General features: G+C 35.0%; 4 protein-coding genes across 7 annotated transcripts in view; 2 read left to right on the top strand and 2 right to left on the bottom strand.

Moving 5' to 3' along the window:
- Nucleotides 1–28,507: 28,507 nt before the first annotated feature.
- LOC105060276 (uncharacterized) lies at nucleotides 28,508–34,364 on the top strand. Of its 2 annotated transcripts, XM_010943923.4 has the most exons (8): nucleotides 28,510–28,978; nucleotides 29,660–29,740; nucleotides 29,845–29,904; nucleotides 33,376–33,419; nucleotides 33,589–33,631; nucleotides 33,733–33,804; nucleotides 33,872–33,973; nucleotides 34,090–34,364. In XM_010943923.4, exons 1-8 carry the CDS (start codon nucleotides 28,598–28,600, stop codon nucleotides 34,207–34,209), a joined length of 903 nt encoding a protein of 300 aa, XP_010942225.1. In that variant the 5' UTR covers nucleotides 28,510–28,597; the 3' UTR covers nucleotides 34,210–34,364. The 2 variants fall into 2 exon arrangements, with proteins under 2 accessions (XP_010942226.1, XP_010942225.1); XM_010943924.4 differs by lacking the exons at nucleotides 33,376–33,419; nucleotides 33,589–33,631 and having other exon boundaries at nucleotides 28,508–28,978.
- A 4,674-nt stretch (nucleotides 34,365–39,038) lies between these two features.
- On the top strand, nucleotides 39,039–55,838 carry LOC105060278 (uncharacterized protein At1g32220, chloroplastic). Of its 2 annotated transcripts, XM_010943926.4 has the most exons (10): nucleotides 39,046–39,321; nucleotides 39,880–40,000; nucleotides 40,073–40,161; nucleotides 41,685–41,740; nucleotides 41,821–41,876; nucleotides 43,474–43,567; nucleotides 46,160–46,239; nucleotides 55,021–55,063; nucleotides 55,286–55,377; nucleotides 55,464–55,838. In XM_010943926.4, the coding sequence occupies exons 1-10, from the start codon at nucleotides 39,266–39,268 to the stop codon at nucleotides 55,635–55,637; spliced, it is 861 nt and encodes a 286-aa protein (XP_010942228.1). In that variant the 5' UTR covers nucleotides 39,046–39,265; the 3' UTR covers nucleotides 55,638–55,838. The 2 variants fall into 2 exon arrangements, with proteins under 2 accessions (XP_073103504.1, XP_010942228.1); XM_073247403.1 differs by lacking the exons at nucleotides 55,286–55,377; nucleotides 55,464–55,838 and adding an exon at nucleotides 55,187–55,263 and having other exon boundaries at nucleotides 39,039–39,321.
- A 919-nt stretch (nucleotides 55,839–56,757) lies between these two features.
- Nucleotides 56,758–59,432, bottom strand: LOC105060279 (putative B3 domain-containing protein Os06g0632500). 2 transcript variants are annotated; one of them, XM_010943927.4, is made up of 4 exons: nucleotides 59,242–59,432; nucleotides 57,561–57,888; nucleotides 57,282–57,466; nucleotides 56,758–57,159 (listed from the first exon to the last, which is right to left on the bottom strand). In XM_010943927.4, exons 1-4 carry the CDS (start codon nucleotides 59,317–59,319, stop codon nucleotides 56,902–56,904), a joined length of 849 nt encoding a protein of 282 aa, XP_010942229.1. In that variant the 5' UTR covers nucleotides 59,320–59,432; the 3' UTR covers nucleotides 56,758–56,901. The 2 variants fall into 2 exon arrangements, with proteins under 2 accessions (XP_010942229.1, XP_073106983.1); XM_073250882.1 differs by lacking the exon at nucleotides 59,242–59,432 and adding an exon at nucleotides 58,295–58,427.
- An 8,774-nt stretch (nucleotides 59,433–68,206) lies between these two features.
- Nucleotides 68,207–72,089, bottom strand: part of LOC105060280 (sugar transport protein MST6-like) — a 17,144-nt gene continuing 13,261 nt past the window's right edge. Inside the window, exon 6 of the mRNA XM_010943928.2 lies at nucleotides 68,207–68,293. Coding sequence (XP_010942230.2) covers nucleotides 68,207–68,293 — 87 coding nt within the window. The remainder of the gene's footprint in view (nucleotides 68,294–72,089) is intronic.

Genomic DNA, 72,089 nt, shown 5'->3' with positions numbered 1-72,089 from the left:
ACCCAACAAGATACTTACCTTAGTACATACTAACGTGTGTAAGCCATTCAATGTGCAAGCCAGAAGTGGTTATCAATACTTCATAACCTTTACCGAAAACTTCTCACGATGTGGGTACATGTTTCTTATGAGACACAAGTTTGAGGCTTTTGAGAAATTCAAAGAATTCAAAAGTGGAGTAAAAAAGCAGACAGAAAAATCTCTTAAAACTCTTCGATCAAATCGAGAAGAAAAATTTTTTAATGGAGAATTTCTGAGTTATCTTAGAGAAAATAACATAGTCTCACTCAACTCCATAGGGTATCTGAAAGGAGAAATAGGATCCTATTAGATGTGGTCCAATCCATAATGAGCTTCACCGACTTATCCTTATATCTTTAGGGATATGTCTTATTAACCTTGATCTATTTATTAAATAAGATTTTCTCTAAATTTGTTCCTATCATACCATATGAGATATGGTATGGTAAGAAATCAAATCTAGGTCATCTTAAGATTTGAAAATGTCTAGCCTATGTCTAAAGATAAATGGTAGATAAGTTAAAGGCTCGATCAGCAAAAGCTCGCTTTATAGGATATCCTAAAGAGTCATTAGGATATACTTCTATTTTTCAGACGATCATAATGTGATTGTGAGTCAGCACGCTATATTTTTTAAAAAATAATTTATTCAGGATGGTGGCAATGGGAGGTTGATTGAGCTCGAAGAGAAAGTTTTTGAAGAATAATAAGTTGACGATTATGTTGAACCCACTAATAATGAGCCAGTAGAAGTTGTGCCTCCTCACCTTGTAAGTCTAGTATGATCTCCCATCCTTTTGAAAAGTACTTCAGTATACTTACAGAGGACATAGAAGAAATATTCCTCCTAAGAGATAAAGGTCATAGTGGTGATCTTAAAATCTATGATGAGATGATGTCTGACATCGACTCTGATAAATGGTTGAGTGCTATAAAGTCAGAGATTGACTCGATGCACTCAAATCAAATATGGACCTTAGTGGATCCATCAGAGGGTATAGTATCCATCGAATGTAAATGCATCCACAAAAAAATTGGTGCAAATGGTAAGGTTGAGACTTATAAAGCTAGGCTCATGGCAAAAGATTATAGTCAACGTAAAGATATTCTATCAGGATACCTTTTCGTCTGTAGCCATACTTAAATCCATCCGTATATTGCTTGCCATTGCAGCTTTTTATGATTATGAGATATGACAGATGGATGTAAAAGTGACTTTCCTAAATGGATATCTTGAGAAAATATCTATATGAAGCAGCCCTTGGGTTTCACTTCTAGTGATGAAGATCACAAAGTCTGTAAACTGCAAAGATCCATACATGGATTAAAGCAAGCTTCTCGGAGTTGGAATACTCATTTCAACGATGCAATCAAATTGTTTGATTTTATTAAGAATGATGAGAAATCTTATGTCTACAAGAAGATCAGTAGGAGCACTGTCACATTCTTCATACTGTACGTGGATAACATCCTCCTTAAGAGAATGATATTCCAAAGCTGACCTCGATCAAAAGATGGTTATCCAAAAATTTTTTTATGAAAGATCTAGAGGAAGCATCATACATTCTAGGAATAAAGATCTAAAGATACTAAAAGAAAAGAATATTTTTGCGATGAAATTATTTGCAATGCAAATATTTTCGTCATCACTAATTATATTTATGATGAAAAAATTGATTGTAAATAATAAAATATTTATAACAAAAATAATTTTTCATCACAAATAGTTATCCATCAGCAATGAAAAAATTATTCCATCCTAAATATATATTATTTACGATGAATATTTTCATCATAAATAATACATCATTTATTTTAATTTTAAATTTTTAAATATTCATGATGAAAATATTTTCATCATAAATAATTAAAATATTTATGATGAAAATATTTTTTCATCAGAAATAAGATTATTTCCAACGTAAATATTATCGTCATCAATATTTAAAAAAAATAAAAAAATTAAAAAAAATTTAAAATTATAGATTATTTATGATAAAAATATTCCATCATAAATAATTAAGTATTTGAGATAAAAAATTTTCATCATGAATACTTTATTACTTATGATAAAAATATTTTTATCGTAAATAGTTAAAAAAATCAAAAATTTAAAAAAAATCAAAAATTATTGATTATTTATGATAAAATTTTTTTTATCATAAATAAAAACTTTTTACGATAAAAATAAAATTCATCATAAATACTTGATTATTTACGATGAAAATATTTTCATCATCAATAGTTAAAGAATTAATAATTTAAAAAAAAATCAAAAATTACTCATTATTTATGATAAAATTTTTTATCATAAATAAAGAGTTTTTATGATTAAAAAAATATTTATTGTAAATACTCAATTTTTTATGATGAAAATATTTTCATCATCAATATTTAAAAAAATTAATAATTTAAAAAAAATAAAAGTTACTTATTATTTATGATGAAAATTTTTTATCATAAATAATCGAGTATTTATGATGAATATTTTTTTCATCGTAAATATTTTTATTTATGATAAAAATATTTTTATTATCAATATATAAAAATTAAAAATTTAAAAAAATTATAAAATTTAAATTTTTGATTTTATGTAAGGCAAATGCATCTATTTTTTATAGCAGCCGTGTACATCTTTTATCCTTTTACATAGTAAAGAAGCAAATATGAGTTATGATCCAGATCAAATATTTTGTATAAAAAAATTATATGAAAGTGGATGATATTCGTGGATTAGAATAAATAGATCTTTTTGAATGAAATGAGCTATATGTTTATTTACGATGTAAAATTTATCTGTTCATCGCTATCACTATTACCAGTGATATCAATGAAGCTTTTTGATAGAGTGTCTGTCTTAAGCTACATAAAAAAAGCCTCCTTTTATACAGAAATCATATAGTTAAGTAATATATTCTAGTATGACTTTCATGATCTCAAAAAATACAGCACATTCTAGCATTCTGCAGGAGTTTTAATCATGAGAAGATAAATAATACGAGCACTCATCTTTCTAATAATGCAAAGTATAAATATGAGCTTGTGTTTTATAACACAACTTGCACTATCCACAGATCTGCTTTGATTCTGATTAATTGCTAGATTTTTGATACTCACATAATTTCTCTTAAATTTTTCAAGCTCGATTCTCATATGCATACAATATACGAGCTTCTGGATCTCTAATTCTCTATCCCTACCCTATCCTCTAAATCTCAATCTTAATGAATTTCTTTCGCAATCTCAGAATCATCGCGATATTCTCGTACTCCGACTTCTGGAATGACGACTCCAAGAAGAAGACGAGCTCCTTGGATATGGAAGACCTCAAAGCTATTAATCTCCCATAGTACTCATTCTATTACGGAAGTCGAAGAGTAGTTCTTATAACAATTATTAGCAACAAAAATTAAATTTTTTATCATAATTATATTTTTTATGTACGTAATTTTTTTTGAAGAAAAAAATTTTTTTTGAAGAAAAAATCATAAATTAACTATTTATATAAAATTTTATGATTAATAAAAAATTAATTTTTTTGATGAAATTATTTTAAAAAAAAATTTAGACCAAAAATTTTTTAGATTAAATAAAATTAATTTTATTTTTTTCTATGAATATTTTTTTAATATCTTTTTTTGTTAAATTTTTTGGATGAAAAATTTTTTTGATGAAAAAAATTTAAAATTAATTTTTTATGAAATTATTATTGAAAAGATATTTAATTATTAGCAATGTAAAATAAATTTTTATCGTAAATAGTCTTTAAATTTTTTTATGAATTTTTTTATGAAAATATATTTAAGATGTAAATTTATTTTTCATCGACAACCATATTTTAAAAGTATTATTTTAATCAATTTTTATGAATGAAAAATTTATTAATGGAAAAAAAATTTATTAGCAATAAAAATATGTTTTCATCAAAAAAACTATTTTAAAAATAATTTTTTTAAAGAAAAAATTATTAGAGGGAAAAAAAAAATTTTGGATGGTATTTATTAGCAACGGAAGCTCGATTTCCATTGCTAATAGACTTATTAATGATAAATTTTTTTTTCCATCGTCAATAATTAATTTTGAGCAAAATTTTTTAGAAATTTTTTTTTTGTGAAAAATTTTTTTGGTGAGAATTATTGACGATGAAAATAATTTTCTATCACTAATAATGATATTAATGATAAAAAATTTTATTGCTAATAGTTCTACATTAATTATACGTTAACTCGACGTCCCTTCGCATGAAACCTTCTTCCTCTCCCCTCTCTCCTCTCTGACCAAGCTTTCCCTCTCCCCTCTTCCTCTCCGAGCTCTCCCCCCTCTCTTCCCACCAACGAGTGCATCTCCACCGTCGCTGCTGTTGTTGCCGTTCGTACTGTTGCTGTGGGCTTCTCTGATGCCGCCGTTGCCGTCTGCTAGAGGTAAGGGTTCTCCCCCCCCTCGCCCCATTTTTTTTGATTGATCGGACCACTAGAGGCAGAGGGGGTTGTGGGGGTGGGCAGCCGGGGGTGACACGGAGGCCGGGGGTTCGGGGGGTAGAGGAGGTTGCTAGGGTGGGGGTGGGTGGTCGGGGGCGACAAAGGGGTAGGGAGGGGTCGGGGGGTGGTCGGGGCCGACACTGGGGAGGGCAGGGGGCCGTTGGCAGTCGGGGGCGACACGAAGGTGGGGATGGGGTCGGGGGGCGGCCGAGGGCGACACGGGGGCGGGGAGAGGGCCGTGGGCGGTCGGAGGCGACACGGGATTAGGGAGGGGATCGACCAGTGGAGGGGGTTGCAGGGATGGGGGTGGGCAGTCGGGGGCGACATGGAGGCGGAGATGGGGTCAGGGGGCAGCCGGGGGTGACACGAGGGTGTGGAGGGGGCTATGGGTGGCTGGGGGTGACACAGGGTCGGGGAGGGGGTCAGTCGGAGAGGGAGGAAGGTCGGTCGAGGAGGGAGGGAGGGAAGAGAGAAACGAAGAAAAAAAAATAAAATAATAAAAATAAATAAAATAATAAAAATAAAATTTAGATCACGATCCGAATTAGATCGAGGTCAGAATTCGGATCGAGATCCTAATTTGGGTTGAGATACAGATCGGGATCTGATCAGGATCCGAGTTAGGATTTGGATCGCGGGGGGTTGGAGAGGGCAGCAGCACTGCAGGGGGTGGGTCACGAGGGGTGGGTGATGGCGGTGGTGCCGTGGGAGCAGGGATTGCGTGGGCTGAGTTCGGGTGGCGCGGGGTGGGCGACGGTGCTGGCACCACGGGAGTGGGGGCTGTGGGCGGTCGAGTCCAGAGCTTGTTTAGGAGAAAAAATATTTTTTTAAAAAAATTTAGATAAAAAATATTTTAAAAAAATAAAAAATTATTTATTATTTTTAAAAAAAAATATTTTAAAAAAAATAAAAAATCATCGGCCCTTGGGATTAGGTTTCATATTATTATTTTACTTTAATATTATTTTACATGCTCAACTACTTATAGTTTATTTTATATTCATTGCATAAATTTTTTAGTGTTAGTGCTGAAATTTATAAATTTTTTATTGTTTCACTAGCACAATGCATATTGCTTTTCCTTATTACAATTCAATTATTTTGTATGATGTTTTGTATACTTTTTTTATTATAATTAAATATAAAAGTATTCTTATTTTAGAGAAAACTCTACTGAAATTTTTGATGAAAAAATTTCAATATAGAGTTTTTTTTTGATAAATTAGAAATTCATCTTTGAATGTATGTTCAAAAATGGTCGTTAAATTGCATTGAGCCATAGATTTTCATTTAAGAGTCGATCTTGATCGAGATCAACTCTTAAATATCCCATATTCGAATTTTTTGAAAAAATAATAATTTTATTGTTGCTAATAGTTGATATTTTATTTCATTATGTAGTACTCAACAGTTATCTGTCCACTATTCTCTGAGTATATGGTGGATAGGGTGTGTAGGCACATATTCATGCCATATACTTGGAGAACCATGGGTAGATACTGCTGAAATTTTCACAATAATAAAATAAAATATCGACTAATAATAATAATAAGATTATTATTTTTTTGAAAGGGATAGGACCATACCTGTTAGTAATGATTTAACATGGATAGGATCATATATTTTTGCTTCATTAAATTGGTGGAAGAAGATTTTTTGTGTTACTATTCAGTATGTATTCTTTAATGCATGTTGTTTTGTATAAAATAATCTGTATTTGGATCCAGATCGAGATTTGGTCCAAAATCTAGGTCGGGATTCGATCCAAAATTTAAGTTGGGATCCGATTCGGATGAATACCTTTAAAATTTTTTTTATTGTTAATAGTTTTGTGTTTGTTGTTAGATGGATATCAACAAAAGTTTGATGAATGCTAGAGATATTTTTTGCCTGAATATCGAAAAGGTGTTCAAGATTTTATGGAGTTGGCACGGCATAAGGCTGACAGTGCAATTTGAATAAAGTGTCCATGCAAAAAATGTGTCAATATGGTATATCATCACATAACATTTGTTGAGGAGCATCTGTTATGTTATAGTATGGATAAAAAGTATACTTACTGGATATGAAATGGAGAGGATGATCCGAATGAAGTTGTGTGCGACGATGATGATACTGAAGATGATAGTAATGCTGCTGAACCTGTCGAACATGGTGGTATAAGAGAACTATTGGATGATTTATATCAGAGTATTTGTTCAAATGTACGCATGAGTACTAATACATCGGAAGATAATTCTGATCATGAACACAATATCCGACTTGAGGTAGAAGAGACTTCTGAACAGTTTGAAAAGCTTATAAGGGATGCACGAGAGCCACTCTATCCAAATTGTGCAAAATTCTTCAAGTTAAAATTTTTGATAAAATTGTTTCATATTAAAATCATGAACCGATAGAGTCAGAAGATATTTGACCAAAATTTGACTTTGATTAAAGCGGCTCTTTTCGATGGAAAGAAGCTTCCGAAATCATATTCTGAAGTAAAAATATATATACGAGAATTGGGACTTGACTATATTCCTATATATACCTGCAAAAATAATTGTATATTATTTTATAAAGATAACAAACAGGCAACTGAATGTCCAAAATGCAATGAGTCTAGGTACAAAATTGATAACATGAAAAAAAAAAGATACCTCAAAAGATTTTGAGATATTTTTCATTGATTTCAAGACTTCAAAAGTTGTATATATCCACAAAGATAGCTGAAGAAATGAGATGATATCATGAGCAGTGAATTTCGAAGGAGAACATATTTAGCCATCCAATCGATTCCGTAGTGTGAAAAGACTTCGATGCAAAGCATCCACACTTTGCGAGTGACCCACGCAATATCCGACTTAGTTTAGTGACAAATGGATTTAATCTCTTTGGTAATTTGAGTACTTCCTACAGCATGTGGCCTGTGATACTAGTTGTATATAATGTGTCACTTTGAAAGTACATGAAAGAACCATTTATTTTTATATCACTGTTGATTCTGGATTCGAAAGCACCAGATAATAAAATTGATGCATATCTACGATTGTTAATCGATGATCTGAAGGAGCTATAGAAAAATGGAGTATAGACATATGATTTTGTGAGTCGAAAGAATTTTAAGTTTCATGCTTCGATTTTATGGATCAAAAATGATTTTTCTGCATATGAAAACTTATCTGGGTGGAGCACCAAAGGATGTCTGGCAAGTCCAATATGCAACAGGGATGCATCCTCCTTACATTTAAAATTTGGATAGAAAATATGCTTTATGGGTCATCGACGGTTTCTACCTGATAATCATTTTTAGAGGATCTGTTACAATCAATACTTTGATGGTAAGTCCGATCGACATCCGCCACCTAAGGAGTTAAGTGGAGCAGAAGTTTTAGAACAACTTGAAGTCATTGAAAACGTCCAATTTGAGAAAACATCGGGTACTCGCAAGCAGAAACGTACTGAAGTTGAGCTGAATTGGATGAAGTGAAATATTTTTTTCGAACTACCATATTGGAAGCAGCTACTACTTCATCATAATCTAGATGTAATACACATTGAAAAGAATATTTGTGATAATATCATCGGTACAGTATTGAATATCTCTGAAAAAATAAAAGATAGTACAAAAGCTCGTCTTGATTTGTAAAATAAGAATTCGATCGAAGTTGCATTTAGTTTGTCAAGGTAATAGATTTTTTATGCCACCTGCAAGTTATTCGCTGTTTGGTGAGAAAAAGAAGAGTTTCTATGGATGGTTCAAAATCGTAAAATTTTCTGACGTATACACTTCAAATATATTACGGTATATTGGCAACAACGACGGCAATATCTCTGACATGAAAAGTTGTGACTCCTATATAATGATGCAATGCTTGCTTCCTGTGGTTATGCATGACTATTTGGGTGGTAATGTTCAAATTGCATTGATTGAGTTGGGAGTGTTCTTCCGAGAACTGTGTTATCAAAAATTGAAGATGAACTTACTTGAAAAATTTGAAAAAGATATCGTGCTCATTTTTTGTAAGTTAAAAAAATTTTTTCACCATCATTTTTTGATATTATGGTGCACTTAACTATTCATCTTTCAAAGAAAGCTCTTTTGATCGGACTGGTACATTATCAAAGAATGTATCCTATTGAAAAGTAAAAAAATTATACGCACTTTATTATATCAGTTATAAGATGTAATATATTTTTAAAATTTAAATTTATTTTTATTTACAGATTCTTGTGTATCTTAAAAAAGTATGTGCGCAATAAAACACGGTCTGAAGGATCTATAGCGGAAGCATATGTAGCTACAGAGTGTGTCACGTTCTGCTAGATGTATCTTAACGATATCAAAATAAAATTCAATCGTACAGATCATAACATAGACTGTGAATGGGGTGACAATAAACTGATACTATTTTTATTTAAATAAATAGTTCGACCCATCGATGGAAGGAGATGAATTTATAGATGTGAATGAGCTATCCAAGATACACTTCTATATTCTAAATAATTATGAAGAAATTAAAGATTTCATTGAGTAAGTACTATCTTAGCATACTATTTAATGTTCTAAGTAATTTTTTCATATCGATGTAAAATTAAAAATCATGACTTGTTGCAGTGAGCATAAGAGTATACTATGCAGAGAGAATAATACGAATGCTGATAATCGATATAGGAGAAAATTTATAAAATAATTTGGTGACCTTGTAAGTTATAATAGTAATACATTATTTTTAATAATTATAAAAATAATTATTTGAACCAACATAATTTTTTTTGTTATGATGTAGATGAAATATAAGTATTTCAATAAAGAAAATGATGTGATCGATGAGTTGTACGATTTAGTATGTAGTCTCGATCGAAGGATTAACCACTACGTATCTTGTATCATTGGAGGAATGAGATTTCACATAAGAGATCTTGAGATGTAACGATGGATCCAGAATAGTGAGATTGCTGTGATAGAATATGAAGGAAAAGAAGAGATTGAATATTATGGTGTACTGATAGATATCATAGAACTGAAGTATGGGTCCAGTAATTCTATATTCTTGTTTCAGTGTAAAAATCAGTATTCATATCGATCCACACTTTATCAGTGTAAACTTTGCACGAACATGATACCAGAATGAGCCATATATATTAGCAAATCAAATGAAATAAGTAATATATTTGAAAGATCTAAAGTATCGAAGTAATTGGCATGTCGTACAAAAAATAATACCTAGAGGTGTATATGACATACCAACCCAACTAGAAATGGATGAAAATTTGGATTTACACGAAGAGGAAGCTTTTCAAGAGAAAAAACAAACATTAACCGAGCTTCTTGTTGATGAAAAACTTGTAACAACTCTTTTGAATAGGGTTGATCTACCATCCAACAAAGTTGAAGCTGATTTTATATTTAATCTTGATCAGTCAGAGGGCGACGATCAGTTCATAAATGATGATGAGATAGAAGAGATACATTAGTTTATTATTGTGATTCAGGGAGGACCTACACATCGAGAAAGATACGAATATTGATGAGTAGATCTATATTCTTTTTCAATCTTCTCTTGCAATAATGGTATGTGATATAATTCTATTTATTAGAATGTAATTTATTTTTTACTATTATTGTTCAATATTATATTCATTTATATGTCAAAAATTACAGGTATGATACTAGGAGACAGATGACGATGTTTGCATTCACAGTCTACCTCTGAGACTGAGGCGCCTTCACTTATTTTTACTGCCGCACCAGCTCCATCACCAGAGGATTCTGTACTGGCAGGTCCCAGTGAGGTAGGTCCGAGTGAGGCAGATCTGAGTGAGGCAGATTCGAGTGGTATTATTATACCTTTTTGTATAATAAAATTTAATTTTTTTTATTTAGATAGCTATCATACTAATAATTTATTTATTATTTTTTCAAACCAGTCTCCACCTGTAATGAGGCAAGGATGAGATCCATCGAAGAACCTCGCTCTAGAGCATTAGAGATGCGAGCACCTGGGATAGCATTTCCGTACTGAGATACCATCCGACTACACCAGACCCATTAGGGGATGGTGCGAGCCATGACAGACCATGTTGGGCATCATATGCCACAGCTATGCCCCTGTGATGCTTTTCGATTGGCATCATATTGTACGGGCTCAGAGAGAAGTTTTTTACATCCAGTTACAAGTAAAATAAATTATACTGTGAATATTTAATTAGCATGATATTCTTCTAATATTTGTTATTGACAGGATGTATTTGATATTATTGATTTTGAGGAGGATCATGTGTGATGAGTTATGGACGCTCATTTATGTTTGTGTTTCAAGGAGTATCGCCACCGCATCCATCAGCATTGGTACCATATGATGCAGGATCATGGGGTGGAGGCAGCATGACAACAGTCTTATGACAACATCACTATAGATAATTGGGCTCTCATATGCCAGCATTACAAGGATCCAGCATATCAGGTTATACATCTAAACTTCTTTTTTTAGAGTTTAATGATTGAATCATTTATTCTTAAATTTAGTTTGTTATGTACTAATTTAACTACTAACTGTACAGAGATGATATGCCCAAAACATCATAAATCGGACGAGACAAACCGTATCGCATTGTGGGGGTTCGAGATCGTTCGCTCGTCATATAGAGCAGATGGTAAGTAATTTTTAATTAGTATATTTTAACTCTCTAATTATTTAAAAAATTTTAATTAATTATTCTTAAATTACAGAGAGATGCAAAGAGTGGCAAGCTTCTTGGTATGATCGATATCTACCAGCGGACCCACCAATGACAGTCAGGGGAGTGGACGACGGGGAGCCAGAAGCTTTTTGTAAGTTTTTTTAATTATTTTTTCATTCACAGTTTGATTTTTAGTATGAAATTAAAATAGCTATAATTTTAATTTTTAGGACTGTATGATAGGCATCAGATCCCAACCTATCTCTGAGGGCTCGATTGCACCCACAGATGATGAGATATGTATACGAGACTTTGTTATGTTAGGGGTTTAAGGCATGAGATCAGTACTCCCTCATCCTCATACTCGTCTAAGGCTAACATCCATGCTGCCTGTGATGCTCGATTGATGGAGGTACAGAGATAGACTATTGAGGATCGATAGCAGATTGAGCAGTGAGCTGATGAGTTGGCTGCATACGTCGACGAGTATCAGCTGCTCCAGATCTAGATGATGGAGCAGATGATGCAGCTGATGAGGTAGCAGTAAACTGGTCTGAGCTCTTTCGAGCACTCTCCTTCCCCAGTTTGTTCTCCTTTTGTAGATGCCGACATTTGATGGCCTATTTATGTAACTTTTTATTTTTATTTCAAACTTCTTATAATTTTAATTAAATATAATAAAATGATAAAATTTATTTATAAATTTATTATATAAATTTTTTATTTTAATTTTTTATATTTAATTTATAAAAATAATATAAATATAAATTAAAAATATATATTTATAAATTATTTTTAAAAAAATATGTATAAATTTTTAGTGATAAAATTATTTTTGATGAAATATTGATCATCAAAAAAATATTAACGATGAAAAAATTGGTCCTAAATAAATTTTTTAATAAATTTAAAAATATTAAAATTTTATATTAAATTAATAGTGATAAAAATATTTTTATCATAAATAATTGATAATTTATTAGTGATAAAATTTTTTATCAAAAATTATTATATTTATAATGAAATATTTACATCATTAATATTTTTTTTAAATCTAAATTTTATAAAAAATTTTAATTAAATTAATAGCGATAAAAATTATTCATTACAAATAATTATTCTCTTATTAGCGATGTATTATTTTATCATAAATTACTTTTTTATGATTAAATTCATCATAAATAGTTTTTGAAAAAAAGATATTTTTAATGATAAAATTTTTTTATCAGTAATATCGATTATTGGCGATGAAATTTTTTTCTATCATAAAAAATTATCAATGATATCATTATTTATGACTAAATATTAACGATAATAATTTTGTCGCTAATAACTATTAGCGACAAAAATGGATTATTAGCAATAAATTTTTTCGTCACTAATACTCTGTTCTGTTGTAGTGAGAGACAGACCCAAAAGAATGCTTGACCTTTTATAGAAAATATACATAGAGAAAGTGCTGAAGAGGTTCATATGAAAAACTCTAAAAGGAAACTTCTGCCCCTCAGACATAGCATTCATCTCTCCAAGAAGATGTGCCCTAACACATCTGCGGAGATTGAACACATGAGTCGGATCCCTTATGCTTCGATCATAGGGAGCCTCATGGATGTCATGCTATATACTCGACCTGATATTACTCTTGCTGTGAGCGTCACCAGTAGGTATCAGTCAAATCTAAGTGAAGAGCACTGGATAGCTGTGAAGAATATCCTTAAGTACTTAAGAAGAACTAAAGATTTATTTTTGATTTTTAGAAGAGGATCTGATCTTCGAGTTGAAGGATACACTAACTCAGACTTCATGTCTGATCCTGATGATAGAAGGTCTACATCAGGCTATGTGTTCTATGCAATAGTGGTGCCACAAGCTAGAAGAGTTCTAAGCAATCCATCGTTACAGATTCGATGATGGAAACTGAGTACATGGCTGCTTCGAATACTGCAAAGGAAGCCTTCTGGTATAAGAAATTCATCACAAAATTTGGAGTGATGACATCAGATGCCATCCCCTTGTACTGCGACAACAACAGCTTCATAATACTTGCTAAAGAGCTCAGATCTCATCAAAAATTTAAATAAATTGAGCAATGGTTTCACATCATATATGACTATCTCGAGAAGAAGTATGTCGTGATGCGAAAAGTAGACTCCACGGATAACACTGCAGACTCATTGATGAAGCAATTGAGCCAGCAGAAAATTGAAATCCGTCTTGAGAAGATGGAACTTAGGTTAGTGGTCAATTAGCTTTAAGATAAATGGGAGATTTTTAAATGTATATCCTAAAAGGCCAATATGGCTGACACATTATAATAGTTCTAAGATATATTTTTATATTTAAATATTTTTTATTATCAATAAAAGATATTTTTTTATCCATTCGTGTGTTATGTACCCAAGAATTGTCTAAGAAATTAATAACTTAAAGATATATATTCTAAAGAGTTTAGACTTTGAGATATGTATAATTAATTCTTAAACTATTTTTGATCAATGAATCATCATGGAGATGGTGATTGATTCAGTTAAATCGATGCACGAATTTCTTTCTTCAAGATAGACAAATCTCAAATCTGCGGTATAGAGACACTAAGCGAGAGTACAGATGGTTGTTAGAGAATATCGATACTGAGCGTGACCAAATGAGAGATCACATAGATATCTACTCACTCATCAGTGATCATCTCGATGCTGTAGTGGTGTGAGCGATTTCTTGATCTGTAGTATCTTGATTGCTCACAGTAGGATTGCTATAGTTTGACTACACATAAACATGATCCCTAACCATATGGATCCTTATAGTGGATGTTGGCTACAGTAGGTTCACTGTAGGAGTGGAGTGTGCACTCATATAGAATCTGTCGACCTTAGTAGATAAGGAGTAGTCCTATAAAATTTAAGAAGCTAAGTCCTTAAGTCTGTGGCTACAGCAAAGTGATTGATGGAAAAGAGTTTCCATGAGTTTCACAATCAGACTCGAGCTGATTAAATCTTCTATATAATAGATATTGGGGTTTGATGAGTTTCTATAACCTTCATCTTGATCGAGACCATGATAGAGGAATTGAATCATATAGTAACTACACTTAGCAGTATATAGTGGCAACCCAATAAAATTGAATAATTAGAACCCCTAAGTGTTACTGGTGGATTGTGAAAACTCACTCGGATCATTCTAAATCGATGATCTTTGATGAGTGTGAGTTAGAATTGTTCTAACCTATCGAAAGATATTTTGATGATACTATGATGGAGATCATGATATGTCTTATTATCAGATAGAATTGAACCTATGGGATCACACAACAAAGAGATTAGATGTTGAATTGATCAATTAGGGCTTATGAAATCTCAATTAGGTTAGGATTTGAGAAATTTGATTAGAATTTGGTGTATCATGCCAGCACATGGTTAAACCCAATCCTCCTTGACTTGATCAATCTATTAGATAAGATTTAAACCAAGTCAAAGCAAGAATCGCATCTGATTTTCTTATCTCAGACCGGATATGGATGAGAAGGATGGGGCACTGAGGAGTTGGCATCCCTTCTCTGCATTTGTGCATGGAAAAGAGGGACGCGCACCATTTGGATGAGATCCAAAAGGGGCACACGCCCTCTTCTCTTTTGGATAAGAACCAGGGGCGCACGCCCCCTGATGTTTGGATAAGAAGGGGAACTCCAGAGGGGGTGCATGCCCCATCTGATAAGGCTCATAGGGTGCTAACTAGCGCCCCTTTATCCTCCGGAGTTTCGTGTGAGGTTTCGAGAAAAATGATTTGAGTGTGGCACCAAAAAATTAAGGAGTCCTTCTGCTTTAAGGTGCGGAACAGTCAATGACTTGAAGCAGAAGGACTCTAGGTTTATTTATACCTTTGAGATTTGATCTTAAAAGGAAGTTAATGAATAAAATCATAATGAAATATTTCTTGCACCAAAAACCCTATGCCCTCTCTTCTCTCGCGCCACCCCTCTTCCATGCCCTCTCCTTCTCTTCTCATCCTCTCACACACCCAAGTGTTGGGGTGTTTTCTTGATCTACACGCCTAAGGAGTCAGGCATCTTGAAGATCCAATAGATCTGATCAGATCCGAATTCGATCCACATCTGAAAAGAAGAACAGAAGGAAGATCAGTTGATCCAGATCATATTTGAAGGCTGATCATGTGCTTTTGAAAGATTCAATTTGGAGGAGGATCTGAAGGAGGAGCATTCGAGATTGAGCCTTGAGTAGATATCCATAGATGTCGGACACATATGCGCTTTAACAGAACTAGAGGCATTCTTAAATCCAGATCTGAAGAAAGAAAAAAGTGACTCAGGTAGATGATCTGATCATCGATTTATTTTTATTTCTAAAATCTGATGTATGCATGCTTTTTTAATCATATGAACTAGATTTATAGGTGTATGCATGCGTAGTTTAATTGTTAATCTAGTCTTCTGCGATTTTAATTTTGAAAAAAAATTAAAATCTGCATACTTAAAATATATTTAATCCAACATCAAGAATCCACAGACTTGGTTTCGTTGTATCTCCATACGAGGATTTGTCGAACTACCCTGCATGAAGGGGGCATTTATAGTATTGGGATAGCGACTATGCACCTCGAATCCAGGCTAGCCATTCTTATTTTAATTCAGGTTGTATTGTCGCATCATGTTTATAAATCTGCATCATAACTTGTTGATTGGTTGATTGCAATCTTTAATCCTTATTAATTTTGGATTTTGTCAGTGCAGAGTTTTGTTTTAGATTTCAGTCTTTTGTAGAACCTAAAATTGGTTTACAGATTTGAAGCTATAGTATATATGTGTCTATATATATTGTCCAGAAGATAGCAATCCAAGAGGAGGGGTGAATTGGATTCTTTTAAAATTTTAACCAAATTAAGCTCTAAGATAATTATATGCTTATAGTTAAACTAATTTAAGTAGATGTGATGTATATGATTGAAGTAGTAGTGGATTCAAGATATATGTATGATACTTTGCAAGGATTTAAAGCTAAGCTAAATAAGTAATAAAATAAGTAAAGCAAAAAGCAAAGCCATAATACAAACACATAAAGGTTTATAGTGGTTCGGTGCAACCTGTACCTACATTCACTCCCTAAGTTCTCCTTGAAAATTTTACTATAATTTCTCTGATTACAGTGTGTTTATTTTTCTGGACTCATAAACAAATCTAATTGATTTTTCGAGATCACCAACCAAAATCTTATACCGATTATTTTTCGAGTTCACATCAATCCAGTTAGTTTTACGGGCTCACCAATCAAATCCTAACAAGTCCAATTTCGGGCTTGGACAGGCCTAATCCCTAAGTTTCTTTTTTCCAAAAAAATTTATAAAGAAAACAAAATATAAGATATGAATTTCAACTTAAAGTAAAACATAAAAATAAAACTCTTTTGGGTGCGAAGAAAAGGCTGAATGATTTGCTCTTTTGAAGCTTGGACACTCTTCTTTGAAGCTTGAGAGATTACTAGAAATGATGGTGAAAATTACCCTTGAAAGCCCCTTGAAATCAGTGCTTAATCCCTTTCTTTTTTCTTTCTTTTGGATATTCAATGGACCTCACTCTAACCTAAAAATTTCTCACTTTTAATCTTTTTCTCTTAGCTCTCCCTTGAGTTTAGAAGCCTTTAAATCTTGTAAAAGAGCTAAACTAGCAATTTCTAGCTGCTAGGGACTAAAAAGTAGTCATTGGAGGGCTTTTGTGCAAATCTGCAGCTTCAAAAAATTAGTCGTTGGAGTTGGAGTCGACTCTAAATGATCTTAAGTCGACTCAATTTCTACAGGAGTCAGCTCGATTTCTGTAGAAGTCAGCTCTATTTTTGCACTAAAAAATTTTGCTCTCTATTTTTTCTGAGAGAGTCGACTCGAGCTTTTCAAAAATTGACTCGAGCCCTATGCCACTTTATACGAACATGCCGAAGTCGACTCAAAACATCTCGGAGTCGACTCAAAATCTTTCAACTTTATTTTTTTCATATTTTGCCATCTAAAACTTAAATTTCTTGATCCTAATGCTTTCAAATTGTTGGATGTATGCTCTAAAAGTCAATCTTGACTGACACATTTCATATCTCTAGGACATAATTTTGTACTTATTGGATAATTATATTATCATTCATATTCATGTGTCCATGAATCATTCAAAGGATTAACAAGATGATAACACATATTCTCAAAGTGTTGAAAATTTGAGACACGTGTCATTAATGGTTGATTCTTAAATTACTCCTGGTCATAAGATCATCATAGGAATGGTGATTGATCCGGATAGACCAGTGCATGGATCGCTTCCTTCGAACAGATGAGTCTTGAGTCTGCAGTGTAGAGACACTGGTGCAAGAGTGCAGGTGGTTGTTAAAGAACAACTAGCACTGAGCATGATCAACACGAGAAGTCACATGGATGTCTGCTCACTCATTAATGACTTTCTCGATATTGCAGTTATATAGCTGGTCCTTTGACCTGAGATGACATTACTGCTTGCAATGAGACTGCTGGAGTTTGACTGACACATCAACATGGGTCTCAATAAGTTCTTATAGTAGATGTTGGCGACAGTTGGTCCACTATAGAAGTGGGATGTACATCAAGATGGGATCTATCGACTCTAGCAGAAAGGAATAGTCTTATGAGATTTAAAAGGCTGAGTCCTTGAGTCTATGACCATAGCAGTGTGATTGATGAAAAAGAGTTTTCATAGAATCACATATGGACTCGAGTTGATTGAATCTATCATATGACTGATGTTGAGGTTTAACGATTCATCCACGACCTGTCATCTGGTTGAGACTCATAATAAAGAAACTTTATCATACGTTAACTGCACCTAGAAGTTCATCTTTTATTCTGTTGGATTATCACTACATACTGCTAAGTGTCACTAGTGGATTGTGAGACTCACAAGTATCATCTTGATGATCGATGATCTTTGATGGGCAGAGTTGGAATTGTTCCAACCCATTAAAAAGTATTTCAATGATATTGTGATAGAGATCATAATATATCTCACTATCAAATAAAATAGAATCTATGGGATCACACACAAAAGAAACTTTTGACTGATCAAATAGTTGAATTATGATTATGAATCATAATAGAATTTGATTATCAATTTGATTGATAATTGATCTAATGCTAATATTGTATTATATAACTTACTAAAGAGTTAGTGAGTTATAGGAGGATTAATTAGTAATAGAATTGCTAATTGACTTAATTTGATTGAGCAATAGGATTTGTATCAAGTTCAATTTGATTGGATTTAATTTGACTCATTAGGGGTTTGATTTGATCAAATCCAATTAGATTATATGATAATCCCAAAAAGATCAGATAATTAGTCCCAATTAAATTAGAATTTGGATTTGTCTCAATTTTTAATTAGACTAGGATGTATGCATTCCTAATTGGACTAGAAATCTTTATTTTCATAGGTACACTAAATCTTAATTGGATTAGGATTAAAAATTGAGTTTGACTCAAACACCAAGAAAGAGTCCAATTGGATTAGGACTCTCTTCCAATTAGGAGACGTCTAATCTAAATAAATTGAGCTACAAATCAGATTTGGATTCTCATCTATTTGTGTCTAATCTGGTTCTAATTTGATTAGGATTCATTGGTGTTTTATTTGATTTAAAATAGCCATCTAATGATAGAGTCCCATGAATCTTAAACTCTTCCTTTTCATGCGCCAACAAGGATTCCATGCCATCTTCATTATGTGTGCCCAAAAGTCCCACGCCCACTAGGTTTCCACGCCACCTTTGCTCCTCTTTTTACTGTGTAAGAAAGAAGGGATTTCCCCCTTAATCATTGTGAAAAAAATCTGGGCGAATATGAGTTTGGTTGGGTGACACACAAGTTGCTAGAGACCTAGATAGTTTGGACCCTATTTCCTCCCCAAATTAGGACTCTCTTTTGACCAATAAATACCTAGCAATATGGGATGGTTAATGGGTGGATTTAGATCAGGTTGGGACGTCCAAAAGGGGAGGACATGCGTGGAGAAAAATTCAAGAGAGAAGGGGCAGCATGCATGGTCCAAAGCGTGCATGGTCCAAAGCATGAGGTATGTTGCTTGATCTCTTCTTTCTTGCAACAACTAAGAGTTGGTTGTTAGGACATCATCTTCTCGTCTTTTTGTCCACATTTAGACATGGATGTCTCCTCTCTTCATTGTCCAAAAGTTGAATAAAATTCTTACATCTCTATTATAGAGATTTGATGCATAAATTTTAGGAAAAAAAGAGAAGAAAAGATTCTTCTTATGATCTCTAGTATAGAGATCAAGATCTTCCTATATCTTCTTGTTCTTTAAGAGTATCTTGAGAAAAAAAAAGATTTTCAACTATCAAGATACGATCTCTATAAGAGAGTTAGCACTCTGGTAAAATCAAAAGGTTTCTGATCAGATTAGAGTCTCATATGGATATCCGTAGAGGTCGGATGTTTGTGCGGCTAAAAGGAATCTTCGAAAGACATCCATGATCATCAGTTCACATTAAAGATTGATCCATATCTAGATATATTTTATGTTTATTTTTTTTATTTAATTTCTGTATCTGAATTTTATCTCACATATGATGATCCTGTTATGGTTTGAAAATTTGATCTTATGCATGCTTAGATTAAATTAGATTTAATCTGAAAAATTTTTAAATTCTACTGCATACTAGTTTTAAAAAAATCATGCGTGCATGAAACCATAAAACTCCAATACAAATGATATTTATTTCTTTCAACTTTATTTTCTTCGTAACAAGCCATCTAAATTTATGAAAATTTGTTCCTTGAAGTACTTTGGTTTAGCATGTTGTGAGGATTTCTTTCATGGATAATTTCTTCAATGTGAATACCTAAAAAATCCTACATCCAATCTCGAAAATATGATTAGTAATATTTTTATTCAATATTTTGTGATCATCAAAATCAATCATAAGGTCAACAATCTTTCCTTTTTTGATGATGATAAAACTTTGAGTATATACATAATAAAAAATAAATAATATATTTCAACACATTTTGCTAATATATATCATAAAGTAATGAGATGAAATATATGAATGCCTACTTCATAAATGTTCTCAATTAGTCTTTAGTTTATTGCATATATCTCATATACTCATTTTAAAAGAATGTCTCAATTCAAATCAATGAGTATTAAGGTTTCAAGTATCAAATCAATGAGCATCTTAAGTATTAATTCATTGAGTTTCTTAAGCATTAATCTTGTAAGCATATACTCAACATTTCTCTCATTTTTTTTGATAGTATCAAAAAGTTTAAGAGAAAGATCAAGAAATATTATCAAAATCAATAAGATGTAAGAATTGTATCTATTGAGAGATGTATCAATTTCAGAAAGTCAAGTCAAATGAATCATCTCTCGTTTGAAAACTTATCTTTTGATTTAAAATATGCTTAAATATTTTTTTTTACTTTCAAAATTAGCTTGAATTCAAATATCAAAGACTCTTCCTCTTTTTGAGCGAATATGATTTTTTTTTAATCAAATTTTCAAATATACACTTTTAAGCTTTAAGAGGAATAAAGCTTTACAAAAATTTGAATAAAAAATCAAACATAACATTTAATTCAATATTTATTATTTTTTTTTATTAATAAATTTCAGTCAATTAAGTTTGAAAAAGATATGTATTGAAAATATATCGAGCACATCAATAGTTCTAACATATAGTATTGGAGCAATTAAGAATTAAGTTTCTAAATTTATTTCTTAAGCAAAAATTATCTTGATAAAAATAATTTTATAAAAATTTCTCAAGGCACATCAAAAATTCTGTATTATATTCAAATTTTTAAATATATTTCTAAATTTGAAGTATGTATCAAAATTAATTTGTTTGGAATGAGAAAATATTTTAAATTTATTTTAACTCCAATTAGTTATCAAAAATGATTTGATAATCAAATCAAGTAAATCAAATGGAATAAGCACATGAAATCTCAAATTGAAAAAATTAAAAAACATTTGATTGAGAGTTTAAGATCAAAGTTAATTTTTTTAACTCAAATTAATTAGTATTTTCAATCAAATTAAAGGCATATGAAGGCTTAAATCAAGATCATTTAAGATCAAATTCAATTTGCTCAACACAAATTAATTTAAATTTTTAACCAAGTCAAGATAATAAGCAACAAACAAGCATCTCTCTCTTGTTTTTAAGAGTAAATGATAGAAAATTTATTTTTTTTACTATTTTAGCAATATTTTCTTCTCTTATTTTTCATAATTAATGATAAATAATTTAATTATATACCTTTTTTTCCTCTTGTTTTTTCAAATTAAGCATATTTAATATGAACTTAACTAATATCAAATTTAGCCTTTAAAATTAGATTATTTAACTTTCAAATTCAAATTTTCTAATTTTTTTTAATATTTTCTCCCTCTTAATTTTGCAAACAAAGCCATTTTCAAAAAAATATAATTTCAATAATACATTTAGGGAATAGTCATAAAACTTTTCAATTTTAAGAATTTTTAATATTAAAATAAAATTTAAGCAAGAAAATTACTTTAAGCTTTAAAGATTTAATGGAGATGACTTTTTTTTTTGAATAATATGGCTTTAAAAATATTTCTCTCTCTTTTGATACTAAAATAGATCATTTAAAAATTATCACAAGAATTTGTCTCAAATAATATAATAGTAAGAATATAGCCATGAAAATTCAAATTTGAGATAAAGATATTTTTTTTCTTTTTACCAAAAGATAAATCAATCAAATATAGGGCAAATAGTAAGTTGTTTGATATCAATTGATTAAAACTGAAGTCCTCTTTAAAAGTTTAGCTTTGAAGGCAAATAACAGTTTTCTTGAAATATTTTGCTTGATATCAACTTCAAAAGATTCAAGAAGAGTATTTTTCAAATTCAATCTTCAAAATCAATCAATCGAAATAAAGTATCAATGTTCATCAATAAATTCTCTTTTAAGATCAAATTGATGATCAAGAAAGATATTCAAGTCAATTTGGAGGATTAAAAATTAATTAATTAGAGGTTTGATAATCAATCAAATCAAGGATATTCAAATAAATGAGAATCAAGATAGAGTCTCTATGAGTTTAGTTTAATTAGAAAATTTCAAATCCTTAAGGCTAAAACTATGATGCAATGTAAATCAATACATTATGTACTTGATTTTTTATGATTGGAGTGTCTTATCTTCAAGTGCTTAAATCATGTAAATTTTAGGAGAATTTCAAAAAATTATGCATTTTATGAGGGAATGTCAAACATTAGTTCAATTTGCAGGTTTTTAATCAAAAAGGTCCTTATACAATCATGCTTGTCTTATTTTGAGTTTTTTCATAGTGACATAGGGAAGCTAAATGATCATGCTAAATTTTAAAAGAACTTTAACTCATATCAATTAAACAAGATGCATAGAAGAGGGTAAGTTAATTTTTGAATTTTATATAAGATCTATATGTTTAACATTCAGATCAAGAAACATACTCATTGTAAGCATTAATAAATCATCAAAATCAACTAATTAATTAAAATATATTTAGCATATAATGATGGTATAATATGAGAAAAGTTTAGTTTTTACCAAACAACATCACCCATCCTTTTAAATCCTAAGCATTCATTTTCAAGAATTTACTCCTTTCATATCCTTGGATGCTTAGCATACTTGCAAAATTAATTTTTAATTTTTGGTACCCAAATCATCTTAGATCCATTGGAGTTAGTGCACATAGTTCTTTTTCGAATCTAAATTTATTTAATTAAAGTATGGCCAATTCTTTTATTATTATATTCTAAAATTTTATGGTCAACTTTGTTGCATTTGAAACATGTGATAGAATATTTTTCAAATGAGGCTTTAGTAAATATATTCTTAATAAATTTTTATTTTCTTGATGAATTGTAACTAATTTTGACTTTATTAAAAATAGCTTTTTGATTATTAAAATAGATTGAAGCTTTTGAGAGCCATTGTAAACTTATTAAGTATAAGCTTCAATGTTTCAATCTATTTTCTTAATTTTATATTTTCTTCCAAAAGAGATTTTTTTTCTTTCAATAATTTTTTAATAGAAAATTTAGATTTTTCAGATTCTTCCTTCAACTTATTATTTTCTTCAACTAAAGATTTTTCAGATTTAAGAAGTATTTCTTTATCTTCAGTCAAAGAATTCTTTTCTCTTAACAGATCTTCTTTTTCTAACAAAATTCTATTCTTCTCTTCAGTTAAAAATAGAGTAGACTTTTTAAGTTTTTTTATTTTTTAATCTTAACTTTTTAAATTTATCCATCAAATCATTATAGACTTCAAATAATTCATCAAAAGTAAAATCAAAAGAATTTTCAAGATTTACTTCATCATCATTGGCCAATAAGGTAAGGATTTGTAATTCTTTCTTCCTCTTTCTTATTTTTCTTTATTTTGTATTGCTCCCTCTTAATCAATTCTTTCTTTTTCTTTTGTTTCTTCTTTTTCTTCTTCTTCTTTTCATCCTCATGAGCCATAAGGCATTGGTTAGAGCGAGCTTTCTTATCTTTTTGAGAGCTTGATATTTCTCTTTGATTTGCTTCCTTAAAAATAGTTTTCAATTTCTTCCATATTTATTTATTGAAGTATATAAAAAAATTATATTAAATTCATTAATATCTAAAGAATAATAAAGTATATTCATGATCTTAGCATTTAGTTGGGCCATTTCTTTATCATGCTCAATCAATGCATCGTGGGTGTGTGAGCCATCAATTATAATCTTTCATAACTTATAATCGTGTGCTTGTATGAAGATACGCATGCGTGCTTTTCAATAAGTATAATTTAATTTATTAAATAATGGAGGTCGATCAATAGAATGGCTTTCATTGAAAAAAGATTCCATTTAGGTTGCTATAATCTTTCACTCTATATACGAGATCAACAATCAAATACTAGAGTACCTATTCTGATACCAATTATTGTCCAGAAGGTAGCAACCCAAGAGGAGGATGAATTAGGTTCTTTTAAAATTGTAACCAAATTAAGCTCTAAGGCAAGTATGTGCTTCTAGTTAAACCAATTTAAGTAGATATGATGTGTATGATTCAAGTAGAAGTAGATTTAAGATATATGTATGATGCTTTGTAAGAATTTAAAGCTAAGCTATATAAGTAATAAAATAAGTAAAGCAAAAAGTAAAGCCATAACACCAACACACAAAGGTTTATAGTGATTCGATGCAATTGACACCTACGTCTACTCTCCAAGCTTCCCTTGAGAGTTTCACTATAATCCCTCTAATTATAGCATATTTATTTTCTCAGATTCACAAACAAATTCAATTGATTTTTCAAGATCATCAATCAAAATCTTACATCAATTATTTTTTAAATTTGGAATCAATCCAGTTAGTTTTATGGGCTCACCAACCAAAACCTAACAAATCTAATTTCAGACTTAGACAGACCTAATCTCCAAGTTTCTTTCCTCCAAAAAAATTTATAAAAAAAATAAAATACAAGATATAAATTTTAGCTTAAAGTAAAATAGAAAAATAAAACTCTTTTGGATACGAAGAAGAGGCTGAATGATTTACTCTTTTTAAGCTTGGATACTCTTCTTTGAAACTTGAGAGGTTGCTGGAAATGATGGTGAAGATTGCCTTTGAAAGCCCCTTAAAATCAATGCTTAATCCCTCTCTTTTTTTTTTCTTTTGGATATTCAATGGACCTCACTCTAATCTACAAGTTTCTCACTTTTAATCCTTTTCTCTTAGCTCTTCCTTGAGTTTAGAAGCCTTTAAATCTTTTAAAAAAGCCAAACTAGCCATTTCTAGCAGTTAGAGACTGAAAACTAGTCGTTGGAGGATTTTTGTGCAAATCTACAACTTTAAAAAAACTAGCCGTTGGAGTTTGAGTCGATTCCAATAAATGACCTCGAGTCGACTCGATTTCTACAGGAGTTAGCTCGATTTCTATAGGAGTTAGCTTTATTTCTACACTCAAAAATTTTATTTTCTATTTTTTCTGAGACAGTCGACTCGAGCCCTATGCCACTTGATACGAACGTATCAGAATCGACTCAAAATATCTCGGAGTCGACTCAAGACCTTTCAACTTCATTTTTTTCATATTTTGTCCTCTAAAATTTTCTGGCTCTAATACTTTCAAATGATATTTGTTTATTTTAATTTTATTTTCTTCATAATGAGCCATCCAAACTTATGAAAACTTATTACTTGAAGTACTTTGGCTTAGCATGTTGAAAGGATTTCTTCCATGGATAATTTCTTCAATGTGAACACCTAGAAAACCTACATCCAATCTTGAAAATATGATTAGCAATATTTTTACTCAACGTTTTATGATCATCAAAATTAATCATAGGGTCAACAATATATTCTTTGATCAAATCTTATTTTCATCAAGTTTTATCTATAAAATCTCGAAACCCTTTCTCTATTTGCAAATTGCAATAATTGATTTCTACTGACAAAAGAATCTGAATTATGTTTAAGACTGTTCACATTTTTGAACTCTACAATCTTTAGAACAGAACTTTTCATCTTTGTTTGAGATATCTATTCCCAGCAAGTTTTTTTTTTCCTAACAATTAATTCAACTGCAAGCAACTCGAATTTAGGAACATCATGTCATGCAAAAATATTTACCTATCCGAGACATATTAGTATAAGCAATAAAGATTAAGCAAGCAAAATAATGCTTCAATAGGAAGAAGAATTCCAAGAGCAGAATCTCAATCAGACAAGAATAAGAGGCACATGAATAGGAAAGACAAAAAAAAAGAACTGATTAGATACCACATGAGAAAAGTAGAAAAGTTTTGTGCATGGGGCAAGTTATATGGACAAGAGCTATCCCCATCGAATAACCTTCCTCAAATGGCAAATTAATTTTGACAAAAAAAAAATATATAGAGGATAAGATTGCAAAGTGGGGGATCCAAGAAAACTTTCGACTCAATATGGATCACTTTGGCTCCTATGAATAGAGCTAGATAGGATCCAAGAAAATGATCTACCATTTTGAGAAGTTAAGTCATAAGTCAAACTTTTGGAGGCTATGACTTGATCATATGACATTCAACTAGAATGATCTATTTTATTTTAAATGGGATAGTTTTTTGAAATCACATCATTTGGGGCATAAAATGAGTTGGTCAAACTAAAAATTTTTTTTTGGATAAAATTTTGATCAGGCATATCTTTAAATTCAAAAAGAACCATGCAAAGCACCAAAATATAAAATTTATGTAGAAGTCGAGATCTATCTTTTGAAAAATTTTATTTTTTTTCAAATTTACTTTTATTATTCATGTCTATTTTAAGTAAAAAAATCTGGAAGAGAAATCTGGCTTGAATTGTGCAAGTAGGGGTGGCAATTGGGTCAGATCAGATCGAATACAGATCAGATTAATGTAGATCGGGTCAGAAAATTATCAATTCAAATTTGATCTATTTATTAAATAGATCTAAAATTTAAATCTAAATCCAACTTATTTATTAAACAGATAATTCAATCTGATCTGTTTAATCTATTTATTAAACAGATCAAAATAGGTTAAAGAGATTAAATAGGTCGGGTTAAATGGGTCACAAACAAATTAAGCATATTTTAAACAAATTAAATAGATCTTAAATAGGTTAAATAAATTGAACAGATTGGGTTAAATGGGTTAGAAATAGATTAAATAAATTTTAAATAGATTATCTGACTCAATCTAATTTGAATATTAAACAGATTAAATGGATCAAATATCTAAAACATAAATCCGATCCAAATATTAAACAGATTAAACGGATCGATCTATTTATGCTCTAAACCTATTTAGTCTAAACTCAAATTTATTTATAATAGATCGAACATGGGTCAGATCATATTTTGCTAACTCTATGTGCAAGGACAAACCTCATCACTATAAATAAAAGCTATGTGTCTTGATTTCAGATCATTAATGAAAGAAAAGATGACTTAAGCCTACTTTCACAATTCTTTCATTTTTAATTTTCTTTTGTAAGATTCTAGTTAAACAGATTAAGAAAAATTTTTCTTCTCTCCAATCGGATCGATGGTCATCCATATCAATTTAGCTATGTGGTCATATAGGAACATGACTAAAAAAGCATATATTCAACAAAAATCTTTCAACCCAAGTAAAGAATTTGACCAAAGAGAAAACAATAAGAGCTTTATTTGAAGCTCTGATTGCACTTGGGGGGGTGCTTGGTTGGAGAGAGTAGAGGTCTGGAATCGGAATGAGAATGGGTGACTTTCATTCTAACTATTTGGTTAGGAGGAGTCTCATTCTGATTTCGATTCTGGAGTGGAATGGGAATGACCCAATCTACATAGAACTCAATCTCTATCTCCTCTATGGATTCAAATTTTCATTTCAATTTCGATTCTGATTTCGATTCCGATCACAAACCAAGCACTTCCGAATATTGATCATTCTGATTCTGATTCTAAGCCATTCTGATTGTCATTCCAATTTTGATTCCGATTTCAATTCCGATTCTGATCGCGAACCAAGCACCCCCTAGGTTTTTTCACTCTCATTGCCTTAGAATCTAAGAAAAAGGAAGAAAGGAATCACACATGAAAAGTCCCAACAATATTATAACCTATCTCGTAATCTAAAAATAGTTATAACCTCATCAACTAGAGTATCCTTAAGAATAATATATCCTTATCAATAATATAGCCTTCTTGGTCCTGGATCCACCCAACTATCATAGCAGAGTTTCTGTTAATAATAAATTAATCCACAATTCTATTATCATTCATCTTCATCATTACCACCACCATAATCGTTATGGTCACCACTTCGGCCATTGCACATCCTCTTACCATCTATATTGGTACTAATTACAATTATTGTCACAACTGTGAGATTGGTATCCCTACTACCACTATAGTTGCCACCACCTTGCTAGTATCCTCGTCACCGTCGCTATTAATATAACCATAATTTTGTTAGTTATTACCATCATCATCTCGACCATCATCATCATATTTATATTTTAAAATATTTAATACTATATAATATAATTTTAAAAAAATAAATGGTACCTCAACTTACAAGTTATGATCTTATAATTCTTTCATCAAAAAAAAAATTTTATAATTCACAAATAACTTAGAATTCAGATAGGGACTCATTATTTGTTTTTCGTCAATATATTTTATTTGAAGCTTTTCGTCTAGGGATATAATTAATTTATAATTGTAACTTGGGAATTTGCAAGTAGTTTATGTTTAAAAGATGCCTTAAAAGTTATTTTTCCTCGGCATCCTCTTATTCCTACTGCCGTCTTAATTAATAAAAGGATTAGTTAGGGCGCAGCACATAAATTTCTTGATTTCCTTTCCCAGCGTATGGAGTGAGAGAAACATCCCTCCTTTATTTCCAAGATGCCTCTTTTAAATCTTCGACTCCTCTGCCTTCCTCCCACTTCTCTGCCTCAATTCTCCCCTCGTTCTATCCCTTTCTTCCTCCCCGAATTGTCCCGTAACTCTTTGGGGCTCAATTGCTCCTCGTCGTCTTCATCCCTCTCCTTGTTCCCGATCTCTCTCTCTAAATTCCAACCTAGGGTTTCCATCAGCGGAGCCGGGAAGCATGCCTACAAAGAGGAGGAGGAAGAAGTGGGAGATGGCGGTGGGATTTTGATGGAATACGAGGATTTGGGCGTCGAGGGGGAAGTCTTCAGGAAGACGTTGAGGCTGGTGGAGTGCGCCATGCTCGCCTCCGTCTCTGGTCTCGCCTATGTCTTGAGCAACTCTCTTGCCATCGAGGTCAGCTATCTCTTTCTCCCACCCTCCTCAGTGTCTCGGCAATACTGATCGCGTTGACTCGACATTTCTTTTTTTTTTTTTAATTTTTTTATGGTTTTGGTTCAAAAGTTGCAGTTTTTGTTGATTCTGTGACTTGTAAGTAGGATGACCTTGGTTTTCTTTCTATCCTTGTTTCGTTGAAAAGGCCCCTGGCCCATTTCTTCAGCAATCTCCCGACATTTTCTGTATCTCAGCAATGTAGATTGTCTTGAACTGAGATCTATGTTCTGTCTTTTTCTTAATGTAGATTGTCTTTTTCTCAAAAGCGGGGTTAGTGGGGTTGGAGGATTTGAGAGGAACCCTATTTATTACCAAACCAGTTCATACAGTGCTTAGTTAAAAGAAAATGAAATTTCATGCTATTTTGTGATGATCTGACTACATTTTAAACTTCATCTTGCATCTCTGCTGTTACCTTTTTAAATGTTATTTGTAAGATTGATCATCCCTCTATTTTTTTCATCAAGCATCATGTTCTTGGTTTCGGTATATTTTTTTAGCTTTTATTGAATGCCTTGAACAAGTTTATCAAAGCTTATTTATCTATCTCCATAGATGGATAAAAACAAGCACATGGACGACATTTTAGTGGTTGGTTTGGCAAAATTTGTAACTTTATATGATGGATTTTCATGACTGCAGAATTACTTTGGTTGTTTCTTCTCATTGCCAATAGTGATCTCATCAATCAGATGGGGAATAGCAGCTGGGAGAAAAACCATGGTTTGTCTCTACCTAGATAACTGCTTGAATTGTGGTGCATCGTTTTGATTGTGGTAGCTATTGATGTTGTCGAACGTTTTCTTGTTATTCTGTATTTTTTCTAGTTGGCTACTGCTATGCTGTTGCTCACCTTGTCTGGTCCAGTAAAGGCATCTACATATCTGGTGACCAACTCTAAAACTTTGTACCATTGAAATCTTAGTCTTTGTCTTGGTTAATTATTTGCTTCCAACAGCTTGTTCATGTACTTTGCTATACATGAGCTTTTGTCTTGTCCTATATCCTAGGCAGTTATCAATTGAAGGTTCATACATTTTTATTTAACTTAGCATAATCATTACCATCTCTATCTGCTATATTCATTTAACAAAACTGGTGCTTTTGGTACTGATATAGTGGTAGTTTCAGGATAACCATGGAATTATTCAAGTTTTTCAAGAATCTGGTTTTAAAAGTTTCTTTTTGTTATAATCTCATTGAATCCTTGTAAGCAACTGTTGGAGCGGCATCTTTATATATGTGTTGCATGCATTAGAATTTTTTTAGTAACTTGCAATATTTAAGTTTGTATCTACCTTGACTTATTTGTCAAAGGCACTATTTGTATGCTCTCTTCTATCTTGGTTTCATTTGCTTTTGAAAGAAAATCTGCTTCTACCTTTCTGTGATTCAGGATGTCTGGGTTACTTCAGACATTATCCTATTCAGTTCACTTTATGCAAGTTTATTTTATGCTAGCAATCTAGATGAGAGTGATTAGTATATTTCCAGTATAATTTGATTTAGACTTTTTATAGAGAAACAAATTTGCAACTTCATAATGCAAAATGCTGGGTTGTTCTCTTAGGTTGTGTTTGCTACTGCTTAAAAAAAGTGCTTTTGTGGCTTTCAAATCCAAAAAGCACTTCCCACAAAAAATAAATGTTTGGTAACATCATCTTTGCTGTTATAAGAAAAAAAAGCCCGAAACGATTGTTAGGAGCAGCTAGAAAATCTAGTTTCTAGCTTCACCTTCTCTTTTAGAAGCAGAACCAATACCAAAGAGAATGAAAAGGAATTAAGAGAAATACTAGAATAACGGAGCAGGACTCTTTAGCTTTGGTACCAAATTGATGTAGGATAGAAAGAAGTTAAAACGGTTTAGGGCTAATTCTAGCACTGATCAAATTTAAGGTCCTGCAAAAAATCAATTTGCAATGCGAGCAATCCAGTGAAGACGAAGAATAGCAACAAAAATAAGAGAGAATATAAGGAAGTAGGGAAGAAATAAAATGAATTAATAAGAGAAGAAAAAGAAGAAAGACATGGAGAAGAGAATATAGACAAAAAGAGATAAAGATAATAAGGTAGCACCTGGTCTAAAGAAATTCTTTCATTCATTCAAGACAAATCACATATATTGCTTTTTCATTCAGCCGTAATAGACATTTTGTAGAATTTACATGAATTGCTTTCCAAGCAAACCAGGGCTCTTTAGGCAAGTAACTAAACCTAAAATATTCTCTCTAAATAAAGATTTGGAATAACATGCAATTATATATAGAAGGATTCCTAATATAATCTTTTTAAAAAATTCCAATGATTTCATAACTTGCCCAATTCCAACATATACCTAATATAAGACTCTTTTACACCAATTCGCCTGAATAGGACTCTAACACCAATTCTAAAAATTACCTAAATAAAAATTCTGAAAATATATAAAAAGATTGAACCACGCTTTTTTTAAAAGAAAATTCACCAACGCATACTCTTAAGCAATAATTTGAGTCAATTAAATTTCCTACAATTCATGCTATATTAATTGGCCTGCATAAACTCTAAGGACCCCCTGAAGTCTCACTTTTATTGATGCACCTGAAAGTTGAAGGGTTTGGGCTGTATCTTTCGTGCTAAAGAATGATTTGCATTCTTTCACGACGTCAACCATTGAATGCAATATCCGCTTCAAGATCTGTGCTGGTGGAGGGAGGGAAGATGTTGGGGTGCTTTGAAAGTTGTGCACCTACTTTGAGAGCTGTGCAAGGTGCAATCCAATGGTTGACATCGCGAAAGAAGATCAATTATTCTTTTGCATAAAACAACCTGAACCCGTTTAGTTGAAGCAATATGTTTATTACCATTTTATTAGCACCTCTTGGGTACACGGTTGAAATGATCCCTGCACACCAATTTTTGTATATAAAGTTGTAATAATATTGCACATGAATTAAATCTTGTTTTCCTTTTTTAAGATTGTTTGCAATATGACATGATTACTGGACGAAGCAGATCATATGCTGAAGTTCACCGGATATGTTATTTGCTAAGAGTTGTTCTATGGAATATCATTTGTTCTATGGAACACATTAAATACTAAAAGGGAGTGGAGTTGTGGCAGAAAATATTACAGGATAAAGGCTGAGGAATTAGTACAATGAAGATAGAACCTATGGAGTGCAAATGTAATGCATGAATCAAGTCTTGCTTCTTTTCTTAAGATCATCAACTATACTGACATGATTACTGGACATTGCAGATCATATGCTGAAGTTGATCTGATAATGATTTATTAAGAGTTGTTTTATGGAATACCTTAAATACTAAATTGGAATTATGGAGGAAACATTAGACAATGAGGGCTTAAAAAGTAGTATGACTAAGACAGATTATATGGAATACAAATTTAATGAAAATATAAATGAAGACATAGAATTGATGGATAAGAGATATCACTAAGTGAATGATTTCATTATTTAGATAATTATACAAAATAATGGGGGAGATAGATAGAAATGTGTAATAGAAGTGGAGCTGGTTGGATGAAGTGGAGAGGCGCATCTAGAATATTACGTGGTGTGAGAATATCTTGCAGACCTAAGGAAAAATTTTATAAAACAAGAGTAAGGCATGCAATACTATATGGCTCAAAGGGCAGAGCAATAAAGGTAGTATATGAAAACAAATTAAGTATGGCAGAAATAAGAATGTTAAGATGGATTTGTGCTAAAGCTAGGAAGGATAACTAAAAAATGGATATATTAGGGGAGCAGTAGGAGTTGCATAAATTAAGGACAAAGGAATAGAAAATCAGTTCAGATGGTATGGACATGTACAATGAAGATCTAAGGAGGCTCCTATAAGGAAAGTTAGTTTGTGTTAAAGGTTATAAAAAAGGTAGAGGATGACCTAAAGTAACATGGATAGACATTGTGAGGAAGGATATAGAGAAATTTGGAATAACATCAGAGATGGACCTAGATAGAAATAATTGGTGAATGAGGATCCATAAAACTAGCTACAAATAGTTGCAAAAAAACTAGATAATTGTGCTTGTGAGTTGTTTCATACAAGTGATGACATGCAACACAAGTACATAAGCATACATCATATAGGCATGCATTGAAGGTTGTTTTAAGTAGCATTCTAAAACATATTCCACACATGGCAAATGATACAATCTTGCTGTTTCAACTGTCACATTTGAATGTCCTAGACCTTAAAATGATGTAGTTTTATACAAGTATCATTTTTGTGCAAAAACCTGCTGTACTATATTTTACCTGACCATCAAACTAGATTTCTCTTGAAACTGCATAAAAAGCATAGGAGCAGAAGTTATCAGTGCCTTCCTTTCTCATGTCTTTTTTCTGCAGCTTATGCATGGCGTAGTTGGTCTAGCCATGGGTTCTCTATGGAGGTGCGAAATATGATGTTTATAACTCCTTGTTCTCTCTTTACTAGTTACAAGTTTATAAAATAGACTTTCCTATAAGACCATTATTTGCCACCCAGACAAGAGTTTTGAATGTGTTCAGCTATAATCTAAAAGATGACTGGAATTTGTTTCTTTGTCATTGCTTTTTCAGGCTACGGATAAATTGGGGTGTTTCAATAGTCCTATGCACAGTAGTAATGCCCATTTCTGGTTTCATTTTCTCAAATCCTTTTTGTACCTGGATTTCAGTTTGGCCTCGTAGATATGCTTTTCTGAAGAGAACCTCAATGTGCAGATTCGTGCAATGGGAGCTACTGGATATATTTTGCTATCTTCATTCTTGATGAGAGAGAATATACTTGACTTGGTACTTACTGAAACAATACAAGCCCATTGAGACATTAGACGTTCTTCTCATTATCTATCGCCTGCAGATTACAATCAACCTTCATGCATCTCTCACATATATCCTTATGGACATGGGAGTAAATACGATTCCATCGATCGATGCCATATATGCTATATTTGGAAGCCTGGTAACATTTTAAAAATATCTGTTAATCTTGTGGTTGGTATATCCTAATGACTTTTCTGGAGCTTCTCGTGTATAGAGTATTGATTCTTATGCTTGTTTTTAACCGTCCAAGAGCAGCTTCTACTCAATTGTGGATTCTTTGTATTCTTGCTGCACGTTCTATATGCAGTATTCCTTACCAAACTCGGAATGAGGGCTTCGCTGACACTTCCGCGTTGGCTTGAGAAGGCAACCTAATGCCTTGATAGGAAGCTCAAATTGCCATCTCTCAAATCTCATAATTGTGTACCATTTTGTTATAAAATTGACATTGCCATTTCACTTTTTGATGTAAATACATATTCTTTTCTGGTGAATATAAATACAAGAAAGCAGAGGAGGGTTATAGTAGATTTTACTTGAGGTTTGTATGGTCTGTAACTGTCCTTGAGCATCTTTTTCAGCATCCAAGTTCTGCCCTAACAATGCTATTGTATTGGTATTAACCTCCATAAATCCAACCAAGCAGCAGATTGAGACTTTGCACTCGCTAAGACTGTTATAATGAAAATCCAAAACCTCATTGTGTTGTACTATGTAATAAATTAAACAGCAGACTTTATGCAAACTCATATTTCAGCTACCTATTAAGTTATATAGTTATATACATGCCATAGATTATGTCACCATTTGGGCACACTTCTTATTGTGTACGAAAAATGACAAAATTCCTCATCATCTTCCCTCCATTATTTTTGGCGAACACTGAGTCAACTGAAACAGCGTTTAAAGTAGTTGGGTTTCCAAATCTGCGCATCTGTCGCGGGAAGCTCTTTACCACGTCTATCATCTCACTCCCGGGAAACCTTCCAAGGCAATCCCTTGCATTTGCAGTGTTGCTAAACTCGGAGACTGAATCACCACTAAAGTCTCTGCATCCGTCGCTTGAATTCTCAAAAAATTCTATTTCTTCCCATGAATCTTCCCCAGCCTTCACGGAAGGAAGTGTGAGCTGGAATCACATTAGCCTCCCCTAACGAAGTCTTTTGGAAAGAGGATCGCATGTTATCACTAGACATGAAATGGGGACTAAATTATTAGTGGTCCATTGATTGGTGAATCTAATCCAACTAATAATTTTTTCTGCAGTAGAGTGATCTGTAGTGACACAGAGGTGATACCGGAAGTTGCGGGTCTTTTCTGCCTTCTATGGGAAGTCTTGTCAGCCGATCAGTTCTCCTATTTATGACCTGGAAGGCTCGGACTTTTAATATACTACTTGCCTTGTCATGAAACGAATCATCTACTTTCAATATACTTGCCTTGTCATGACACGAATCATCTATTGCCTCCAAAAGCAAAATTATGTCAAAACTATATGATACCACCCAGCAAATGGCAGGTGAAGCTCAAAGCAAAGATGCAATAGAAGGTATTGCTGTTAACAAAGGGTTGAAAATTGCAAGTATTTAAAACAATCCATACTGGCCAACATGAGAAACAGGTCTTAAAATTGAAATCTTTTTGAAAGATTGAAAGAAGTACTGCAAGATAACAAAAAAAATTTAAGATTCCAGTGCAAGAAAAATTAACAAAAAAATGAGAAGAAAAAAAAAACCCTCCCATAAGAGAAAGCGGCAATTATCTCTTTGCTTGAGCCTCAAAAGATAAAAATGCACTAGATGGCTCATAAGGGGTGAAATTTAGTACATTCTTATAAATTTTTTGTGCATCGCAGATGGTGCAGAATGAGCACACCGTCGGTGATGATTGACTCATGCATGGATCAGAATATGATATATAAAAAAAAAAATTTTTTTTTTTCTAACTTCATGTGAGCCAATCATCGTGGATGGTGTGCGCAATTTTGCATCATTCATAGTGCATAAAAAATTTTTCTTATTACACCAAGCGTGCAACAAGCATTAGAGTGCAACGGATATACCACCATCTAAATAGCATCCGTTGGAAGGTGAAATTGCAACACTAAAATAATAAATATTATTATATTTTAAAAGTTTTTCTCGTGGTGTAATTGCAACACAAATTTTCTCCGATAATAGAATATAAATTTATTTGTATTATGTTTTCATATTTTTTTCTTGCGGAACGAGGGGTGTCTATGACGATTTTGCTTTGCAAATGTGCTTGTCTTTTTCTTTCCTGGTCATTGGTTCAACTTCACTGCTTTGGGTTGTGGGTCGCGGACCAGTCTCCCAATTCAGTTCCACAATCACTGACTCTGATCATGCCACAGCGTTCATCCAGATGTGTCTGATTCTGGATCATACCGTTTTGGGGTAACTGGAACTATTATTATAGGAATTTATAATGAAAAATAGATTGAATTGATATATACACGCCTGTGTGTTCTAGGATATACTTTTTCATTTTTTTTTTTTTTTAAGGATTGAGATGGGTGGCCGGGACGAGCTGTATGTATCCATGAGCAGTGCTAGATTATTTTCTTATTTATACTGAAGTAGGACTTAATTGCTTAAAGTAGGACTTAATTGCTTCTAAGACGGAGAGAAAATGTTTTTGACTGAGGATGAGATGCTGAAAAGGATGATTTCAGACATTGGAGTCGGATCTTAAAAAAAAAATTATGATCGAAAGATTTTTTTAATGGAGACTCTTAGACATCAAAATTAATTGAAAATTGAAGAACAATGAGAGAAAATAATGAAATATTTTGAGATCTTTCGAAAATATTATCTAATTTTTTTTTTATTTATAAAAATAAATAATAATTATGTATGAAGAAGAAATGATCATTTCAAAAAAATATATATGAATCGCATCCATGGAGTTTGTATTTTTGTATTTACGATGCGGAGCTGATCAATGATTATCATTTAGGATGTAATCGAATTTGATGGTTAAAATTTTTTTATCTAATATTTTTATTTTATATAAAAAATTATTCTTCAAAAATGATCATCTCGTTCGATCGTATAATCTGCCAAATCTAAGACCAAGTTCCTGCAACTCCTTCGGAACGGTTATAGCTGATCTTTACTCATCCCGATCATATCCAAAGATCTGATCGGCCGATGCTGAGGTCGAGGTCCACAGGATGACAACAATATTTATGCTACTTGAGTGCTGGGCCACGTCGTATCCGGATGGATCTACTAATTCAATATGCACAAACATCCTCCTGCTGCCCTCTCAGAACATGGTTTGAGATAACACTGTTACAAGGGTTTAAGAGGTGAGCTATCATAAATTCTAATAACGAATATTCAAATGAAAAAAGTTGGAATGTGAGTATTATTTTATTATAACGTTATGTAGGCTTAAGAGTAAAAATGAAGTTAACATCAGATCTTGGAGTTTCTAGCAAGAAAATTTTAGCTATTATTTTTATCAGCTCCTGCCAATGATGATCATGCTATAAATGCTTAAACTCATAATTTTTTATATAATAAATCCAAATTAAATCATATAAAATAAAAAAATAATTTTTATCAGATTTATTTATTTTTTCATCGATATTAAATATCTTCTTCGATTTTTTTTGAAGCCTCGAGCAGCAAAAACAAAGTAGAAGTGAATGTTTCAGCACTCTTTTCGATCAAGATAAAAAAGTAAATAAGTCTTTGGTATACAAAAAGATTATAATAATTTTTTTTAACTGTAATTACATTTTTTTGTAAAAAAATTCAATACAACAAAATTTTTTTCTTATCATCGTATTCGTACTTGTTTATTATTTAATTAAAGTCCATCGTACTGTGCAGCTTAGCTGCTAGTGTTCACATCAATCAGGAAAGAGGAGAGAGAGAGAGAGGGGAAAGGGCTAAGATCATGTCGGATTGCGCACGTAGCTACAAGAATTCATGTGGGACAAAAATATAAACTAATGTGACGCGTGATTGCACCAAGCAAAGCAGCCGTATGGGCCTGCGTTTACTTGGTCGTGAAAGACAATCGATGGCCACTTTGCACTTGATCGTGGAAGACAGTCGATGGTGAGATGGTGTGCTTTGGTTTTTTCTTTTTTTCTTTTTTTTCTTTTTTTGCCTCCAAGCTGCAGCCTCATTAACATAAATCTTAAAAAATTCTACAAAATCTTTGAAGGTACAAAAGTAAACAGTTACACACTGATCTAGACAAACCAAGTAATTACAGCAATAAAGATGGAGACCAAAACATGGTCAAAGGCCAAATAGAGAGAGAAAAGCAGCCCACAGTATGAAGCTTACATATTTAAGAATGGACACAGAAATAGAACAACCTTGAAAACTATCCATGTCCAAAGCAATTAACAAATCTTGAATACACTCATTCCCATCGGTGGGTGGAACATCTTATGCTTTGGTTTTTTAAGTATGGCCATGTTGTTAGATACGACGAGCAAAGTTTCTTACCGACGGCACAAGAATCTTGAATCTGCAAGTAACCGATTTCTATCTTCCATTTAAATTTGTGTCAGTTGGATTGTCAAAATATATGTAAATCAAAATACAAACAAAAATTAAAAAAAAAGTGTGACTAAAAATTTGGACTCCAATCTTATCTACGGATTAGAGCTTTTATTCTTTGAGGCAATGCAGCAATCGTGGTGGATTCAAAAAGATTATCAAAATTTTACGCTTCTAATTTATGATCGTAGTTAAAATTAGAATCAAAATAGATTATAATAAAAATTAAAATGATCATATCTTCTAATGTATTGAATTTATGATCAAAATTAAAATCAAAATAAATTTTATATATTAAAAAAAATATAAATTAAATTGTAAAGGATTGAAGATTTATTTTTTTGAAATTAAAGTTCTTATTTCTATTTGAGAATCCAACTCCATCTAACTAGGTATGTCCAAGTAGATTGATTTATCTCTCTAAAGCATGAGTAACGATGAAAAATTTGCTCACGATAACGACTGAAATTTTAATCAGAAGCGGTCAGGTTGAAGCCTTCGGAAGCAAATGTTAACCATTAAGGATGAGATATTGCATGTCACCCAAGCGAGAGATGAGATCTTGCACGCTGAAGTAGAATTGTTTGATTTGTTTTTATTTTTAAATACAGAAATAAACGTGGCACGTGCCACGTGTTCTTCAACTGTCCTCTCATAGCCACTGAGGCCAAGAACCCAAGCCAACCCGCCTCTTTACTAAAATCGCGATGAAGAATCTTTCGCAACTCGCCACGGGAGATTTCCCTTTTAAAAGTGATTACTTCCTTCTCAATTGATCCCATTCTTTTATTTTTGTTTCCTCCTTTCCAGAACAAGATTACAAGAGAAGGTATCCGCAATCAGTCCGTAAAAAACAAGAGAAGACGAGCGAGGGAAATTCCCAGATGAGGTCGATCGTCTCGCGTTTCATCCCCTCAAAGTCCTCCATCTCTCGATTATAGTAAGTCCACTATTCCTCTAATTTATTTTTTTCGAAACCAGTTCTTGAAATTCTGGTAGTTTGATTAATGCATTTTTTTTGTATAAGAAAAATCAGCAATACCATCAGATGATACCGAATAATTTGTGCCAGGAGGGAAAATAAAGGAAACAAAATAATGGCGAGGGAACCATTTATATTTTTTATAGGAATGATACAAGAACTTCCCATGCCCATGATTTGTACATGTAACTAATCTGCTCTCAGTGGATTCTATTCTTAATTATGCAATCCATAGTCTAGGTTCCCGCTGATTAGAGTGGGAAATTAGGGATAGATTTGCAGTAGCTTGTATATATATTTTTTTAAATTTCTCTGCTCTCTCCAGTAATTGTTGATACAGCATTATTGAGAGCAGGCAGTGAGCCTATTTAAATAATTTGGTATTCATGTTGGAAGCTAGCAGCTTTACTGTCTAATTAGTGCAGTGGGCATGTTATTTCTCTAGTCATTTCGATATTAATAATTTTGGCAATTGTTTTACTTCTCTTATTTTGATGTCTGTGTCATTAATTCTAGCACATCAGGTCTGTTAAGAAATTGGAGGTTACTGTCGACGGATTCTAATCGCGTGGATGAACCTTTTAAAGTAGAGGAAGCAGAGACAGTCAAAGTGCCACCGCCTCCATCAGATAAGAAGGTAGTCTAGTGTGTGCTGGGTTTATTCTGATAAACCCTTGTCTAATTGTTCCTTCTTGGCGTGTTGTTACAGTTGTTGGTATTGGGTGGCAACGGCTTTGTTGGTTCGCATGTTTGCAGAGAGGCTTTAGAGCGAGGCTTGTCTGTTTCTAGTCTTAGCAGGTGCTGTATTTTTGGGAAGCACATAATTCAATTTAGGGCCCTTGCATCTTAAATGCTGATTAGTTCTGCATCTATTATCTTTTTTTTTAAAAAATACTTTTTAAGGACAAGTAAAAATCATATAACATGCTCCTGTATCCATATTTCCATTGTGAGAATTCAGTTAGACACTATAGTTTATGAAGATGCTTTGCTGGTCAAATTGGTTACTATAATAAAGATGGAAAAAGGTAGCAGGGATGGTGAACTGGTAACTTATAGCTTGGAGAATAACTTACAAAACCTCATGAACTGGTGATAAAAAGGACTGGGCATAGAAAATAATGGAACCCCTATTGCTGTAAAACAACTAGATGAAATGCACCAGATAACTTTCTGGGAAATTATTATTAGCTGAAGTGGACCTATTGAATATGGCAATATTGGTGGGAACCAAGAAGAACAAGGAGGTTCCACGCATGTGTTTGATAAGCAGATTGTTGACAGTTCAAGATTCTTACATAACAAACTTTCAGGTGCTTGTGCCTTTATGAGGATTGGTGTAGTGTATGATTCTCCTTTGAACCAGAACTGCTCTGGAAGAAAATTCCATCTATAAAGAGATAATGACCCTTTTATTGGTGGATAGTGGCAAATCTAATATGATATCCTGCATTCACAAGAAGGAACATGGTTTTCAAGTTTTTTCCAGCCAAAACAATGGAGAGCTATGTGTTTTATGATCTTAGTGGAAATATACATCTTTTGTCCAATTTGAATGACAATCATATTTAAAGATGACTTACCACACTCTACATCTAGATCTTTATATATGGTAAGATACTCCAAATTCTATTGGAGTCGGTAAAGGACCTTTCCTTTCAAATTGCCCCCTGTAAGCTTGAATGGCAGAAAATAAATAAACTATTCCGACTAAAATATCACACATGGAAACATTGAAGGAATAGAAAACTAGGTTGCTGAAGCCTATTGGATTTTAATTATTTTTTCTTGTTAACCCTGGAGATAGGATATGGATTTTCTCTTAATTTGATACTCCTGACTCCTGATGGTCTCAAAATTATCATCCAATGATATGAACCCCCTATTGGTAAATTCTGAATATCTAGTGCAAGAGCGTAGCTCTGAATTTTATCTTGTGTTTGACGTAATTGCAATCAGTGGCTCTATTTTGGCTGTCCATTTTGGTTGTCCTGGAAGATGAAATGTTTATGTTCAAATTTCTCTTCAAATAGTTTATTCTGTCTTTTCCTTCTCAGGATAATTTTTACATTTATGCCATCATGTTGCTTGAGGATGCTAAATATAGTTGGTTTCTTTTGTTCGATAGTTTTTATATTTTCTTCTGTTGACTGCTACTTCACTATTTTGCTTGTTTTGTATCTAATTTTAAATGCATTCACATTTCGAACCAAAATAACGTAATTGTTTTATATCTAACATTGAATACTTCTAGCATAAGGTGTTTTAAATCTTCAAAGAAAGCTACTTTGACCATGAACATGCTTCTTTTTGTTTCTCAGATCTGGAAGGTCATCAATACGTGAATCATGGGCTGACAAAGTTGTGTGGCATCAAGGTAGAACTTGTAATATAAGCACATTGCTTTGTTCTTGGTATTACATTTGTGAAGTTTGAAAGTTGTTTCTCTTTTGGCAGGAAACCTTCTTGTACCTGATTCATTGAAGGATGTTATGAATGGTGTAACTGCTGTGGTATGCCATTGCTTGCTTAATACTTGGTTCAAGTTAGCATTAGTATTGTTACGAGTGTATTTGGACATCTGAAAATGGCTCGTTGGTAGTTGCAGTTGAACAGGAAATGTTGTTGTTGGTGGTGGTAGCCTCATTAAATTAGACACAATGTTTTCAAGCTTTTGCCTTTTTCCATACTAGTGCCTGGCCACGTGCAAGGCATGTTGGTGGAGAGAACATAAGAATAAAAATTCTGATCATGCGATTTCAAATAATTTTCAAATTCAACTGATTTATGTGATTTTACAGTCACTCCATATTCCATAGTCACTCATATTTAATTCCTGATAAATCCACTGTTCCTAAAGTCAGTCCGTATTTGATCTTGATTTTCAAAAGAATAAAAACATGTATTGACGTTTAATTTGGAACCGTTGCAAATATCAATGGTTTCTGAATTTCTTTCTATCAAATCTCTCCTAATTTTTTGGAATTTTAGAATCTGATGTTTTCTTTTTTTTTTAAAAAAAATTCTTGAATACATAAGCAATTTTTATTTAATTCCTTAAATAATTTCATAGGAATTTTTCCTAAAATCAATTTTGTAATAAGATTTCTGGATTTCCTTATATTGCTGTGCAATTTTACAATCAGTGCATATTCCATGTTCTCTCGATTTTTAATTCTTAAATAGGTTAGTGGTTCATTTTAATTCCTAAATAGATCAGCAGTTTGGCTCAAGGGTTTTTTTTTTTATGTAGAATTGTCCGAGATTTTGAAACTTGTATTTTTAATGCAATATAAATATTCTCCCTTGACCATAACCTTCTTTTATAGTGGTACTTTTGGAATGTAAGATGACATGATGTCTATGATTTGTTCCCCTTTTCTTGATAATACTCTAGAAGTTGGATTTGCTTTTCATTTTCTTTTCCCTATTTTTCTTTTTGTGCACCCAAAAACAACCTTGAGGCAGGAAAAGGGCCGATCTCAGGTATCTGCCTTCAAAAGCAATGCTAAGTTGATGATTTCTTTGATTTGAATTGGACTGAATAATAATCAGAAAAAGTCTAGATGTGGAGAAAATTTGCGGGGAGATAGAGGATTGGGTTTCTGGCCAGGTCGAACAATCAGTGGCAGCTTCAATACAAGAAGCTTATTGGTTATGGATGTGATGCAACATCACTTTTTTCTGTATGGTTCTTGCCTATTGATGCCTGCACTATTATCTTAATCACATCCTTCTGTTTATCTTGATATTTTATCTTGCTATTTGTCTGATTCTTTTTGGGCCTTTTATTGTCTATGAAGATCTTGAGATGTTAATGTTACCCTCTCTTTCCAACTTTGCAGGGTTGTATTGATAACTTTTAGGTAGATAGCCTCTCTTTACCACAACAAGATACGTCACATATTGTTATGTACAAAATTTATAAAGAACAGAACAAATTATGTGTAAACTTGTTGCAGAACCACCTCATTATTTGTAATTTTTGATCTAAAATACATGCAAGGCTTTAACTAAGTAATGTTATGCATTTATTTTAGAAGCCAATTATATGTCTGTGAATCTATTAAATCGTGCATTATTAAAAAATTAATACAGAATCTCTTGCAGATATCATGTGTTGGAGGCTTTGGGTCAAACTCTCATATGTATAAGATCAATGGAACTGCAAACATCAATGCTATCAGAGCAGCTTCTGAGCAAGGTATTTACTTGTTGCTATCGGATGTCATCTTTTGAGAACCAAAATTGGCTTTCAGAACATCAAAAAACTAAATCTGCAAGAAAGAGTATGGTGGAAAACTACATAGAAGTTATGAGATATTCAAATGGTTTAAGGAGATGGACCAGAATGACTAGGCTAAATTGGCTTACAGCTCTATGACATCAAACCTAAATAATGTGTGGTGAGGAAAAAAGAAAAAGAACTTTATGAATCATCAGAGAAAGTCAGCATCAATCCATGGGGAGGCTAATGCTCTTTTAAGCCAAAAGGACTAGAAAAATTACAGATTGAATTTCGCATATTTTTGCTGATTCAACTTTGTTTGTCGACTTCTGAGTTCTTTGTTTGTAAATTCTTTTCCTTTTAATTTCATTACCTTGGTTCATTATTTTACACTGCTGTACATATTTCTGTCACTTATATTTATTTTCTTCATTTGCGAATCCGCGTAACTAGTGGATCATGAACAAGAATCCAAATCAAGTTTAAAGATAGTATGACGGGCATTTTTCAATGATAAGTTTTAGGGATGATCATGAACAAGAATCGAGTCCCTCAATTCTTGCATCCAAAAATCCTTTGATCCAACTAGAGAGAAGAGAGAGAAACAAAGAGTGAGAGAGAACAAAAAGAAAGAGAGAGAGAGAGACAGGAGACAGAGAAGAGAGACAACTCTTTCTCTCTCTTGTTCTTCTTCAAAACAAGGAAACCCCCTCCCCTTTTTTTCTTCAAACTCGGTAGCAGAAAGGTCGAGGTTGGCGACCTGTGGCGGCAGCCGGCAGCAGTGCTGGGCATTCATCCATGCACAATCTCCGATGGAGGATCATGACAGTAAAAAAAAACCCTTATTGACCCACGGTGAGGACAAGAACAAGGAAACCGATCATGGATCAGCTCAACGGAAAAAAATAAAGCAGCCCAGCTCACCGATCGGCAACTGTCCTTTCTCTAATCATGGGGAGACGATTGAGAACCCAACCCAATCTCCGGTGAGAGCCTTAACCCTGAAAAATGGCAACTCAGTCAGAACTAAACTGGACATGGAAGAACAAAAAACAGAGCAGTCTCCATTTCAACCCAAATCCGGAGAATTGCCGGTGTTAATCTGGTCTTCGATGGTGGCTGAGGGACTAGAAGAAGATGGAAAAAGAAGTGAGGGTCTCTTACCTTGATTCCGGCGATGAATTGATGGTGAATCGCCTAGCACACCCCATGGAAAAAACAATAGAAATCGAAGGAGTTTCACTAGTGATGGATCGGGAGGAGAGGTGATATTCAGAGAGAGAGAGGGGCCCTTTTGTAGATGAACTCCTAGGGTTTCAAGAGATTCCGGCATGCCCTAGGAAACCTCTTTCTGACAGAATTGGGGAAGGAAAATCAGACTATTATCGGAAGTCATTTTCCACAGAGCACATGTGTGCTCGTGCATGGGAATGGGTTTGGCCCATCTCACAACTTGGCCAGTCAGCAGACCAGTCCTGGTTGGAAAAAGATTGGTCCGAGGACCGGATCTTATTGTGGCGGTGAGGGGCTGTTACTGCTTTGCATTGTGTTGTATGGGGACCAAGAAACAAAAGTAATGGAGGAAAAATGGCTATTAATGTTGTTGCTGTTTAGATCTTTTTTTGAAAAAAATACAGTTGCAATCTTATGCTTATTCTCTCTTTTGACATCTTACTTCCACTCTTGAAGGGTGAGACTCCACCCACATTGTGCCCCATCCTTCTCTTTTTTCCTCTCATGTACAGAAGTAGGGATATCATTCCCTTCTTCCATAAGAGAGTCTCAAGACTCTATTCACAAAGATCATTGACCTGTTAACATGAAGTATATAACTCCATTCATGCTGCCATCGGAAATTAATTGGCTACATCCAAATTGAGATAACTGGTCTCAAAATTTAGATGCCTTCAGTCATGCAGGTAAAATGGGATTCTGGTTTCATAATGCAAATAGGATATCGGTCCTATTTTATAAAGGAGTTTTAAACTCATACAGGTAAAATGCCTCTTTAACTTTAACTTGTCCCTTGGTTATACTTCAATAAGAAATCAAAGACTGAACCAAAATGAGATCTTTAATTCCATTATTTTGTGTAAGATCTTGAACTTTGATTAAGAAGCTTAGAATCTATTAACAAAAAGAAACCAAAGGATTTTAAACAATAATTATGTCTTAAATTATGTTTCAAAAGAAACTATTAATTCATAAATGCAAAAAAAAATAATATGATGGTTTTAAGATAAGTAGGCTTTCACCCTTACTTGAAAAGAAATCTAAATGCTATCGACAATAGAATTTGATTCCAACTCCATTGTGAAGTCTTAAGCAGAATGATATTGCTAAATAAAATTAATTTCCATGTTTTATGAACTGAACAAAATTACATGAGAACCCATTAAATTGAAAAGATGCTTTTCTAAAATAGATACCTATATGATATCTTTAAATGCTAAACCTTGACACGCTTAATTTCATAAAATTCAAGAGTATATATAATTCCAAATTGATAACATATACGCCACTGAGTAGAAATTCATTTTCCCCTTTCCTTGTGCCCTTTTTTTGCAGGTGTAAAAAGATTTGTTTATATCTCGGCTGCTGATTTTGGTGTTGCAAATTATCTTTTACAAGGCTATTATAAGGGAAAGGTATTGTTCCTTAATAGTCAAGACATTTGATTGTATCTTTTTTGGGAACTATGGCTTTAAGTTTAGCTTAATACATCCTAATAATGCAGCCACAATTTTCAATTCTCTGTAACCAAGTAAAAATAAGACTTGAGGTGTATAATCATTTAGACAATTCTCAATTATTCCATCATGTATAGTATTAATAAAAAAATTGATGGATATTTGTAGATTGTTAATGAATGTTGACACCTCAATATATAATCTAGAATTTTTGCTGGTTGACATACCGCAGTTATTAGAGATTTCTAATGGACTAAGTTCTTGGAGTTATCAGTTGTTTGATCTATCATTCAACAGAGCTTGTAGAGCAGTAACCTTTACGGAGAAAGCCCATTTCATCACTGTTTATTGATGGTTTATCATTGTGTGCAACCTTATAGTGGAGTGGCTCAGGAACTTCGGCTATCTGTTATTTGGGGGCTGAAAATAGTAAATGCTGATTTTAAACAGATATGGGCTTGCAGAATTATTTTAATTTCACAAACCATGTTATGCATAATTGTTAAATGTTGAAGTCCGTAATAAAGTAAGTTTCACCTCAGGTCCTCAACTTCTGGCCTCAGGAGTGATGTGCCCAGGCCTAAATAACTATCTTGTGTAGGTAAAAATAAAGGTTGGAGCACAAGAAAAAGAGAAAAAAAAAATCTTTGAAATCTGATTGATAAGAAAATCACCACAATCAGATCACAAAGGGGTAGAACGCCACACTTAAGAAAAAAAGAATGTGAGTGATAAGTTCTAGGGTTTATAACTCGCCACTAACATACAGGGGTTAGATAAGAGAAATCAGCAACATTTATTTTCATTCATTGAAATCTGAATTGAATACATAGGTCGCCTCCCTTTATATAGATAAGAGAGGGAACATAAGACAAATTCAGTAAATGGAAGGAAATAACAGAATTTGACTATCATAGAAATGATGATGACTATATTTTGCTATAAAGAAAATGATAGTGGCCGTATCTTACTACTATAGAAATGATGGTGGCTGGAGATCATGGTGAATTAGAAAGAACAAAATAACATTGGCTGCATCTTGCTACTATGGAAATGATGGTGGCTGGAGATCATGATGAATTAGGAAGAACAAAACAACCTTGATTGCGTCTTGCTACTATGGAAATGATGGTGGCTGGAGATCATGGTGAATTAGGAAGAACAAAATAAGCTTCTAAACTCGATCCTTTTTTCAAGCAATAATTTCTTTCAAATTCCTGTCAAATCTGATTCGCACCACATCATGCTTCTACGTATGTGAGTAAAATCATCAATTTGGCTCTTGGATCCATATATGGCATGTGATCATCTCTTTCTTCATGATGGTGCACATCATTTTCCCCTTGTTGAGTAGGATTTGCCCTCAAATCCAAATCTTCCCCATCATCCAAACTATCCTCCAATTAAGAAGAAAGATCTCGAACATTGAATGTAGCAGACACATTGTAGTCACCAGGCAATTCAATCTTGTAAGCATTGTCATTCACTTTCTCAACAACTCGGAATGGACCATCAGCATGCGGCATGAGCTTAGATTTTCTTTGGTTTGGAAATCATTCTTTGCGAAGATGTATCCAAACAAGATCACCTGGAGCAAAGCGAACTTGTTTTCTTCTTCTGTTGGCTGCCTTCTCAAAGCCGCATTCTTCCTCTCAATCTGCTCCTTGATGCTCTTATGTATGGACTTAACCAACTCAGCTTTCTTCTTCCCATCCATACAAACTCTTTCGCTAATTGGAAGTGGTGCCAAATCAAGTGGGGTGATAGGATTAAACCCATAAACCACTTCAAAAGGAGAATGCTTAGTAGTGCTATGAATACTACGATTGTAAACAAACTCAACATAAGCCAAACACTCATTCCAATTCTTCATATTCTTGTTAACAACAGTGCGAAGCAAAGAAGAGAGTACGATTTACCACTTCGGTCTGACCATCGGTTTGCGGATGGCAAGTTGTGCTGAAGAGCAATCTAGTACCAAGCTTCTTCCAGAAGGTCTTCCAAAAGTAACTCAAGAACTTGACATCTCGATCAGACACAATGCTCTTTGGTACACCATGCGGACGTACTATCTCTTTGAAAAATAATTCTGCAACATGTGAAGCATCATCGGCTCTGTGGCATGGCACGAAATGAAATATTTTTGAGAATCGATCCACAACCACCAGAACCGAATCCTTCCTCCTTTGTGTTCTTGGCAACCCAAGCACAAAATCCATACTCAAATCTACCCATGGTTGATCTGGTACAGATAGCGGCATATACAACCCTTGTGAAGTCTCTTTGCTCTTCGCCTTCTTACAGGTAACGCACCTCTCAATGACGTGATGCACATCACGAATCATAGCTGGCCAATAAAAGTGCTCTTTCACCATCTCCAATGTTTTCTTCTCTCCAAAATGATCCGCCAATCCGCCACCATAAGCTTCTCTCACCAAAAGCTCTCAAATAGAACTGTTAGGAATGCACAGCCGACCTGACTTAAACAAGTATCCGTCATGCCTGTAATAGCCATTTACAGCTCCTTTCTCGCACTCTTCATAAATATTTGCAAATTTTGGATTGTCCTTGTATCGATCTATAATCAACTCAAATCTCATTAGTTTAGCATTAAGCAATGAAATTAAAGCATACCTCCTGGAAAGTGCATGAGCCACGATATTGACATTCCCTTTTTTGTATTTGATCACATAAGGAAAGGTTTTCAAGAATTCCATCCACTTGGCATGTCGACGATTCAGCTAGATTTGTCCTTTCAAGTGCTTCAAAGACTTATGATCAATATGGATGACGAACTCCTTTGGCAATAAATAATGTTGCCAAGTCTCTAAAGCCCGAATCAGAGCGTAGAACTCCTTGTCATAGACAGAGTAGCTCAAGCTTGCACCATTCAACTTCTCACTGAAATATGCTATGGGACGCCCTTCTTGCATCAGAACAGCTCCAATGCTCACATCGGAGGCATCACATTCTACCTCAAAAGTCTTAAAAAAGTCGGGTAGAGCTAGAATGGGTGCTGAACTCAACTTCTCCTTGATCAACTCGAAGCTCCTTTGGGTTGCTTCAGTCTATTTGAATTCTCCTCCTTTCTTGATGCATTCAGTGATAGGAGCAAGAATAGTGCTGAAGTTCTTCACAAACCTCCGATAAAAGGATGCTAGGCCATGAAAACTCCTCACTTCAGATACATTAGTAGGAATAGGCCACTCCTTGATCGCTTTCACATTTTTCTCATCAACTTCCACTCCATGTTGTGACACAACATAGCCAAGAAAGACTGCGATCCTGACAAAAATGACACTTTTTGAGGTTGCCATATAGCTTCTCTTGTCGCAGAACCTCAAAAACACCCCTTAGGTGCTCCATATGCTCTTCCTGATTCCTGTTAAAAATTAGAATATCATCAAAATATACAACCACAAAATCACCAATAAACTTACGCAGCACATGATTCATCAATTTCATGAATGTGCTAGGTGCGTTGGACAAGCCAAATGGCATGACCGTCCACTCATACAATCCGAACTTGGTCTTGAATGTGGTCTTCCATTCATCACCTTCCTTCATGCGAATCTGATGGTATCCGCTCCTAAGGTCTATTTTTGAGAAGACCTTAGCTCCATGCAACTCATCAAGCATATCGTTCAGTCGCGGGATTGGATAGCGATATTTTATTGTGATCTTGTTTATCACCCTACTATCCACGCACATCTGCATAGATCCATCCTTCTTTGGTACCAACAGAGCTGGTACTGAACATGGGCTCATAGACTCCCTTACATAATCCTTTTCCAAAAGATCCGCAACTTGCCGCTGCAACTCCTTGACCTCCTCGGGATTGCATCTATAGGCTGGTCTATTTGGTAGGACAAACCCTGGAATGAGATCAATTTGATGCTCGATCCCTCTGATTGGTGGCAATCCTTTTGGTAACTCTTCCGGGAACACATCTGTAAATTTCTCCAAGATGTCCTTCATTTGCGGTGGAAGGGAGACTTCTTCACTTGGAACCTGCTTAGCTACAAGAACAAAAATAATTTCATGGTTAGTCAAAACTCGCTTCACTTCCCCCTTGTTGGCAAATAGGTTCTTTTTCTTGCTCTTTTCAATCACAAGCTGATCCTTCTGGACCTGTTGCGGGCTAAGTGGTGCCAACACTATGTTCTTCCCATTCTTGACAAATGAATAGGTGTTTTTGAAGCCGTCATGAATAGCCCTTCGATCGTACTGCCAAGACCTTCCCAAAAGAAGATGGCTGGCTTTCATAGGAACCACATCACAAACAACCTCATCTTTGTAGGACTTGCCAATAGAGAAAGGTACTACAACTTGCTTTGTAACCTTCACATCACCATCGTCAGTAAGCCATTGTAATCTATAGGGACGGGGATGCTTCATAGTCATCAGATTAAGTTTTTCCACCAAAATAGTAGAAACCATATTGGTACAGCTATCTCCATCAATGATAACATCACATACCTTATCATGGATGGTGCACCTGGTATAGAAGATATTTTCACACTGCTCATCATCCACTTTGGCTTGTAGGTTCAGGTTGCGACGAATAACCAACTGCTCTCTTTCATCTGCAAACTCCACATAATCTTCTTTTATCTTTTCCAAAATAGCCTCATCTTCACTTTCAATTTCTTCTTGTGACTCCCGAATGAACATCACCCTCTTGTTTGGACATTCAGAGGCTATATGACCGTAACCAAGACACTTGAAATCAAGGTTCGCCGTATCGGTACCGGACCCCGTACCGATGAAATTCTGTTTAATGTCGGTATGCGGTTCGATATGGTACGGTAATATCGGTACACTTCAGTATGACGTACCGATACGAGACCGGTACGGTATGATATGGGCGGTACGGGGCGGTATGGCATTCCATGCTTGAAACACTTGATATCTCGACTTCGTCTGGGAGGTTGTGAATTCTCCACCTCTTTTTCTTTGGCCGCATCTGTGACTTGCTAGAATCACCTTTTTCTACTTGTTTTGGAACCGTCTTAGGGACGGACCATGGTGATAAGGAAGACGAGTTGGTAGTCTTACTTGGCTTACTTGCACCATGCTTGCGCTGTCTCTCCACCTTAACAGCAAGTTTGATCACATCGTCAAGGAACACATAAGATTGCAACTCCACCGTATCAGCAATCTTCTTATTCAAGCCTCCTAAGAACCTTGTAATGGTCTGTTCTTGAGGTTCTCGCAAATCGCATCTCATCATCAGCATCTCAAATTCTTTGATATAATCCTCAACACATCCTCCCTTGTCTCAAGCTTTGTAACTTGATGTACAACTCCTGCTTATAATATTGAAGGACAAATCGCTTCTCCATGATCCGCTTCATAAGCCTCCAGTTCTGGATTTCCTCTTCTTCATCCCTCCTACGCTGAGCTTTCACATTCTCCCACCAAAGATTAGCATAATCAGTGAATTCAAGGGCAGCAAGTTTACATTTTTTTACCTCAGAATAGTCTTAACATTCAAAGACCTTCTCCACACGTTACACCCATTCTAGATATTCTTCGAGTGAGCTGGTTCCTTTAAAGGATGGGATCCTCATCTTAATATTGTCTTCCGAATTCCTTTGCTGCCGCCTTTGCCATGGGTGTTCCTCCACACCATCATCATCTCCGGGTTCGTCATACTCCTCTTCATCATCGCGATCAACTCGTCGTGGTGCTGGATGGCTATGTCGCTGTGATGGTGGGGGAAGTGTTGCCAACCGCTCAAACGCTTGTGTTAGGCGATTGAGTTGCTCTATCATCTCTTCTTAACGCCGCTAGAGCTCCATAATCTGAGCTTGTTCCAGACTCATGTCTCTAGGAATGACAGGGGTCTCGTCTCCTCCAGACATGATTTGGATGTGAAACACTCCCTCAGGTTCTGATACCAAATTGATGTGTCTAGGCCTAAATAACTATCTTGTGTAGGTAAGAATAAAGGTTGGAGCACAAGAAAAAGAAAAAAAAAATCTTTGAAATCTGATTGATAAGAAAATCGCCACAATTAGATCACAAAGGGGTAGAACGCCACACTCAAGAAAAGAAGAATGTGAGTGATAAGTTCTAGGATTTATAACTCGCCACTAACACACAGGGGTTAGATAAGAGAAATCAGCAACACTCATTTTCATTCATTGAAATCTGAATTGAATACATAGGTCGCCTCCCTTTATATAGATAAGAGATGGAACATAAGATAAATTCAGTAAATGAAAAGAAATAACAGAATTTGACTATCATAGAAATGATGGTGGCTATATCTTGCTACAAAGAAAATGATAGTGGCCGTATCTTGCTACTATGAAAATGATGGTGGCTGGAGATCATGGTGAATTAGGAAGAACAAAATAACTTTGGCTGCATCTTGCTACTATGGAAATGATGGTGGCTGGAGATCATGGTGAATTAGGAAAAACAAAACAATCTTGATTGCATCTTTCTACTATGAAAATGATGGTGGCTGGAGATCATGGTGAATTAGGAAGAACAAAACAAGCTTCTAAACTCGGTCCTTTTTTCAAGCAATAATTTCTTTCAAATTCCTGCCAAATCTGATTCGCACTACATCATGCTTCTACGCACGTGAGCAAAATCATCAATTTGGCTCTTGGATCCATATATGGCATGTGATCATCTCTTTCTTCATGATGGTGCACATCAAGGAGTCTTTTTGTCAATCCTATACTGCAGTTCAAGGCAGACAAGTGGTTAAGATTTGATGACTATCAAACTAGACTAAGCTGTTGTATAGTGTGGGCATGATTCTTAGTCTCCTAACATTAACCAGAATTATCAAGCCTTGTCCCCTATTAGTTTAGCAGAATACAATTAGAAAAGTAGTAACAAGACTAAAAAAGTAGGCCAAAAAGAGGGACATTTCCTATCACTTATTGATGCTAGAATACTTAAGCTAGATTGCTAGACCATGTACACCGGATCTGTAGCAAGTATCATTATGATCAAAAACCATGAAAGTTGAAAACTTATATGGCTATTTTCCATGATTAAACAAAATGACAATAGGGTCTTTGTGTTTATGAACTGGGCTGGTTAGATAGCAGTTGCATAGCATGTTCAGTATATGCACATGTTATTTCTTATGCTTTGCATGTTTGTGTCATTAGAGGTATAGTCAACTTCAAACATATTAATTGGGCATTTCTCCTACTTTGTGTTTTTAATGTACTGCAATTATCATAAATTTAAGATATCACAGCATCAGCTTCTCTTCCCAGACCTCCACTGCAAATTTGTAGACGTGCCATGGGAAATCTGCTCATCTTTTGCCTGTCTCCATCAGTGGATTGAGCTATCAGCATGCCCTCTTTTAGTGAACAACTTCTTTGTGTCAAGTCTTTAATTTAAATGGCGACTAATTGGTGGTTTGTGGATATGGTACAAATTTTAGATCTCCAAGGATTCCTCATTAAATAACATCCAATCCTTTAAATATCTTTAGAATCTAAAGTGATTGTTGGAGCCCCTACCTTTTCTGTCAAAAAGAAGAGAGAGAGAAATGTGCAAATCAGATGAAATTTCGATGTTGATATACAGTGTGCAAAAATCTTCAACGTTACTTCCATCCATTTTTGTACTATGGTGATGCAAAGCCATCAAAAGGCTGTTTTAAATCTTTTTTTCTGAGCTACCTTATGCAAGGAAATAATACCTTCCTTAATCCAATCAGGTTTTTGATGGAGTTGATTTTGACAATTGGTTCAAAACCATGCTGTTAGTAGTCAATATATCTTGAAATTTATCATCATTTGCTCCTCAAGTTGTTCTCTACAGTTCTTTTTTGTTGTTGGATTTTATCTTCTCCACCTCCCGAATCTTCTTGCTTCTATTCATGTAGGCCAGCATGCGATAGCTATTTTAATTTGTTCCTAGAAGTTCTGTCATCTGTTTCTCACTTTTTGACATTTTCAAGGATTTTGTATGAATTTTTCTTATCCTGGACCTGCATGTTCTTGATACTTGGTCTCGTTGAATTTGCAACATGGCATAAGAACTGAAAAATAGATTTTGACACGTGAATAGAACTGGAATGCGGCTACTGAAGTCAATGTTTACTTATGAAGTGTTTGACTAAATCAGGAGCTATGAGGGCATTTTGTCTGGAGATTTTGCATGATAATGGTCAATGACAATGTTGTTTTGTAACTGAATTATTGCATTTTCAACAAAGGCACTGGTTCATGAGATAAATGTTGCAGAATTGGAATGCTGAGGTGGATGAATAATAAAACTGTCAAGGATACGGTTAAAAGCCTATATATTGGATGTAGCTTAAATTTGCTCCGCACAAGGCATTAATGGTGACTGATCAAGGGTCTGTAATCATGTGCTACAAAGACTGGACCAAAGGTTACTATGCGAAAGATGTTTGATGTGTAACGGGGAGCATGTCGAAGTGGGAGTGGATCTGTAGATATTGAAGTGATGAAGTGAGGGAGAAGGATGGTTGGTGAGAAAATTTCAGCAGGGTAGTATTTTGGGAGCATTTTAAGCCTTACAGAAATAAATTGAAAAAGGTGCAGTATGCTTCTAGCCTGTTGTAGCTTTCCTTGATTCTTGACTTATAATTTGTTAGTGTTTTTTTTTTTTTTTGGATGTAATTATTGTTTTGCTTTTCTTTTACGCATCTTCCTAATTTTACCGCTTGTGATATTGCACTTGCTCTGTAAGTATCATTCATGACAAGAAATTGCATTTATGGCACAGAAAGCTGCTGAAGCGGAGTTGTTTTCAAGATTTACATATGGAGGTTAGTTTCCTTGATCTTAGCCCTCGATGCTAGCTGTCTCGAATCCAAAACTTACTCTTTTTCGAGTTTTTTTTTTGAGGATTAATCTAGTAATATATTCAGAAACTCTTTTAGTTTATATAGAATGAGGGCTTTCAGGAGCCTCCCAGTGCATTGCAAGCATGTGGAGAACCTCATGATTGCTTGAGGAAGAACGAACGTGTCATAGTTTATCTTTTACAGGAGTTGTACTGAGGCCAGGTTTTATACATGGGACTCGCCAAGTTGGGAGGATGAAGGTACCTCTTGGTGTTATTGGCTCACCACTAGAGATGGTAAAAGCTCTCTCTCTCTCTCTCTCTCTCTCTCTCTCTCTCAAACTGTGAACACATGGAATCACAGAAACTTCCATTGTCTGCAGATCCTGCAGCATGCCAAACCCCTAGGTCGAATTCCGCTGGTGGGTCCACTTTTCACGCCTCCAGTGAATGTAACCTCAGTCGCAAAGGTTGCTGTGAGAGCTGCAACAGATCCAGTGTTTCCTCCCGGCATTGTTGATGTGTATGGTATCTTTCGCTACAGTAAGCAAGAGTGACCTCTCCCGCATGAGAAATCAACACCACCAACTCAAATGTTGAAATTTACTCGTCCTTCCCACACAGGGTAGAACGGATGATAATTATTTTGTTCATCAGATTCTAATCCATAATTACATTGGTCCATTTTGGTGCGTTGGGTTTTCTTTGGTGTAAAAATAGTTTTTGCCTATAAGGTTTGGTTCTTAAATTGGCTTCCATATCTTGGCTCATGTTTTACGCTCTGCCTGCAGTTTGGTCCGTAATTGCATTGGTTGGATGAGCTGGCATTTGATAGTGGTGCTATGTTGTGAGTGTTGAGATTGGTTTGACTTGTGACTTCCTTCTTGGTTGGCCATGGTCAATGCTTTCAAGCGTGCATCCAGGTATGCCATGGTTGTAGGTTAAAAAAAAAAATCTTACTCACTCGAACCCGTCTTATTTATCAAACAATCTGACCGTTATTGAACAGATAACCCAACCTCGACTACAATCGGTTCAATCAAGTTAAATGGATTGAACATGTTAGGCATTGCATGGTTATGCCTTGAATGCATGCAACTGATGCTGGACAAAAGCAGCATTTAGGTTGGTTAAAGGTATGGGCCGTAATTTTAAATCCTGGAACAAATTAAGAAGAGTGCGCAGAGCTGCACAAGGCAAAGCATGTAACTGAAATTAAAGAGCTATTGTTGTAACTAATTGGAGCAGTTTGCGTTTGAATTGAATAATCAAATTGTCCTAATCCAAATTTTTATACATATGGTTAGCTACCTAGGGTCCTTAATTACCATACATCACTTCCAGGGATGGAGAAAGTTGCCAAGTTCTGCACTTCTAGCAAGCATCAAGCTCTCCCAATTGACAATATTTGGCCATCAAAATTATGAATCCAGCTGGTAACTCAATATTCTTCTGAAAGTTATCCCTAAACATCCATCACATAGAGAATTACTAGGAGCAAATGTTACTATAAAAATTAAAGGCGAAAGTGAGGCAAAAGAGTGCCTCCCACAACAAGATGCGACTTGCTCTTCTTTAGGTGGCGCAACCCAAAAAAAAAAAAGAAAAAAGGGAGTATTTCTTAGATTAAAAGATAAATTCGGTAGTTTACTACTGAAGATAAGTTCACAGAATCAGCACAAAGAGAAGAATATTCATAAAATCCATACAAGAGTCTAAATATATTCAACCACAAAGATAGAGTATTCACCATCACAATACATGATGAGTAAAACAATGGAAAAAAATGGATGACACAAGCTGTTTGCCTTTAATCTTATACTACGACTTACTACTTCCTAAGATTCCACGTCTCACTATTCGGACTCGCATTACTTTTTTGGATACAAGCTTGAAGATGCATGTGTCTCCTTCTTTCAAGTTGTTTGCCTTGGAGAAAAACCTCCACCCCCTCCCAAGGTGACCTCCCCGGGAACCAGGGAGAAATAGCACAGGCCACTGTCTCTGTTTTTGATCGATGAGGGTGATCTCGTACAGAGTCGTGAGACCATTCGACAAACAAAACACCCTAGGAACACTCTGCATTGGTCCCAAAGTTTGTAGCACTTGTTAGCTTAAATATAAACAAAATTTCAAGACACCTTCCCTGGTTTCCAGGGATTTCTGTCCAAAAATAAAGAAATCAAAGGGCATAAACTCACCATGCGCATGGAAATAAAAGAAGAACGTCGAACTATCCTTTCAAAATATGGCACTCTGTTGCGACTGTTAGGCCTCTTGCTTCCTGATGACTTCCTGATATCTCGTTGGCCATGCGAATTTGTTGATGCCGACTTCTTAGACCTCCCCTTCTTACTGGAAGATGTCCAGTTTACAGGTTCAATATCTAAATCGCATTTTTGGTGTGCAGAATTAATCTATACGAACTCAGGTTTTAAGGGGAAAAATTTTACCAAAAAAAAAAAAAAAAGAAAACTTACCTTTTGGAGCAACATCAAGAATTTCAACATCGACGTCAACTTCTCTTTTGGTCACATGCGTGGAGGCAATGGAATCATACTCTTTAAGGCATCCACTCTTATCGAATATCTTGATGGTGAATACCATGTTTCCTTGGTAGCGAAACACCAAGAAATGGCCCACGCTTAAACCATGGGCTTTTACAAAGTCCTCCCAGCCGCTACCAAAAAACATCTTGTGCCCTTCTCGCTGGAGATTGACATGCCAAAACTTGCCGAGAGGGCTCACTATGGTGGCCTTCTGACGATCGCCATTCACTAGATGCTGGGTGAACTTTGGAGGAATTAACTGCAAAGAGATAAAAGAATACGGATTAGAAACTAAAAGGCAGAATAATTTTTTTTCCAAATGTCTAATCTTTTCCTCTCAAAAATTTGCTGAATAGTTTAACAAAAGATACCATAATCTCCAATAGCTTTTAAGTCTAAGCCCCGTATTAGAGCTATTAGGTCGGTTAAATCTTACCATATTAGAGGAAAAAGAAAGCAAGGTTCTGATGGACCAACCATATCAGGATATCAAGGCAGAGAACAAGATTACCAAAAAAAAAAAAAAAAAAAGGAGGAAGAAACGGGGGAAAAAAGGATATATTGATCGAATGAAAATAAACCACAACAAAAAAAAAAAAGGAAAATAAATAACGAAAATTAAAAACCTCAGGAGTCCTTAAAAATATGGGAATGGAGAGGCATACCAACTTATCAAAGAAACAGGGCAACAACACCTTGACGAACTGCTGCCTACAAGCACCATCGATTTCCTTTTTGGCCATGTCCGGCTCTATGCCGAACCAAGGTGAGGAAGTAACAGAACAAATTTAGTTAAAGAAGAGGACAGAGCCGCGGGGATGCAACAGAACAAATAACCACGTCCAGAATCCAGAATCCGAGATACGGGGAAAGGGTAATTTAGCCAATAAATAGCAATCCCAGTTATATTGTATTGCTTGTCGCGCCCTCCCACGGCTCCTTGAGAACAATGAACTCTCCATCAATATTTCCGACGTCCATTAATTTGATGGACTTCGATTGAACATCAGTTTATTGTTTTCGAGGCATGCCAGAATACGATGGGAAAGTGCCTTGTTGATGGATGCTATCATAATGAATGGAGATTGGATTTCCGGGATTTTTTTTTTTTTTTTTTTTTGTTTATAAGCGAAATTGATCGATTTGTAGTTTGCGGTCCGTGATCGAAGATATTTTAATGATAATGCCAATTTGACAATATCTAAGCATATGCTATCAAGATTTAGAATTAGAGAACACGATACGTAGTCGAATTTTTCAATCAAATACGTAAAACCTAGAAGGCAATGCAGTCGAAATACAGCGGTTATTAGGTGTCTACGATGTATTTCTATACTCCATATTTTGCAACTGGGCATTACTGGGTTTTTCTTTTCCTTTTTTCCAAAAAAAAAATTCCTGCAGGTATCCTTCCTTGCATGTTGACATGGAAGAATCGGTGGTGAGCCGCTATTGACAACGAAATAATATGGAAAACATGAACGAATAATAAATTGAAGATCTAAATAGAGATAAAAAGATGAAGAGATTCATCACTTTAATGGATAAAGAAAAAAATATATGGAAAACATGAACAGGATTTTGGGAAAAAGAGGTAAATATAGAGGCATACCAACGTTTTGAAGGACGACTGCAACAACACTTTGAAAAACTCTGGCTCGTGAGCACCTTGGCTTCTCTCGGCGGCCATGACCGAGTCGATACGATCACGGTATCAAAAGCGAACAAGAAAACTCGGAAGAAGAGGACGTATTTATAAGCAGGATCTTCCTAAGAAAAATAAAGAAGACCTATTCGTATCGGAATAGGAATTCATGCTACATCTACACAAAGAGAAACTCGGTATTGTATTTTGTTTACCTCACATAGAAAGGAAAAGCTCGTTGGAGAAAACAACACGTACGCGAGACCGTGCACTTTGACTAAACTGACCGGAGGCGTCAGACCTGACTTAAACTGACTCGGATTGACCGGATTTCACTGGTCCTTTTCAAGCGAGGTTGGGAGGTCAGCGCCATCCTTTTCAGATTGAGTCATTGACTCAAACTGGACTCCGATTGGCGGAAGGGAACGGCGGTATTAAAAAAAAAAAAAAAAAAGAGGTATCTGCCCTTTCCTTCAACCTTGATTTCGTATATTTCCAAGAGCTGTTTAATATCCCAGGTGCGTCGTAAAAAATGCATCCAACTTCTAATAGCAAGTATGGTCGCTTGCACAACCCCGTGTTCTGGTATGATATTTGGAGGAGCTTTGGTAACCAGAACGTCACCAAGTTCCCTCCATCCTCTTGCTTGCTTCCCTCCCTTAAGTGACATCAATCATATATCAGCTCGACGACAGAAAGCACCTGTAAAATAGTTAAAATGGTATTTTCTTTCAACCCTAATAATTTATTTAGATAATTAAACTAAAAATTTTATAAAAAGTATGGATTAGATTAAGACAACTAAAATATCATTTGTACTGGGACAATTCAACCGACTCCGACTCCGACCCTACATCAGCCTTATGAACATAATACTCTAACTAACAATCAGTTGACCGACTGACAGTTAGCTATTATCAATCAACAACAGACAACCACGATAACTCAGTTAATATCTGACTGATGACCATCGACATATCAAAATCACCATCCAATGTTCATTCGGATCTTCACGACTACCGATCTACTATTATTAACGATATATAGTCGGCTTATCTTCCCACGATCACATAAGGTTGAAATATGCGGAACCTATACATCTAACCGTTATAAATGGTTATCGACTATGTGTCACGGTCATTAGTGAGCATAAATAGCCCATTAACTCCATGATTATGGTCCGATAATTTAGTGCCATAAAAAGTGGGACCACGTGCTCGACGGTTACACCTGAATCATCTATAAAAAGAAGGTAATTGAATAGTATTGGTAAGATAATTTTGAGCTAAAATTCTATCAATTCAAATATTCTTAATTTGTTGTTTACCACTCCTCACTGACTTAAATATCGGAGGGTCCCTACCGGATATAATTTCAATCAGTGAGGACTTCTTTTGCAGGTGCTCCTCTCCGACGATGGACGTAACAGGGGATTGGCCGCAATAGATTGGCGCATATGAAAAGAGAAGAATACAAACAATCATGCCAAAAATCAGAGCTCAACACTCGACAGGGTCAGCAAGGCAGTCTTTCTGTCAGGAAGATGTTCCTCCCCCACTTCCAGTGGCAGAGCCCAGTTCTTCGCGTCCTGTAGTTATTACGGACGCACAAATTACTGCATTTATGTAGTAAATGAAGGTACTAACAGAGGTAGTTCAAAGCCTCCAGTAGCAACAAATACAGCAGCAGCAGCCACCAGTGGAGGAGCTGGTGGCTCATTCAGTGCCATCTAGGCACAACTGCCATCCACCATGGCGTTCATCCTCTTCTTCTCCAGAACGATGACCATCTCGATACTCTCATCGAGACAGACAGCCACGTTCTCAGCACTCCCATCATGCCACCCATTATTCGTGGCGTCCTCCCTCTCCTTCTAGTGCACAAACTATCAGGAAGGGGAAAGGGCTACGGACACCTTTTGTCTCTCCATTTTCAAACTCTTCAGGGGGTTCTACCCCTGAAAATTTTCAGCAATGACGGCTTGATGACTATGAATGCAAGTTCAAAGAGATTGACCGTCAGCTTGCCCGACTTCAGGTGGAAGGTCGGAAATCCTCCAACGACTACGATTTTCACACTGCCCAGCCTCTCTCTCAGCGCATCTTAGACGAATCGATTCTGTCTCGATTTCAGATGCTGCAGATGGAGCCATACGACAGCTCCACTGATCCGATTGACTATTTAGAGAGCTATAAGGCTCTTAGATGATCCAGGAGGCAACCGACGTCCTCTTATGCATCAACTTTCTGGCAACTATTCGAAAAACTGCTCGAGCCTGGTATTCTGGACTTCAGTTGGAGAGCATTAACTCCTTTGAGCAGATCGAACAATCTTTCGTGGCCCATTTTCGCACTAGCCGAAGACCACCATGGACATCAGATAGTCTCTTCTCTATCAAGCAAGGTGAGACAAAGATGTTGAGAGATTTTGTGGCTCAATTTAATGCGGCCACACTTGAGATCAGGGACCTCAATAAAGATATGGCCATATCGACCATAAAGAGGGGTTTGAGGGGATCCAGATTCACATATTCTCTAGACAAAACTCTCCTTCGGATCTATGCTGAATTTTTACAGCACGTGTACAAGTATATTCGTACAGATGGAGATGCTTCTGACCGACGCCAAACAAATGAAAAAGATCAGAAGAAGAAATAGAAAAATAGTGAAACTCCGATCGAATCAAGACAGTCAATTACTAATAAACGAGCTTCACCTCGATGACGGAGTTCGAAGCCGAATAGCTATAGCAGGTATGACTCCTATACTCCTCTTTCTACTCTCCGTGCACAGATCTTGATGGAGATCGAAGGAGATGAGTATTTAGGTATCCCCCCATCAATGAAAGCACCATCGAGGAGCCATGAGAGAAAAAAGTACTGTCGGTTCCATCGTGATCATGGTCATGATACCGAACAATGCATCCAGCTCAGGGATAAGATAGAGGCCATGATTCGATGAGGCTACCTCAAAAAATTTCGATGCGATCACCCGACTCAACCTCCCACCAACCAACAACCTTAGCCACAAACTGAGGAGACACTCAATAATCGACCAACGATGAGAGTAATCAATATGATCTCCGAGCGACAGAAGAACTAGAGGGACAACTTCTGAAGAAGAGTCGGCGAAGAAGCGACAGCCCGACAATGTAATTATATTTTCGAAAGAAGATGTTCGGAGAATACAAACTCCATGATGATGCTATCATTGTTTCGGCAATGATAACAAATTATGAAATAAAATAAATTTTAGTGATTAATGAAAGCTCAATAGATATTCTATTTTACTCGACTTTCTCCCAAATACGACACCGACTGATCGACTCAGAAGAGTCTCGACGTCACTCGTCAGTTTCACTAGAGATGCAGTTACTGTGGAAGAAAAAACCGCTCTCTCATTAACCGTAGGAACTGAACCACAACAGAGTACTATTTTCTTGACATTCATGATTGTCCGAGTTTTTTCGACTTATAATGCCATACTCGGACGATCTGGACTTAATACCCTGAGAGCAGTAGTCTCAACATATCATATGTTGGTCCAATTTCCAACAAGAAATGAAGTCAGAGAGATGTGTGGAGATCAACAACTTGTCTGACACTGTTTTCTGATCTCCACACAAGAACAAACAACTTGAAGACTCTTTGTCCATTGATAAATTGGACCAAAGAAAAAATGAAGAAAGAGATAAACCAGTCGAGCAATTAGTTTTCATCACACTAAAAGAAGAAGATCCTGAGAAGATAGTCTAAATTGGATCGCAGTTACCTGACCCGGAGCGGCAACAACTAATAAATCTACTCAGAGCAAATATCGATATTTTTGCTTGGTCGGCTACTGACATGCCAGATATTTCTCTGGAGGTAATAATCCATCGGCTAAACATTGATCCAAAGGTTAGGCTGGTGAGACAAAAGAAAAGACCTTTTGCTCTTGAAAGACAGAAGGTTATTGACGAAGAAGTCGACAAGCTCCTTACGGTTAATTTCATCAGAGAAGCTAATTATCTCGATTGGCTCGCCAATATAGTAATGGTGAGAAAAGCTAATGAATAATGAATAATCTGCATCGACTATACAAATCTAAATAAAGCCTGTCCGAAGGATAGTTTTTTTTTTATCGAAGATCAACCAGCTAGTTGATGCAACTTCGGGGCACTGACTCTTAAGCTTCATAGATGCCTTTGCAGGCTATAATTAGACTCAGATGGCACCTGAAGACGAGGAGCACACAGCCTTCATAACTGACAAAGGCATCTACTGTTATAAAGTAATGCCATTCGGTTTAAAAAATATCGGAGCAACTTATCAACGGCTAGTCAATAAAATATTCAAGATATAAATCAGATAAAATATGAAAGTCTATATAGATGATATGCTAGTAAAAAATCTTCAAACTTCCGATCAAATTCAAGATTTGGAAGAAGCCTTCAACATACTTTGACGACATCAGATAAAATTAAATCCAACCAAATATACATTCGGAGTGACTTCTAAAAAGTTTCTGAGATTTTTTATATCACAATGAGGAATCGAGGCTAATTTTGAGAAAATAAAGGCTATCATCAATATGAAGTATTCAAACTCGAAGAAAGAGATACAACAGCTCAATGAAAGAATCACTACACTCAGTCGATTTATCCCAAAATCGATAGAAAGATGCTTGCCTTTCTTTGAAACCTTAAAACAAGCAAAAGACTTCATATGGTCAGATGAGTGCCGACAGTCCTTCGAAGATCTAAAATAATATCTGGCGTCTCCACCGCTACTTACAAAATCAAAGATCACAAAAATTTTGTATCTCTATTTGGTAACTTCAACAGAAGCAGTTAGTTTGGTACTCATCCAAGGAGATGAAAATCGAATTTAACGATCTATCTACTACACCAGCAGGGTACTTCACAATACCAAAATAAGATATTCAAAGGTGGAGAAGATGGTCCATGCTCTAATTATATTATCGTAGCGACTTCGTCCATATTTCCAAGCATATCCCATTGTCATCTTGACAGACCAACCATTGAAGGTAATTTTGTACCGATCTGATACTTCAGATCAAATGACAAAGTGGGCAATAAAAGTCAATGAGTTTGACATCCAATATCACCCACGTCCATCGATGAAAGCACAAGTGTTGGCCGACTTCATCGTCGAGTGTACTCACCTAACAATAATCTTGAGGATGAATCGAATGACAAAATAAAACTAATTGAAACTCCCAAGCCCGAATCAATATCAGTGTGGGTGTTACATATTGATAGAGCATCCAACGCATAGGATAGTGGAGCCGGTCTCATCCTCACTAATTTCGAAGGGATGGTAACCGAGTATGCCTTTCGATTTAATTTTAAAGCTTCAAATAACCAAGCCGAGAACGAAGCTCTCCTAACCGATTTGAAGATTGCCAAAGAGCTTGACATCGACAACCTGAAGGTCTTCACTGACTCACAATATTATCGGGCAGGTTAAAGATGAGTTTGAAGTCCGAGATCCCATCATGATGAAGTATCTTCAAAAGATGAAAGATCTAATATCAACCATAAAATATTTTAAAATCTTTCACATTCCAAGGATAGAAAATACTCGAGCCGACGTACTTTCTTGACTCACAACCACTTCATTCAATTCGCTTGGTTGGACATTCGTCGAATATCTTGAACAGCCGAGTATTGATAAAGTTGAAGAAGTACTACAAATCAATGATGAGCTAAGTTGGATGGACTCGATCATCCAATACTTGACTGATGGAACTCTACCAACAGACCCTTCAGAAGTCAAATGACTTAGATGGATGGCCTCATAATATATTTTGATGAATGGCCAACTTTATAAAAGATTGTTCACTCTTTCCTTACTGAAGTGTTTGAGACTAATAGATACTGACTATACACTCAGAAAAGTACACGAAAAAATTCATGAAAATTACTTGGGGGGTAAATTTTTTGCTTATAAAATCTTATGACAAGGATATTATTGGCCCACAATAAAAAAAAATGTAGCTGAACTTGTCCAAAAGTGTGAACCATGTCAAAAATATGTAAATATACAACACCAACCGACCAATTAGTTAACTCAATTATTACACTATGGCCCTTCGTACAAAGGGGAATAGACATACTTAGTCCTTTTCCTCCGACATTTGGTCAGAAAAAATTCATAGTGGTTGCAATTGACTACTTCACCAAATGAATGAAAGTTGAACCTCTGGCACAGATCACTGAAAGTAAAATAGAAGATTTCATTCAGAAGTCAATCATATGTAGATTCGATCCACCACATACCATCATCATCGACAATGATCGATAATTTGACAATCAAAATTTTAAAAAATTCTATGCAAAATTTCATATTACGTACAAACTCACATCAGTCGGTAATTCACAATCCAATGGTGAAGTGAAAGTGACAAACCGAATAATCTTATATGGATTCAAAATCAGACTGAATGAAGCTAAAGACCTTTGGGTGGAAGAACTGTATCCGGTCCTATAGACATACCGAACAACTCCTCGTATCCCAACAGAAGAATCATCATTCAATCTAGCTTATGAAACAGAAGCGATGATTCCACTTGAGATCGAATTACCATCAGCAAAGGTGGAACAATACAGTAAGTCGAGCAATTCAGCATATCGGAGAGTCGATCTAGACTTACTTTCAAAAGTCCGACAGCAAGCTCAAGTCCGGATGGCGGCATATCGGTAAAGAGTAGTCCGATATTATAATGCAAAAGTTAAGCTGAAAGTCTTCTGTCTAGAAGATCTGGTCCTAAGAAAAACAGAAGTTTCAAAATATCTGGATTAGAAAAAATTATCTTCAAATTGGAAAGGACCCTACAAAATAATCAAGACACTTAGATCGGACGTATATCGACTGAAAATCCTTGAGGAAATAACTATTCCTCGAACATAGAATACTGACAACTTAAAGATGTATTATCAATAAAGTTGTACATATATACAGTGCTTGGAATGAAACATTGAATTTTAGGATCATAAAAATTTCAACAACTCTAAAATGATATTAGATCGATAAATGAATGGTCAATTCCTATCGACTATATTTTAATTTTTCACTGTAAAAATCGACACATCGATTATATCTCGGCTTTCACTGTAAAAGCTGATATACTGATTGTATCTCGGTACCGACTATATCTTGATTTTCTACTGTAAAAGCTAATTCTAATTGAACGACTATTTATGCCGACTTAATTTTGACTAAGCAGAATACTATACCAATACGATCCAAGTCGAATTGAAACTATACCGACTTGACTATGGTCAGTCGAAGGATATTCGATTTGTCACCGTTTATCAAATAACTAGACATATTGATTTGACTATGGTCAGTCGAAGGATATTCAGCTTATCACCATTTATCCTAATGCCTAAAAACTAAAGTATGTCAATTGATATTCGATTAGTAAATAATTCTACAATTGCTACTGAACGTTCGATTCGTCGATCGATATTTGATAATCAAACTACGATTCTACAACATTGCAGGTATACAGAAGGGAAGAAAGAGTTTGTACTTGAAAAAATTCTTTTATTCATTGAAAAGAAAGTTACAAAAATTAGACTAAAGTTTGATTACAAAATTTTTTAAATTATAAAAAAAATAATAAAAATACTATACCGATCACCAGTCGTTGTCTTCATCTCTTTGCTCCGATGCAACATCGATGACTGGAACAGCTTTTGGTGCAGTCGGTGAGTCATCTTCGGTCGGTGCAGCCCCTTCTTCAACAGTTTCATCTTCTGAATCAGGAGGAATGATGCTGCTCAAGTCCAAGTCTGGGTATAATTTTTGGACCGCATCTTGGCCGTCCTCGTACCTGATGCAGTAGGATGCATATCCGCCTTCAAGAATTTCTTCCTTGAATTCTTCAAAATTTTTGAAATTCTCGACGGTCAGACTTAAGGCTTTCCTCGTCGACTCTGTCTCAGCTCGCATGGAGGCAGACTCAGCATCGGCCAGTGCCAGCCTTTTCAGGGTGGCTTGATGCCTTTCACGCTCCACTTCAATTTCCTCAATACATCCATCTCTCTCTCTTAAGAGCCGATAGATGGAGTGCTTCTTGCTCTTGATCCGCAACTCAAAGAATGAGATGTTTTGGCGAGCCGACTCAAGTTCGGCTCTGGAAGACTGTAGATCGGCCGTCATTTGGGAGATCTGCTCCAGAAGTTTCTTCTTCTATTCAGTTACCGTCTGAAGTTGTTCGACGACAGTATTTTTTTCGACGGTGATGGCCACCACCTTATCCATCCACAATCGACGAAAGTCAACAATCTTTCGATAGCCGCTCTCTAGATCGTGCATATCATGCGCCCACTGAAAGCAGAAGATAAATCAAATCAGATCAAAAAAAAAAATCAGAAAACTTATCCCAAGTATCATCGGATAAAAAGAAGAAAATATCTCAGTGACAGTCCAATTCTTCCTATTCTCCCAATCAGTCGGGAGAAGAGTAGCTTCGATGAGCTGCCTGGCCAATACCGGATTGGCCAAGACTGACTCACCCTCGGAGATCCAAATGTTGAAAAGAGTTCGAAGGCCTACAGATGACCCGTCATCGGTTGAAGTCGCTGGTGCCTTCCCTCAATCTTCGATCAGCAGTCCAGTGCTTGAGAATGCTGGGAAGTCAGAAATCGACTGTGCCTGAGAATGTTCTGCTGTAGGAATGGCTGGCGCAGCCACAAACTGCTCAAGTTTGATCGTGACTCCCACCCCAGTCCGAACCTCTGCTGATGGGGACACTGATGGTACTATTGCAGCTCCATCCTCTCCCGCCGTCCCATCTTCAGCAGACGGTACCTCAGGAAGTATTGTCGGGACCGATAATGCCAAGATTGGTTCAAAAATCATCTCCGACAGAATGTCGGATTCCTTCACCAGTGGAGTAGTGACCCGACCCTTCTTCGATGGTCAGGAGGGTCCAGCTTCAGTTGCCATCTTCTTCTTGACAGCATGCGAGCGGATATCAACAGCCGACACGTGCTCTTGGCTGCATAGCTGCAATCAAAATAAAGAGATCAATATAAAGTTTAGAAACAGACAAGAAAGACAAAGTAACCAACTATGTTATACCTAAAGAAGTGACCAAACTAAGTCCGACATCATAGAGAGCTTGTTCGGTCATCAGCTCTCGCTGTGGTAGAATTGCCATGTCCTTCAGTCGGAAAAAATCTTTCCGATCATTAGCCTTCACCTGACTATTCTCGTTGGGATCAGTCCTTGGATCATCCAAGCACGAAAGAAAGTTCCAAGGAGAAGAAGATGAAACAAAGAAAAATTGGTTCTTCCATCCATGAATGGACGATGGAAGATCAGTGATAAAAGAAAAGTCTTTCCTCGGATTGAAGAACCACCAACCTTTGGCCTTCGAATGAGGATGAAGGACAAAGAAAGATCGAAAAAGAGAAGAACAAGGAACAATCGATATAAGCTGACACAACAGGATGAAACTGATGATCAGCCGGATAGAATTCGGGGCTAGCTGAGTAGGACAGAGGCCATAATAATCAAGAAGATTTTAGATAAACTCTGAAATCAAAAATCGAAGATCGATCCAAAGATCCTCGACATAAATTGTAATCTGGTCCGGAGGAGGAGAATTCATCCGATCCTCCAAACCAGAAGCGAAAAGCTGATGCTGTTCCGGAATACGGTACTGTTTCTAAAGTCGTTCAATGTTGGGCCCAGATAAGGAAGAAACTTTCATTTTTGGATCCGAAAGAGAGTCGTCGGCTGGATTCTCCGACCGACTATTTCGAGAAGAAGAAGCTTTTCTACTAGCTATGAAAAATGGAGAACTAAGAAGAGAAAAAGAAAATCCTAAAGGGAGAAAAAAAAACCTAAAGAGGAAGAAGGACTCGACCTGAAACCAAGGATGGAGCGAGAAACAAGACCCTAGAGCTTTTGGTACTAAGGTGACCTTCTTGCAGAACCTTCTGTTGCAGAGGATGATGACAAATGCAAAGTAAAGTTCAGATGAAAGCAATTTCATATATATAAGACCCCTCAACGGTCTGAATGAAATCAGTCGAATCAAGATTCCTCCTGATGACGACATGTGGCGAAATTAAGACCAACCATTGATCAGATGGTTCGATGCATCTGCTTCCAGATCATGTCACCTCACCGTTATCTGTGTGAACAGCTCAGACCCAATGATGTTTGGACATATAGTCAAGATCTACTAGTCAGAATCAAATCATCCGGATGTCCTGGGTGTCGAATTATCTTACTGAAATGACAGCTAATGATGATTTCACAGCTATCAAAACAACAAAATAGCTGGAGATCTCTCGTATTCCAAAAAAATCATTAATACCAGTAGTCGAGTCTGGGCTCAAGACAGCACGTGACAACTCCTTTCATCCAACATGACATACCACATGATAATATACATGTCGGGACAACTTTATCTTGGGATTGGAGGATAACTGTTGGGATAATTCAGCCGACCTCTGATTCTGACTCTACATCGACCTTATGAACACAATACTCTGACTGACAATCAGTTGACCGACCGACAGTCGGCTATTATCAATCAATAACGGACAACCACGATAAATCAGTTAATATCCGATCGATGACCATCGGTATATCAGAGTCATCGTCCGATGCTCATTCGGATCTCCATGACCACCGACCTACTACTATTACCGACATATAATTGACTTATCTTCTCATGATCACATAAGGCCGGAATGTATGGAACCTATGCATCTAATCATTATAAACAGTTATCGACTATGTGTCACGATCGTTAGTGGACATAAACAGTCCATTAACTCCATGATTATAGCTCGATAATTTAGTACAATAAAAAGTGGAACCACGTGCTCGTCGGTTATACCTAAATCATCTATAAAATGGAGGTAATTGAACAGTATTGGTAAGACAATTCTGGACTGAAACTCTGTCAATTTAAATATTCTTAATCTGCTGTTCACCATTTTTCACTAACTTAAGCATCAGAGGATCCCCGCCGGACATAATTTCGATCAGTGAGGACTTCTTTTGCAGGCGCTTTTCTCTGACGACAGACGTAACAGAGAATTGGCCACAACAATATGATTATAAACTAGGCAAAAGTTATATTTATAAATACTAATAACTTTAAAATGAAATGTCCGAATCTTTTTGAGATCTTTTCTTTCTTCCCATAGAATTTGAATCGACCAACTCCAAAACTACTGTATTGAGTATTTATAAATATCAGCTATAGCTCATCCTTTAATCCCATAATGGTTATATTAGCCCAATTTGCTAAAATTTTATAAGATTTTCAACTCAATTATCCAAATAAATTCTAAAACATGAAAACTTCCAATATACGTAGCCCAACAAAAAGTTGGAAAAACAGAACCCAATAAGCTAATAGGATGTAATATGATGCAACTTATCAGAAATTGTTACCCTCAAAAAAATAAAAACTAATCAGAAATAGCTCGAAAAGGTAGGAGATCAAAAAACATACTTAGACATTAAAGTTTCCAAACACACCATGATAAAAAAGCAAAAGATATCTCTAAATTATCTTTGATCCATTAATAACATGTCAATTTTCAAAAAAAAAATATGCCAATTTTCAAAAATAATTTGAATATTTTCTCAATTCCACGGTACAAAAGTAGGGGTATATATTAAAGAAAAATAGAGGAAAAGAATGCACCAAGGTACCATAAATTAGTACTTGTATTTGCCTTCTAATGCTAAATTAGTACTTGTGATTGCCCTCTAATGTGGAATTTGGACTGAGCTCGAGAGAATGAAGAGTGACATGGTATTAATGCTGCCTCTATTGTGACTGTTGTGGTGTAGAGAGGATCTTTTTAGTTCCATATCGGTTATGAGTCAAGAAGGAATATAGCTTATATGGATTGAAACATTCTCTCTTCCGTGAGATGCCTTTTAAAGGATAAAACTATGAGGCTCCATGCGACAACGTCAGAGGCCAAAGCAGATAATACCTCATGCATACGGACATGGAGGCATAAGCCAACTATCTGAGCTATCCTACCTCACGCATGAGGCATAAGCCAACTATCTGAGCTATCCTACCTCACGCATGCAGGCACGGAGGCATAAGCTAACCATTCGAGCTATCTGATCTTTTGACCCATGACCGCAACAGCGACCAATATCTCAAAACAAAACCAAAAGAAAATACATGTCAGCTGTTTAATACTTCAAAAATTAGCCTAAGGTCTACAATACTTTATACACCTAATTCTAACCTCCTCGTAGATTCAGTTCAACCCATAACTTATCTAATTCCGGTAGTGAGGTGTCACGCCCCTGACCCGAGATTGTGAGTCGAAGGTCATGGCAACAACCACATACTCATAAGAAACTTTTTTCATAAGCATGCAAGGCATCTCATCGTGATATCTTACATATAAAGTTAAATAATTTTTTAATTTTTAACAATCAAACCTTAGTTCAAATAATAAATCAAAACTCAGTGTCCAAAAGAAAAATAATTATCTGACAAAGTCAATCACTTAAAATAAAAGTCTTGCATCAATTCTGAGAAAATCCTAAATCAAATGAGCTAACTCCATCTCTAATCGCTCTCCCAACCACAATCTTGCATCATGCTAATTTTCTGGATCTGTAAAGAAAAATATAAAACTCGTCATGAGCTAAATAGCCCAGTAAGCAGTGTATACCTTTAACTGAATAAATCAGACAATAATACTGTACATATCGATTTACTGATAATAACAAAATCAATATGTAAATTTATAAATTCATAATTTAATTCATCACACTATCAATCATATATAAAATTTTAATT

The sequence above is a fragment of the Elaeis guineensis genome, chromosome 1 (assembly GCF_000442705.2).
Source record: "Elaeis guineensis isolate ETL-2024a chromosome 1, EG11, whole genome shotgun sequence".
Classification (NCBI taxonomy): Eukaryota; Viridiplantae; Streptophyta; class Magnoliopsida; order Arecales; family Arecaceae; genus Elaeis; species Elaeis guineensis.
This window is presented reverse-complemented; position numbering and strand designations above follow the sequence as displayed.

Coding starts and splice junctions, on each gene's coding strand:
- LOC105060276 (XM_010943923.4), top strand. CDS start 28,598: ATGCCTCTTTTAAATCTTCGACTCCTCTGCCTTCCTCCCACTTCTCTG. Junction 33,420..33,588: donor GCCATGGGTTCTCTATGGAG/GTGCGAAATATG, acceptor TTGCTTTTTCAG/GCTACGGATAAATTGGGGTG. Junction 33,974..34,089: donor ATGCTATATTTGGAAGCCTG/GTAACATTTTAA, acceptor GTCCAAGAGCAG/CTTCTACTCAATTGTGGATT.
- LOC105060278 (XM_010943926.4), top strand. CDS start 39,266: ATGAGGTCGATCGTCTCGCGTTTCATCCCCTCAAAGTCCTCCATCTCT. Junction 40,162..41,684: donor TCTGTTTCTAGTCTTAGCAG/GTGCTGTATTTT, acceptor TTTGTTTCTCAG/ATCTGGAAGGTCATCAATAC. Junction 41,741..41,820: donor CAAAGTTGTGTGGCATCAAG/GTAGAACTTGTA, acceptor CTCTTTTGGCAG/GAAACCTTCTTGTACCTGAT.
- LOC105060279 (XM_010943927.4), bottom strand. CDS start 59,319: ATGGCCGCCGAGAGAAGCCAAGGTGCTCACGAGCCAGAGTTTTTCAAA. Junction 57,889..59,241: donor AGTCGTCCTTCAAAACGTTG/GTATGCCTCTAT, acceptor ATCTCTTTGCAG/TTAATTCCTCCAAAGTTCAC. Junction 57,160..57,281: donor CTTTTATTTCCATGCGCATG/GTGAGTTTATGC, acceptor GGACCAATGCAG/AGTGTTCCTAGGGTGTTTTG.